The 72,089-nt window shown below is 31.1% G+C and overlaps 1 protein-coding gene across 1 annotated transcript; it reads left to right on the top strand.

Annotated features, from left to right (window-relative positions):
• Nucleotides 1-13,211: 13,211 nt before the first annotated feature.
• Nucleotides 13,212-63,465, top strand: LOC121391447 (skeletal aspartic acid-rich protein 2-like). Its single transcript, XM_041523081.1, has 10 exons — nt 13,212-13,296; nt 15,483-15,566; nt 17,180-17,284; nt 27,508-27,582; nt 29,813-29,902; nt 32,127-32,130; nt 32,593-32,659; nt 43,988-44,164; nt 47,609-47,765; nt 63,335-63,465. Exons 1-10 carry the CDS (start codon nt 13,212-13,214, stop codon nt 63,463-63,465), a joined length of 975 nt encoding a protein of 324 aa, XP_041379015.1.
• Nucleotides 63,466-72,089: the final 8,624 nt, after the last annotated feature.

Raw genomic sequence — 72,089 nt, 5'->3', positions numbered from 1 at the left:
TATTTTTTTAGATATCCACTGATATTGTCTATGAGAAATCATTGCAGTGTAGAACAACAACGTGTTATGGCTATCATTATGATCGAAATTATTTGGTGACTTCTTTACAAAGATTCTCGTGATGAAGGACTGGTGTACTCCTTACTCCTGAAGGAGCTCAAACATAAAATTTTAATTAAAGGTAGGAGAATTTCCAATATTAAATGGCTACTATACATGTCGTATAAATATGTATATTTTTAATCTTGTTATTGCCTGTATGTAATTGTTTTGGACATGTTTATATATATGCGTGTGGTGGTCGTGTGTGTGATGTTTGTGTGTGTGGGTGTGTGTGTGTGGGTGTGTGAGTTGTATATGTGACAGTTACACTTTGTGTTATTATTTTTATTGTAGTGTTGTACACAATGAACAAACCAATTAATCCTTTAACTGCTGATGTATATAGCAACCTATGAACTTTCATTAACTGTTGAGTGCATGCCTTGAAACTTCTCAGCTAGCTTGCTTCTCTCCTTATATTTCTAGCATTCAATAGCTATTAGTCTTCCATTGACAATGTTGCTAATTATGCAAATCTTTTATATATCTAGTCAGTGTTTCACTGTGAAGTCAGTGTCTTCCTAAACAATTATAAATTTTTTAGTACAAGATATTGCTCAATGATTTTCATGTAAATTAGTTTCTAAAATTGAACTAACATTGTGTACAAGTACCTCTTATAAAACAAAGTAATAATTTACATACAGAGTTACAATTAGTGTATAATTATTGTAAGTACTTTTTATATAAATGACTATATATTTGTAATTATAATTATATAAATAATGATTATATACCTAATATTACTTAATGTTGTAGGCAAAGAAATTACCTCAAGAAACATGAGAGCTAAAGATGAAGATGAAGGTGAAGTTATCTGATGAGGATGAGGAGCTGAAATAGATCCAGAGGTATCTTAACATTGTTAAGTTGATTTGTAGTGTCATAAAACTGTTAAAATTATAAAGATATCCAGAAAAAGCTGGCTATAATGCTATTTAGAATTCTCATTTTATTGGTAGAACAATTCAGCTTTGATCGTGTTGTCTGCTAATGCTTGTAGTGCTAATTAGTGTTTATGTTTCATTGGTAGCAAATGTGTTTATGGTCATCTTCATTGCCCAATCAATAAAACATTTGAACACAAAATGATTACAAAAATACCTGTATACCACATACATGTACATGTACTTGACTATTATTATAATAATATATATAATATATATATATATATATATAATATATATAGATATATATATATAATATATATATATATATTACTAATTGATTGTCTCTGTGTATTTTTAGGAAACTACTAAAATACAGAAAACATCACAACCACTGGTTGCTACAGCTGATGACTCGGAGGCTCCACCTCCTCTGAGGATATTCCTCAAGGTAAGTGTTTCCCAACAAGGAGTCAGGAAAATTGTCCATTCTGAGAGCGGAGATCTATCTAAAAGGAGGACTAAAAACCTGAGATGTTAAAAAGGTAGTTAATGTTTTTATTAAAATTATTTTTAAGTGGTTTTCGATAGACAAGTATTAATATATCATGTTCACATACAAGTTAATGTATTAAGTTTAGATACCATTAACTTCCATCATTTTCAAAGTAGTTAGATAGCTTAAACATTTTGAAGCATCAATCATCTGTGACCAAATTTAGCATTTGCAGTTAAAGCTTATCAAGTTTATTGGCTTTTCATGGTTTTGTTGGCAGTTAGTATATGCAGTTTTGTTTACTTGTGGCTTTTAATTGTTACTCCAAAACAATCGAAGTAAAAACAATATGAGTTTAAAACAAGATATATAGATATATATAATACATTGTTGGGTCAAATACAATTAATGTATTGCGGGCACATTCCATGAGTCAAGAAATAAATGATACATTTTTGGACTGTGCTATACATGAGTTTAAACTACACTTTTGGACTGTGCTATACATGAGTTAACTACACTTTGGACTGTGCTATACTTAATGAGTTAAATTGAACATATTGTTAAGTAAGAGGGCGTTGATTAAACAGATGTAGTGACATATATGTACTGGACATTAATAAACCTTACATGTACTTTTGTAGTCTACTGTGATAATGTTTGTTTTCATAAAGTTTCTATAATTTGGTGATGTGGTTTGTCATATACATTATCGGTTATATAGGGACATTAATTTTAGTTTTTTTCTTCATATAGCCCAGCTGCTAAGCGCAAGTTATCCAGCAAACTATCAAAAAGTGGTCCAATTATGTCCAGTCAGTTCATTTTAAAGGATTTGAACAACATTGTACAATAGTAATAACATATAATATGATACAACTTATTATTATTATTATATTAGTATTATTGTACTTGATATGTGTTCGGACATTCGAGGAATCTAAATAAACATGAATGTCCGGAAGAAAGTACAAAGCTATTATGTGGTTGTTACTTTTAAGCTTTGTGGCCTATTAGATCTGTATTCGTACTAAAATGTGATTAAATATAAATGAAGAAGGTACTAGACAGCATTCATACATAAAAGAATCTAAATGTACTTCTACATTTGATCTACATTAACACCCTGGTTCTACCTCTTGCTAGTCAAAGCCTAAAGTCTTTGGGGCCTATTAGATGTGTTTTCTACCAAATAAGGCTAATAGCATTCCCACACATTAAGGATTTACATGTACAATACTATTTAATGTACATAAAATATGTATGTTCTAATAACAGTTAATGTTTACATATATAAAGATTGGATGGACAATTACCTACTAGTTAATTCATTCATATTTTTATTGTTTAGTTCAGTTATACCATATGTCTTCATTTGGGGAGGTTTTCGCCTTTAAACATTCTCAAGAAGCGGCGGCTTATTATATAGAATATAACAAGAAGCATTTGAGCCGTCCCTATCCATCAGGACGACGTGTGACTCAGTAAACTATGATTCCTATTGATATGTGGAAGCTGGGTGTCAAATGGTCAGTGTTATGTTACTATATTACTACATTACTCCCTATATTAACTTTAATTTTATTTTAAATTTATGTTAAATTCTCTCTATAGTTGCTCTCAACTACCAAAACTACTGAAAATCAATGATTGGAATATGGGAAGTTTCACAAATGGGGGATCTGGATACATTTGAAAACCTGATATTATGAGAGAAGGTAAATTATAAGATGTCCAATATCAATATAATCATGTTTACTATATAACTACAAAAACCAATAAGAGCATGTACAAACAACAAAGCATGTGGTGTATTACATTGATTTCTATCCATTCTGACTTGCTCATTTCAATCATAATTAAAGGAGGGTGTCAGGTGTTTTCCTAAGGTATTCCATACATAATTGACATTTTTATTGCATATATGTTGACATTGAATACCGGTACTTAATTTTGTTTGGTTACTAGTTATTGACACTTCGTATAATCAGTGGTCAGCAGTTACTAAACCTGAGGGAGAAGTGCAACAGGAGAGATTATTGATCCTACGTCACTGTTCAGTTTGTTGGTATACATGTTACAAGTTTGAGTATAAAACTAAAGTCATTAATGACAATGGTAAGCAAATTAGGGACAGCTGCAACATAAGTTTCTCTATAGTAACCGTATCAAAGATGATGTATAATTATATAAATCGGAAGTTTTCATTTTACTTCATGTGATCTTGAAAATTATGACCTTGAATAGCTATAAATTGTGTTCAGGCATGTGAGTTGAATAAACAATGCATAAGAACTCATTTTCCAGATTAATTCTTTACATACCAATGCTATCTGTATTTGTTTTATAACCTGTTTGTCTAAATTTCAATATTTTTTGTTTTTCAGGTTTAATCCAGTTTGGAATGAAACTATACATCTATGTGATCCATTTCCAGACTTAGCTCTGATTGAGAATTAAAGTTACATGCGGACTAGGATATGTTATCTCAAGATGACTTTATTGGGACATATACTATGCCCTATTACTAGAGAGGAGCAGGTAATTATATGTACATGGTGCTCCCTTACAAGTGACAAATTGTTTAAACAAAAAATTTTGTCAAATCTTTTGTGTTTTTCATGTATGTTCTAAGTGTACATGCCAAACTTATTATTTACTTACCCAATCTATTAGGATATCGGCATATTCATCTTCGCACTAATAAACTGGGAGCCTATTGAAAATGTACTCTGTTTGTCGGAGGTTTTACTATGGAAGACTGGATTGGCCCACCTTCTAAAAACAAGGTAACCTATTGTCCCCCCCCCCCCCCCCCGTCGAATATTATTATAATTATTTAAGGACAAACTAAGAGATGCTACATTAAAGAAGTCTAGACAAGTAAGACATTTGTTTAAAATATGGCATACCAGATCCCTGTAAGGTTGAAATAAAGCATTGATACAATGTGTTCATTACAGAACAGGACATGACACTATAGTACAGGGACAGACATTACTGTACAATTACAGTACTGTACTTTATGTGTGTGTTTTTGGAGGGGAGGCTTGGGGCTTATAATTATATTGAAATATTGCCTATACATTTATAGATATGTGTGAATGTATTATGGAATTTATATCATCATTTTTAGTATTTGTCCATGCGTCTTGGCATTTTCCTCAAACTGATGGTCAGTTAAAGGACGTGTACAGCTACTCTGAGGAATGGTCTTGATATTAAGGGAAGACGTCAAGTTCCTTGGTCTGTTATTTAAGGTGAGGGAAAAAGGACATTAGTTACTGTAATATTATCTTATTTCACTCTTACAGCAAGCTTGTGGCAAGCCCTTACAGGCCAAACTAATTGGAGTGTGTAATGTCTATTTTGAAAGAGCTGAAAGATATTCTGCCACTATAAAACGATGTGCCAGCATCAAGTCAACTCAAGTGATCGCCTTGTCTATTCAAATGGAATTGACTAATGAAACTACTTCAGCTATAGCTGATTTGATAAGAATGATAGATGCTTTTTAAACAGAGTTAGTAGTCATGAGGAACTAATAATAGCATATACATATGACAATAGTAATAATTAATGTAATGTTTACTTGCTTTAAAAGCAAGTGGACCTTTTTAGCTTATTTATTAACTATGATAATATCTGTATTATAGTAAATGCTAAAATGTATATTTTTCTCTTTTGTCTGTTAGTTAAGTGCTCATACTTTGACAGTGTGTATAATTTATCAGGAGAGATTTGTTACTGGTATGAATCTTGCTTTATGTTAAACAGTGGTGTATTATTGTTGATCCCTCTAGTTTGACAATGTTCTCTCAGAGACACTGAGGCTCAAGGTAAATAGGGGAATATGCATGTGTATTAATTCTCTCTCTCTCTCTCTTTTACTCATAGGATGACTTTTATACCGCTGTAAGGGCAATGCACACCAAAAAGGCTGATCAGGTTATTATTAATTGTACATGTACAGCAAATGTACATAATAATTTTTTCTTATAAGTAAACATGTTGATCAACTATTGTTGTTGTGTTTAATACAGTGACATGTATAATGTTATTGTTACTATATCATTTACTTACTAATACTATCGTCTTGAGTTAGTATGATTGATCGTGTATTCTCCTCCCAACAAATAAAAAATACTTTGTAAAGCACCTATAAGTTATAATGTAGTATACTATTATATATTTTTGTTCTGCCTGGAATATTTTGTATGGGCAGATGGTCTAAAAGTTTCAAAACACAATGTGTATAGTATATATATTTGATTTTATAAGTAGTATATTTGTATTATAAGCACCTAATGGCTGTCACATACGCATTAGTAAAAGTCATCTTTGAAATTGTACAGGCAAAATGAACTATCATGGAATGTTCGCACACTGCGAAATGAGTCTTCTGAGATAACAAGGATGTTAATGAAGCTAATGAAATTTTGGATAAGGTGAACACTAATATAGGTAGTTATATTAGACCTATTTTTAGCAAATAGTTATACTATTTAGTTGCTTTATTTTTTTTTTCAGATTCCTGTGTTTGCTAATAAGTATTCAGCTGAGATAGCACCATTGCCCAAAGTAGAGGAACAACAACCACCTCAGAAACAAGAGGAATCACCTCAGCAACCTGCATCTAATGAAACACCTGGACACTGAACAAAAGAAAATGAAACAGCTCAGGAACAAGGTGAGTTATATCTAACCCCTGTTTTACTCTTCGTTATATGATATAGATAAGCAGGAGGAAGCGACTCCACAAGCTGAGGATACAGCACTAGAATAAACTTTTTAGGCCAAAACTAAATCATATTTTTGAAATACCATATTTTTAGTAGTATAATTGTTACTATGATTTTATTTTTTTGGTTGGATATTTTGAGTGTTCTTTCATTATGTTGGCTATATCCAGTAATATATATTGAAAATTAAGCATCACAAGGAGTGGACTATGTTTATAGTGTTGCAAATAGGTGACTATATAGCATTTTGATGTAAACAAGTCTATCCCAAATAAAAATTAGCAAACCGGTTTGCTAATTCAAGAATGGAATAAGATTGACCCATCAACTGGGTCATTAATTGGAATTTTCAAATACGCGAAAGGTGCGCGGAAGAAATAGAAATAGGAATTGCAATGTCCATCTGCGGCTTCCGTAGGTTTCCGTACATATTCTTATTCCATTCTTGGCACGTGCTTATTTCTAGTCTTTTCTTGCTAAATAAAATGCCAGCGCTAGTACCACGAGCCGTCTCTTAAAATCGAGCGTCAGCGAGAACTTTCCAGTGGGTTAGGTTCCCAATTTTGGTTGTATCTTGTAGGTCTGTCACATATAAAGAAACCGAGGACAGACATTCCAACTCTGTATAACCCCATTTAATTAAAATTGTAAATAGGAATTGGAATGTCTGCTTCCGTAGACTTCCAATTTTCTTATTTTCTTATTCCACATACGTCATCCTAGTTTTTCTTGTTACTTAAAAAAAAAAACACGCTAAGCACCTATGCAAGTTAATACAAATTTGGCCTAAAATGATACTAGCAAAAAACCATGTACTTATATGCAGCTAATAGGATCATCCCTAATAGAGTTAATCCTTTACTGATGTAACTAAAAAATGAAAGTTTTACATATGATTACATAGCTAGTGCTAATAATTTAACACTAACTCAATTTTGTTTATTGATATTAGTAAAATATGCAACTGTTAAATTTTATATCACCTCAAATCTTGGTATATTCATTAAAACTAATAACATGGAAAGAGGACCTATTCATATGCATGATTTCATTTAAAATAACTGGTTTAAATATTCATATAAAAATCTTAAGCTTATAGGTGTGGACAAGGTTCTAGTTTAGTAATTATTGTCAGAGTATGAATTTGTGTAGACAATTTTACTTTTCCTGTTGAGATGTTTTGCTATCTGTTTCCTCTGTTCCTCTGTGTAGTTTAGTTGGAGTCAATTGAAGACTGTATATTTATCTGGTCATTTTATTAGTGTTCACTTGGCTAAATAACTTATAGAATTTATGCTATACGTGCTGGTTTGTTTGTTTATTCTTTTTGGGAGGGTAGCATGTATTTACACAAGCAAATATTTTCATCATAGTAATTACAACAAACACAGCATATAAAAAGAAGGCAGAACATTACCAGGATAACGTAGTTTAAACATCTACTTAACATCACTGCAGCAAAAATGAAGTGGATCATTTTGGTGTTGTCCTTGACAGTTCTGATTTCAGTCAATCATATTGTTTTCCAAGTGAGTCATATAGTAACCATCTCTTAATATTCAAATTATTATTAGCAAAAGCTGACTCTACTGCCAATAAGGGAAAAACAAATGAAGGTATAAATTTAATAGTAGCTACATAGATTTGTAAATTATAACTATATATCCAACTCTTTTAGTTACTATGGAAGTCCACTCCTATAGATGATGATGATGATTATGATGGTCTTTTTTAAAATATGTTAGCTTCAAATTGGGCATAAGAATTAATTATTATTGTCTGACTTAAACTAATATTGACTGTTTTCTTATTTTAGACATGAAAAGCAATGATGATGATGATGATGATGACATTAATAATTTATATCAACCTTCAGCAAGCAATCAGTTAGATATATTAAAAGTATAAAATAATGATATATTCTTAATGTAGACAAAAAATGACAACAGTGATAATGATGATGATGATGATGATGATCTGAGTACTATGCTTGCATACTTGCTATGCAAAATAAAGGTGTGTGTGCTAATCATTAATCAGTTAATCCTATTATCTTCTTATATATCAAAACACTACTATTATTTATCCAGACATGTTTGATTCTAACAAAACTATTAAGAAGCAATATTGGGGTACTATTTTTCGTGGAGGATACAGGATCTACAAATATTGCCGAAGTCATCCCGGAAACTATTATTGCAGTAAGGAAAATAAATTCTTGACATTATTAAAGCTAATGATTAATATCTTATATAGAAAAGGAAAACACTATGACGTAGAGCTTTAAAAAATTCAGGCGTTGGTTTGGCTGAAAAAGTGATCAAATCAAACATGACTCATTGACAGTCAATGTTTTGTTTATTAGATTTATTGTTCTATAGTAGTGTAGATCATGATAATGTATTAATGAAATAAAGCTTTTTTTTCTGCTCTTGAATTCTTGAATCAGGAGTATATAGCTTATACAATAATGTAGTAGCAAATAAAAGACTATTTTATGATTTTATTAGTGCTGTAATTGTTTTCGACCATGATATTATACTATATATAATATATTACATATAAGTATACATGGCCCACCCATACTTATTGAGCAGCTTATAAGATCATCCCTAATAGACGTTAACCTTTACTGATGTAACTGAGGATTGAAACACTTGCATATGATCATATAGTAATAAATTAGAATTAAATCAATTGTGCCTATCATTGTAATAGTAGTAACTGCTTTTTTCAAATCTTTACAAAATGTATTAGCAGAGATAAGTATTAAAACTAAGGGGTTCTTTGAAATTTAAAATTCATTATAAGAATCTTTGAATATATATATATATATATATGTTCTGATAAACATTTTCTTTCGCACATAATTTGATTTGTGTAGACAATTTACTTTTCCTGTTAGGAGTTGTTTTTCTGTCTGTTTCCTATATAGTTTAGTCGACAGTCAATTAATGACTGTGTATTTCATCTGAATTGTAAATAAAGTTTAAAGTCACTGATATCACATCAATTACTAATACCGTCTTTTTTTCAGATGACATGTTTAGTAATGCTTTGATATATATACAAAGTTATTTACGGCTTAAGGTTTTCTTTCATCTATGCATTTGTTGCTTTATTATTCATTCATATTATTTGCAGTAATGAAAAACTTAAATTATAGACAATATTATGATTAATATCTTATATAAGCAAGAGAAAATGCATGGAAATACTATGGATGTAAACTCAATAAATACATATATACTATCAATTACTTTTTTATCTTTGTGTTATCAATGATACTATATCCTGTACTTTAATACCTTAATTCTGTTTTAATTATTATTGCTCTATTCTGTTTTGTGCCCTTAAAACTAGCTGTTACTAATTGGCATTCACTTTGTCAACAAAAAAAGGGGGAGGTTTGGCGGTGGGAGAGGCTACACTGGCAATAATGGTAAATGTAGATATGCAATTTATGGCCATACTAAGATATATTCTTGTTCCAACTAGCATGCCCAGTGTATGAGGTAGAATAAGATTGTTTTGGACCACATCAAACCTAAGTATATTATACAAGTGTGTTTGTTTTTTTAAGTATTTGGTATGTAATATGGATGAGATATAATTAACCCCTACATAACTACCAATGCATGGACATAGTAATTGAATATTATTCTTTTCTACAACTGATCAAATTTAAAATTCTGAGTTCTGTTACTTGAGAAAGCTAGTTTCAAAGCATTCAGTATTCTCATTTCTTCAAAGCCAATCCAGTCTCTATGGCTGCATTTCTATTATACTTGAGCAATAAAAAAAGAAAAAAAGTTGCTTCATAGATGCAATCTGTATAACCATGTTATGGTTAAATCAACCAAATAGTATTTATTTTTCAGTCAAGTAAGTTTTGGACTATATTTAAGATGAAATAGGCTCAGTGTTAAGATATTTGGGGATAGACTAGTGGTAAAGTGCCCAGTGTTAACTACTTTTAGTTTTCAGACTTTTAAACAATGGCCTTTAGAATTAAAAGTGTACTCTAAGGTGTTCCACACTGTTTCATGACACCATTCACAAAGCTTGTTATCATTAATTCTGGCCGAACATTAGTGACCTGATTTGAGAAAAAGGAACCAGTTTTAAACTCTCAAAAACAGTACTAGTTTGTATACATTGTAACTGTTGCTATATATACACATTGTAACTGTATATATAGAACTGTTTTTGAGTTGTTTTAAACAGTGGTCTTTTTTCACAAATCAGGTCACAAATGTTTTGACAGAAGTGGTCCCTTACTGTAAATCATGTCACATTTTATAGGTGTCTTGTTTGATGTCCTCTTCAAATCTAATTTATTTGATATTTAATGAATATTTTGTTGTTATATGATACATTTGTACCATATATATATAATTATACACACACACACACATATATATGTACATATACATATACATATACATATACATATACTACAGTTTAAATACTGTACTGCCTGACCAAAAAAGAATTTATTTGTGTAAACACTTCATTTATAGATATATTCATTTTTCTTCATTTTTATAATATGTAATAACGTTGTTATGCAACACTCACAAACTGAAAAGTAAACAAAATTATTTGCATCCACAGGTGACTTAACATAAACATATTATCAATACATATTGTATTAGATGTCTATGTTATCTATATAGATGTCTAATTAATAAATCAGGATAGAGTGAGAAGTCACATTGAGCTACTGTCGCTTGTCACTAGTACTGTCATGGATGAGCGCATGGATGAGCGACAACCTCTGCTTTCGTCTCGACGCTGGAAGCGTATATATCGATTTCAATGCATTCGTTCAAAAAGTGGAATTTTCGTTTTGTTATGGCATATAGTCATATCGTTGTATCTACAATTTCTTATGTTTTTTTTCCAACAAGAGATCAAAACTAATAATAAAGAAAAATCATATTAATTCAAAGATTTATATCGTTAATAGTTTTTGCACAATATTATTGTATCCACTAATGGGTATTATTGCTGATGTCTGGACTGGAAGATATCGTATGTTAGTGGTATGTACCTATCTCTTTGTATTGTCTGGCTCATAGGTATATTAGGTTTCATAGTACTTTATTTTAATTATTTTTCATATGCTTTGGTTATTTTCTTTTTACTACATACTGTTATTGGATTACTTGGTATTGGTATAAGGGCAATATTCTACCCTTTAACATTGGTCAACTCATTGGTGCTTCAGGAGAAGAATTAAGTGCTATTGCTCATTGGCATCCTATTGGATATTTATTAGCTAAATTGGTCTCATCAATTATTGTGACAATTGAAAATATTTATCATAAATCAAATCTAATTTCAGCCTTTGCTATTTCATTTGGATGCAGTGGTGTGTTTATTATGATTTCTATTATTAGTCATTGTTATTTTAAAAGATGGTTGGATACCACTTTCACAACAAATAATCCAATTAAAGCAATCTTTAAAGTTTTTAATTATGCCAGAAAAATAAATTCCCGAGATGTCGAAGTGCATTTACATATCATGAAAACGACTATCCTTCACGTCTGGATCTAGGGAAAGAGAAATATGGTGGACCATTCTCAGAGGAACAGGTAGAAGACGTCAAGACTATTGTTAGATTAGTAATACTCCTATTAATTTGCCTCGTTGGCAATGCTTTTGTTTGGGACTCAATTCAATTCTTTTATTTCTTTTCAGATTTGAAGTCCCTTGAATCATACAACTTTATTATACAACAAAGTATCATCTGTAGACACTAACTACACAGTAGCATTGGTTCTCATTCTTCTTTACCAATTCCTGCTTTATCCGTGTTTTCATAAGTACATTCCAAGCATGCTGAAAGAATTGGTATTGGACTTTTCTTTGTCTTTGTTGCTAACATTACTTACATGATAATAGTTTTTTGTTGGTCATCAAGAAAATCATCAGCAGGCTGTATTGTGCTGACTAATTTCAACTACACCGAAAGCTTGTTAATGCCTATAAACTACAAATGGCTGCATGTTACTACCTCAGATTCTTGGAGGAATAGCTCTATATTTAATACAGGTTACATCTCTTGAGTTTGCAATAGCTCAATCACCTGGATCAATGAGAGGGTGTTAATAAGCCTGTGGTATTCATTTCGAGAGATAGGCTACTTACTGAGTGGACAATTGTATTTGCCATTTACACTCGCTCAGCATGCATCTCCAAGTTGTGGATTCTATTATTTTTTACTAAAAGTGTCATTAGTATTTTAATTTTGACACTTTTTGCATTTTTGGCCTGTCGTTATAAACTAACGAATACGAAATAATGTTGTCAATATCTACCAAATAACAGAAGAACATTATGAGAGATATTTCAATCAATCTGAAGAGTTCTGGAATAACGTGGGTAATAATTTCCATGAACGTCCATAATTTCTGATGATCTCAAATCACAATGTGACTGATAGAGTATACATTAATTTATTAATATTAATATTGACAATAAGCATTTGTATAAATTTGTTAAGAATTTTTTCCTGTTAGTTGTAGAACTGTACCATAAATAAAGCGGTGATTTAATGTTGTAATTCTAAAAAAAGATTAATGTGCTTATAAATCATTCTTATAATACTGTTACAATTAATTCAATATAGTTTTATATGTGTGTACACTAGTATACATAATATTTATGCATAATTATATATATATAGATGTAAACACAATAAATGTTCAAGGGTTGTTATGGCTGAAAAGTGCATGTTCTAATCAAGAGATATGACTTAACACTTTATATTTAGTCAATGTTTTGTTTATTATAGATTACTTGTTGATCATTGATATAATAGTGAGTAAAATATTGCTCTTTTCAAAATTTTATAATACGTACACAATAAAACATACTATATTGTTTTTCAGAAAGTACATAATTAAATATTATGTCATTTCTCATGCATGTCATCACGTAACAGGCCATTATGACAAGTAGATGTATTAGGAAATGGCAGGTGCATCTGTGATAAAGACCCACATTCTGTTCCTCATCTCACCATCACTCCAAAAAAACAAATATATGATCGTCTCTCGTAAGTCTCCCTCTTTTCTAACCTCCCTCTCTCCTCTTTTATTTAAATGGTTCTCAACTTGAACGAGTCAATTCATTTAAATATCTTGGTGTTATTATCATCTCTAATTTATCATAGTCTTCTCACATCCAATCTCTAAAGCTCGTCAAACCCATGGGATCATCTACTGTAACATCTAATCATGCTTCTCCTCATACTCTTCTCTCTATGTATCACTCTCTTGTCATTCCCTATTTTTCCCTATTGTTCCTCTGTTTGGGACCCACCTGTATCTTCCACTAATTCTGAAATTCTCGAGAAAACCCAACACTTTGCTCTAATAATGTGCTCTCATAAATGGGATAATGATTACTCATCCTTTCTCTCAACGTTTAAACTTCCAACCCTCTCAACTCGTCGCTCTACTTCCAAATTATGTCTTCTCTATAAAATCACTAACAACCTCCTTTCCGGGTTCGCCTACTCTAATTTTAACAAAAAAGTACAGTTTCGCCTACGGATACCGTAAGCTGAAACAGTAAGTAATGACGAAGTAGTTGGAGGTTCCATCACTTATCACACTAATCTTATCATATGCTATCAATCACTTTTTATCTCTGTGTTATCAATGATACTATATCCTTGTACTTTAATACCTTAATTCTGTTTTATTTATTATTTCTCTATTCTGTTTGTGCCCTTTAAACTAGCAGTAGCTATTGGGCATTTATTTTGTCAATAAAAACACGTGGTTCACTTGTACAGTAATCTCATCTGTTTTTACTTTCATTTAGAGGATGGAGAGTAGTGGAAATGAAAATCTACTAAACACTTTCAGTGAATGCCTTACCTTACATTGATACATATACTTTGTTGTAAATGTGATATATATTATATAACTAAAATAAAAGATTGGTACTTCGAGATAGAGACTGTATAGTGAAACATTATTCTGGCTTTAAGATAGTAATACCTTGTTCAGGGACAAACTAGTTTGTGCTGGAGAAGAAGGGAGGAGTGTGGTGAATTTATGATGTCTTAGGTATAATAATTGTATGATAATCGTTTAATATTAATTGATTTAAGATTAGTTTGTAATATATTTAACCTTACTTACAACTTATTATTGGAGTATTTTGTAAGCAGGTATTTTGTTATAGACATTACTTGTTAAACTTTTGTTGGAGCATTTTGTTAATAGATAATTTACGAGTATTTGTTGATAGGTGTTTATCTTATGGTTGGAGTATTCTGTAAACAGTTGTTATAGGTATTTTGTTAATAGACGTTATTTACAACTTATTGCTGGAGCATTTTATTAATCAATATTATGAGTATTTTGTTGATAGGTGTTATCTTATCGTTGGAGTATTTTGAAACAGATGTTACAAGTATTTTGTTAATAGACGTTACTTACAACTTATTGTTGGAGTATTTTTTGTTAATAAATATTACGAGTATTTTGTTGATAGGTATTATCTTATGGTTTGGAGTATTTTGTAAACAGATGTTACAATTATTTTGTTAATAGACGTTACTTACAACTTATTGTTGGAGTATTTTGTTAATAAATATTACGAGTATTTTGTTGATAGGTGTTATCTTATGGTTGGGTATTTTGTAAACAGATGTTACAAGTATTTGTTAATAGACGTTACTTACAACTTATTGTTGGAGTATTTTGTTAATAAATATTACGAGTATTTTGTTGATAGGTGTTATCTTTATGGTTGGAGTATTTTGTAACAGATGTTACAAGTATTTTGTTAATAGATGTTACTTACAACTTATTGTTGGAGTATTTTGTTAATAGATGTTCTTTACAAGTTATTTTTTGGAGTATTTGGTAAACAGTATATACAACCCCAAGCAGCTATATAAAAAGGTTGCTCAGACCATCCAATTCACCAGTAGGTTAGAAATAATTTACTCCATCTTCATAGCTGTTATTCAAAGAATTTGTATCTTGTTACATTTCAAAATGAAGTGGATTATTCTGTGTGTCCTCCTGGTGGTGTTGATTTGTCAGTCATACTGTTCTCCAATAACTGGTTAGCTCTAATACTTTATTCATATAATAATTATACATAATTTTTATGTATAGCTCAAGCTGATTCTAATGTTGAAAAAAGAAAAACAAAGGAAGAAGGTATAAAGATATGATGTGGCTCTATGATTATAACATTCTATACATTTACTTTCTAAAGTGACCACTAAACTAGATGACGATGATGACGACGACGACGACGGTATTGGTCTCTATAAACCACCGTTACCTACAAAATCGGATGGTGAGTATTAGTTCTCTGTCTGATTTAAAAATACATTTCATTTGATATAGATGACGACGACGACGAACGACGACGATGCGACGATGACGATATGAGTGCTTTGTTGGCAGAGCTTGCTGTACTGCATCCTCAAAATGAAGTTATCATCTTTATAGCTATAATTTTAATTAAGGATACATGTATTGTTTTTTAGACACGCCAGATTCTAAGTAGACTGTCAAAAACAGTTTTTTTAAAAAGCTTTTTCGTGTAGCGGCTCCTATCTTTAAAAAGTTCATTGGCGGTGGGGAGGCTACGGTGGCAATAACGGTAAACGTAGATATGCAATTTATGGCCATACTAATATGTATTTTATAGGAGGAGGGTATTACCAACCTAGTTATGGACCTAGCAGTTATGGACCTAGCAGGTATGGACCTAACAGTTGTGGACCTAGCAGTAGTTAGGGACCTAGCGGTTATGGACCTAGAAGGTATGGACCTAGCAGTTATGGACCTAGAGGTACTACGGACTCGAAATTTCGGCCGTAATAGTTATGGACATAAAAGGTACGGACGTAAAAGGTACGGACGACGTGGCTAAAAAAACAACTATAAAGCTCAAAGCTGAAAACTGTCTTAATATTTTCTTGCTAGTTTTATGTGTTATATTTTGCAGTAGTAAACAATGTTGTATTAGTGAATAAAAGAATTTGCTTAGCATCTTAAAACAGTTTATATTACACGTGTTGCCCCAAACAACACTTCCAACAATATCAGAGATCATCCATACAAGCTGTGTCATTGAGAGTGAAGTCATTTTATCATCATTTTTCTCAGCAAAATGGTCCTAAATTGACGAACATCGTTATGTTTTTATGACGTAAATTACAACACAATAGCACAATGCTTAGCATCTTAAAACATTTAATATATTCGTGCTACCCCTTCAAACAATAGTTACTAAGGTCAGAGATCATCCATACAAGCCGTGCCATTGAGAGTGATGGTCTTAAATTGACGAACATCGTTATGTTTTTATGACGTAAAAATTACAACACAATAGCAAAAATTGTCCCTTATCTTGTGTGTGCGTGTATATTGTAACGATAGTAAATAATTATTAACAAATCTATTTCAGTAAAAATGAAGTGTATTGTGTTGTGTGTTGTACTGCTAGTTTTGATCCATTACACATATGGCCGTCAAAGTGAGTCCTAATATTACTATTATAACCATATTTATTTTATTTAGCTAAAATAAAATATTCTGACAAGGGGAAAATAAATAAAGGTATAGACATTAGTATGATATTATAATTTAATATACATAATTGTTAAAAATTATCAAGGACATATTTTCCCTAGTTTACTAAGGTCTCCAACCACCTCACCTTATCAAATGATGATGATGATGATGATAGTACTCTTTGGAAAGCATTGTTAGCTGTGAAATTGGATAGTGAGTACTGATGACATCATTTTTTTTAGATGCATATTATTTGTAGATTTGAAGAGCAGCAAAGAAGAGGATGATGATAATACCATAAATGTTTTTATTCCAAAATTATCACAGAAATCAAAAAGTCAGTTTGTAAAAAAAACCTTGTTGAGTTAATTTTAGTGTTTATTGCAGGCGAAGATGACAACAACAATGATGATGATGATGATGATGATGATGATGATGACAAGCATGTAAATGCTATGCTGGAAATACTTGCTTTACAGAATGAAGTCAATAGTATGTGCTCATCTAGTTTTACAGTTTAAATTTACACTTTTCTCTTTCAGGTATGTCATTCTCTGACAAGACTATTAAGGAACAGGTTTGGTGGATAAACCTCATTCGTTTCAGGATATAAGCTGTTGTCAGATTTTTGTAGAAGGCATCGTAGAAAATGGTTTTGCCAGTAAGAAAACTCTCTCACTCACTCTCACTCTCACTTCTCTCTCTCTCTCTCTCTCTCCTCTCTCTCTCTCTCTCTCTCTCCTCTCTCTCTCTCTCTCTCTCTCTCTCTCTCTCTCTAATATATAACAATATGACTTATTGTACTTTGTTGCATTTAGGGTTTGCAAGAAGATTGGGACGAAAAATAGCTCGTTGGTATAGGCGTCGTTTTGGTCGCAGTGTTACAATGATTAAGTAGTGCAATCCTAGTGGATGGATTGACTCATATTCATTACATTGTAGTTTAATTTAGTAGTTGATCAATGTAGTATCTTTCTTATATACACATTAATTGGATATAATTTCCACTAGTGAAGAATAAATTAGTAATAAAAGAAATTAAAGCACTAAGTGCAAAACCCTCACTGTAGAATAACAAAAATATTAATTCGCTATATTGGCAATGAGAAACTTGTTGATTATATTATAATGCTGTATAATATTATATTTCGAAAACTCTAGGCATGTACACAAACAAAGCAAGTATATAACCAGTTTGTTAGAGCCATCAATATCCATGAAGCCAGGACTGATACTAGTTGGTCCAAAATAGTAGGAACTCGTATTGTCCAAGGTCCTTCAATAGGGTTATTATCAGGATGTTGACATACACTGACATCATAAAAATAATGCATTGAGCTTTGGAGTAGTGGAAGTAAAACTGAGTTAACGTGATAATGAAATGCACTAAAGTGCTTACTCTTATCCAGAGACTTTATATAGACTCCTCAAGTTTACGTAATTCTCGAGATGAGCAAGATGATTTGATGACTCAGCATTTTTCTTCAATCAAAGGAAAAAAGGCTTTGCCTTTTAGTGCATCTACTGGGTACTTTGCACTCCAATTGACAAAAGGTCTAATACTTTCCAACTCCTTAGTAAAAGTTAGCGATTCTCCAATGACAGCTATCTTGCTAGTATTTTTAGTTCGCGTTCTATGTATTCACACAAGATAACTCCCAAAAGTTAGTAAAACTGTCATAACTTTCCAAAGAAGTATTTTGGCCAAACTTCACTTTACAAAGTTGAAGAATGTTATAAGCTGTATGCAGGAGGTTTTTTATGAATTCTCGAGTCTTCACTGAAAGCTGTGCTTTTTTCAAAGGTTTTTCAGACTTTTAAGCTTTTTGTTCATTTGATGCTTCTTTTGGCAGTATTTTTAGAAGTACAGAAGTTTTGCTACCGTCTACTATAGTTTGGTGGTTACCAGTGCCGTGTTTGTCGAGTTAAAGCAGTTCAAAGCCATTTGCCCGGGTAACAGACAGACAGACTACACACACTGACAGACTACAGTAACCCTCGCTATGCACCCACGCACAGCGAGGTTAAAAAATTGGCACTAAAAAAGTAACACACAAAATATTGCAACATGTACTCATAGTCACATGGTTACACACATCCATGGTTACATGTATCCATAGTCATACATAACAAATGATCACACAATAATTACATTACAATATTTTCATAGTCAGCAGTACATGTTCAACTAACGTTGTACTGTTTGTTATATATGATGGACTACTCCCTAACTCCACTTTCTACTTCTCATTTCAACTATATGGACTACAATGGAAACTATAACATATGACATTTGATACAGCTATATAATTACCTTCTTCATATGCTAGATTAGTTTGATAGCTTGTTGATCAAACTAGAGAACAATATTGTTATGTACTTGATATTGTTTCTTTCTTTCCTACCTCCAACTTCATGTTGCTGTCTCTTCTTCTTCTCCAATATACAATAATACTAGTAGCTATCACTATTATAGCAATAACAATTATCACTACAATACCTAGTGTACTACTAGTAATAGTAATGAGAATGAACACAGACTAATTGGTAGCTGTGTACAAAGTAAGTTATAATAATTAACTAATGCAACATTAAGTACATACATGATATCTCAACAGTAGATGATATTACTGATGTCACATAACCAGTTGTCTCTATTCTTAATAAAGTACCTAATAATAATATAATATTATGTCAATATGTAAAAAATATAGAGGTCTTACTGATAACAACAGTGATCTCATCATTTAATGTTGTATCTAGTAAATAATATAATATAAGTAGTATATAGTACTAACTGATATTACCTAACAGTCTCAGTAGGAGATGGTAGTAATAAGATATATTCCAGTACTTGAGGGTACATAACAGATAGGTTAGTTATAATAGTATCAATACTATATCATGAGCTGTCACAGTATAGTTACACACTAAATGGTAGAGTTTATACTGGTATACTGTACTCCCCTCTATACTGGATTTAGTTATATAACAGACTCCTTCAGAAGATTCTCTAAATATCACATGACATCATCAGCAGTAGATCTCTCAGCAAACCTACACTCTACAAGAACTGATCCATTATCAGAGTAGTATTGTAGAGTGCATGAGTCCTTGAACATGATAGATTGCTATATACATGTGCAAGATGATTATTGATGACTCAGCATTTCTCTTCATTTCGTTTTAGTACATCTACTGGGTTCTTTGCACACTAATTGACAAAAAAGTCCAATACTTTCCAACTTCTTAGTAAAAGTTAGTCATATCCCAATGACAGCTATAGTAATAGTATTTTAGTTCGCGCTCAATGTATCGACAAAGATAAACTGCTAAAAAATGTCATGACTTTTAACGTGATCGTCACTATACAGATAGAATGTAAAATTGGGCAGTAATTAAGAATTAAGTATTAATTTTATATTGACATTTCAGAAAGGAATCAGTAAGTTATATTAAAGAATATGAAATAGTGATATTCTCAATGTAATGACAACAATGTTTTTTTATTAAAACACACAGACAGGTTTGATTCTGACAAAACTATTAAGAAGCAATATTGGAGTGGTATTCTTTGAGAAGGATACTAGGCCAACAAATAAGTGTGAAGTCATCCTAATTATTATTATTACAGTAAGAAAGTGGTATTCTTTGAGAAGGATACTAGGCCAACAAATAATGTTGAAGTCATCCTAATTATTATTATTACAGTAAGAAAAAAATTAGTTTGTAGATATCATTAAAAGCTAATGATTAGTATCTTGTACAGAAAAGGGGAAACACTATCTACAAGAAGTCATTAAAAGCTAATGATTAGTATCTTGTACAGAAAAGGGGAACACTATCTACAAGAAGTCTATAGAGGTTTTGACATTGTCTTTGCTGAAAAGTGAATAATTATGTATGATCAAGAGACATGACAGAACATGATAGAATGTCAATGTTTTGTTTATTAGATTAATTGTTCATATAGTAGTGTAGTTCAAGATAATCTATTAATGAAAAGGCTTTTTCTGCTCTTGAATATATATAATCTTGAATCAGGGGTACATCGTGGCTTATATAACATTTGTTGGATCATGTATTTTATATATATATATATATATATATGTACATATATATATATATATATGTACATATATATATATATATATATTTGTATATAATAATATATATGTAGATGACACTTGTTTTTTGTAATCTGCAAATTTAGTAAATGAAGTTTTGATTAAGAAAATAATTCCCTAAAACCTAGAGCCTGAAACTGAAAAAACCTAAATTCTTAAGATTAGGCCTAACATTGTCATAAAAGAAATTAAAAATAAAAATAGGATTACCAAAACAATGGCAGTATTGAACAACCAGCACTTTCTTCATTACACCACCCATGCAGAATCAGTCTAACAATGCCTTTTCAAAATTAGTATTTATTAAAAATATATAGGAGAATAGCTTTTTTTATGGGATGTTGAAAGAAAAACTGAGCATATGTATGCATATAGATATGTATACATAAAACTGATAGTTGATTTAACCAATATATGGTTATATAGATAGATAGTATGATACAAATGGAAAGTAAACGTAACACTATTTGATTTTTATTGTCCTAAAGATTTGTCTGTTTACAGAGCGTTAATGTTTTTATTTTTAAAATAAATATTATTATTTCTAAGTTTTTGTAAATAATATAACCATATACAGTAAATAATATAACCAGGTACTTGGCCTACAGATATTGTCGAAAATACCCCAAAAACTATATTGTAGTAAGGGAAAGTTGAAAATTATAGACATCATTATAAGCTAATGCTTAATATCTTATATAGAAAAAGTCTATAACGGTATCAAGGGTTGGTTTGGCTGAAAAGTGCTCAATTCTGATCAAGTCAAAGTGGACTCATAGAAAGTCAATGTTTTTTTAGATTTTTGTTCATATAGTATAGTGTAGTTCAGGATAATGTGTTAATGAATTAAAATCTTTTTTTTGCTTTTGAAAAATCTTGAATCAGAGGTATATAGCTTCATTTGTATAAGTTATGAATAATGTATAGTAGTGAGTACAACAGTTTGTATTGATTGGACTATTACAGTCCTATTATTGTTCTAGACGTCATGTTATACATTCACGTGTATACATAACCTTAGAACTATAACGCTGATACTATAATTAATTAGTACACTGGCATGGAAAGCCATTAACATATCACTACCATATATAGATCAGTTACACTAATTAGATAGAAGTCACAAGTTCACTACTTTCTCTTACAAGCAACAAATAAAATTAAATTTAGAGGTAGAGAAAGTTAACATTGATGAATAAGAAATAGCAAGATTATACATTTTAAAAAAACCGTCCTGTAATTTTTTTGGAATATATAGACTTCATAAAATAACTAACTAGATATCAAAAGATTAAAGAATTAGTAGCAGAGTTTGTACAAGGCTACAGAATACTAGAAAATATAGCCTTCTAGGCAGAGAAGCAAGCGAGAAATTGTAGTCTGTGCATGGATTCATAATTTCTTGCCAGCGCAAACCGTACGGACACTTTCTTAATATATATGCTCTATGCAAGTTAATACAAATTAGGCCTAAAATGATACTTGCAAAACAGGTCCCATACATCTTATACTTGTTGATGTAGCTAATAGGATCATCTCCAATAGATTTAATTCTTTACTGATGTTACTAAAGAACGAAGATTTTGCATATGATTACATGCTAGCGCTAATAATTATAAATTAGCATTAACTCAACTGTGTCTAGTATAGCAACTGCTAATTTTTTATATCACCCTCAAATCTTGAGATAATCATTAAATGTAATTGGTTCTTTTGAAATTTAAAATTCATATGAGAAAATTTAGTATATCAGTGTTCAAGGTTCTGTCCAGTTATTTAACTGTCAGAGTATATGAGAATCTGCAGAGTATCAAAACATTTTAACTGTTGTTGTTTGGGGAAATGCTATACCAGATCAGACCAAGTGTGTACTTTTTAGTATCATGCAATTATATGAGAATAACTAAACAAAGTCTAAATACTTGAGTGGAGATTAATTTTGCATATAATCAAATAATCAATCAGCTTACAGCATAATTTTATGCACAGATCCACAAGTATTTATGTATGGGATGTTGAAGAAAACTGATCTCATATATATATATATATATATATATATATATATATATATATATATATATGAGATCAGTTTTCTTCAACAGGACGATATATATATATACACACATAAACTGATTAGTTGATTTAACCAATATATAGTTATATATAGATAGTATGATACAAATGGAAAGTAAATGTAACACTATTTGATTTTTATTGTCCTAAAGATTTGTCTGTTTACAGAGCGTTAATGTTTTTATTTTTAAAATAAATTAATTATTTTTCTAAGTTTTTGTAAATAATATAACCATATATATTAGTTAAATCAACCAATCAGTTTTTACAGTGATATATGTGTATGTGTTCTGATAAAAATTTCCTTTTCACACATAGTTTAATTTCAATTTCCTTTTCCTGTCGAGGAGTTGTTTTTCTATGAGTTTACTCCATATATAGTTTGTTGACAGTCAATGAAGACTACATATTCACCTGGTCATATTATTTTTTCACTTGGCTAAATAACTATAGAATTTATGTTTGAACATGCCCTGATTTTTCAAGAGGGTAACATGTATTTATTTACACAAGCAAATATTTCATCATAGTATTCCGACAAACACAGCATATAAAAGAAGACAACATTACCAGATAACTGCATGCAGCTTAAACATCTACTCAACATTATACTGTAGCAAAAATGAAGGGATCATTTTGTGTGTTGTCTTGACAGCTCTGATCTGTCAATCATACTGTTTTCCAAGTGAGTCAATAGTAAACCATCTCTTAATATTCAAATTATTATTAGCAAAAGCGACTCTGCTGCCAATAAGGGGAAAACAAAATGAAGGCATCATCTGAATAGTAACTATAGATTTTTAATATAATTATAACATTGCAACTTTTTTATTCATATTAAGTCCATTTCTCCAGATGATGATGTGATGATCATGGTCTTTTGAAAGTATTGTAGCTTCAAAATTGGGCAGTAAGAATTAATTATTATTGACTGATATTGACTGTTTTCTTATTTTAGACCTGAAAAAGCAATGATGATGATGATGATGAGACATGAGTAATTTTATATCAAACCTTCAGCAAGCAATCAGTTAGTTATATTAAAAGTATAAATAATATACTTGCTAATGTAGACAAAAATGACAACAATGAAGGACGATGACGATGATGATGATGATATGAGTACTATGCTTGGCATACTTGCTCTGCAAAATAAAGGTGTGTTTTGCTTATCATTAATCAGTTTAATCCTATTATTCTTCTTATATCACGAACACTACTATTATTTACCAGACATGTTTGATTCTAATAAAACTATTAAGAAGCAATATTGGGGTCTATTTTTCGTGGAGGATACAGGATCTACAAATATTGCCGAAGTCATCCCAGAAAACTATTATTGCAGTAAGGGAAAATTAAATTCTTGACATTATTAAAGCTAATGATTAATATCTTATATAGGAAAGGGGAAAACGCTATGGAAAACACTATGGACGTAAAGCCTATAAAAAATTCAGTCGTGGTTTGGCTGAAAAGTGATCAAGTCAAACATGACTCATTGACAGTCAATGTTTTGTTTATTAGATTTATTATTCATATAGTAGTGTAGATCATGATAATGTATTAATGAATAAAAACTTTTTTCCTGATTTTGAAAAATCTTGAGTCAAGAGTATATAGCTTATATACATTGCTTTGTACGAGTTATCAATAGTGTAGTATAGTGGATAAAAGACTTATTATATGATTTTATAGTCCTATAAATGTTTTGGACATATGCTATATATATTATACTTTTCTTAGTTGTTTTCTTATCTGTTTCCTCCTTATGTAGTTAGTTGTAGTTTAGTTGACTGTATATTCATCTGGATGTATAACTATGGTTTGAGCTAGGCCACTGGTATCATGCCAATTATAATAACGTCTTTTTTTCAAATGACATGTTAGTAACATGACTTTGCAAAAATTATCTAGTGCCAAAATATCAAAGCAAATATTACGTTAAAGAAAAAAAATATACTTCTTAATGAAGGAAAAAATGACAACAACATCGATGATGATGATAATGATGATATGAGTAACATATGCTTGGCATACTTGCTATACAAAATAAAGGGGTGTTGCTAATCATTAATTAGTTTAATTCCATTTTTCTTCTTATATCATGAGCTCTACTATTAATTATTCAGAAATGTTTGATTCTAATACACCTATAAGAAACAATATTTGTTTGCTATTTTTCGATGAGGTTACTGGGCTTACAAATATTGTCGAAGACATCCTACAACTATTATTTCAGTAATGAAAAAACTTAAATTGTAGGCATCATTAAAAGCTAATGATTAATCTCTTATATAGGAAGGGAAAACGTTTCAAGCATTGGCATGCTTATCAGGTTTATGACTGCTATACTATCTCCAGTTGGCCTTGTATTAACTGCTCAGTTAAATCCACGATTATAATCAAGAGACATGACTCAAACACTTTATATTTAGTCAATTTTTGTTTATTAGATTAGCTGTTTATCATTGATATAGTAGTGGGTAAAATATATAGGATACTGTAATACATACACAACAAAACATACTATTACTGTTTTCAGAAGTACATAATTTAACATTATATATCATGATCACTTCTAATGAAAGCATGCATGTCACCACATAACAAGTCATTATGACAAGTAAATGTATTAGATGTATTAGGAAATGACAATTGCATTTGTGACAAGTAAAGCCCGAGAGTTTGGACAATAACATGTTTATACCTTAATACCACAGATGTTTTATATTGATTTTCATAGTTTTGGGGTTTAACATTTGTAGTTAATGGAATAAAATTTCCTATTAAATACTTCTTGGTGATCGTCGCCCTCTATGTTATCAGTAATATACAGTTCTTTGTGCCAATCATGTACAATATGGACAATTTATTCTTCTGTTTTATTCCTCTTGTTTCTATTCTTAAAGAGAAGAAAGAGTAACTGAGTGGTTAATGCAAGGGCAGGATGGAGATAGTATATAGCATTCATGGAATAATTACTTGTTGTCAATAAACCTGATGTAACCTTAAATATATAGTATCAAAAGGAAATAATACAAACTGTCATGCATAATAATCACTTAATCTGATTGGTCAATAAAGAAAAGGTATGATCTGAGTCATCATACACTATGAATCCATAAAACTGTTTCTAGGCTTAAACATGTCATAAATTGTACTGTAATTCATATGTTTGTACTTTTATTTAGAAGAATGGAGAGTAGTGCAAATGAAAATCTACTAAACAATTTCAGGTGAAGCCTTACCTTCATTGATACATATACTTTGTTTGTAAGTGTCATATATACAACTAATATAGAAGATTAGTACCTCAATTTGGAGGCTTAATAATGTGCATTTTCACATGCTCTTTTCTTTGGCCAAACTAAGTACTGACAACAAGAATACGGCATTGTAAAAATAGATTTAGTTGTTAACCAATCTATGGTCATTTTCATTGTATAATTAATTATATGATAAGATACCGAGATGTTTGATAAACACCACTTTGTTTTCATTAGTAATATATTAAATGACAAGTAAAATGTCAGATTCTGTAAAACATCTCATTAGGCAATAGCCACCTTAATCTGTACACACAATGCAGTCTATTGCATTCTTACATTTGCACTGTATTAACAGGAAGGGTATAGGATCTGTTGCGTTTTCATAATAGAGAAATCTGTTGCCTACTTCTATTTACACTATTACGATCAACAATGCCTGGGCAACTGTAGTATATTGGTAATTAAACAGTTAGTCTCCTTTTTATGTTTGCACTATACATGTAGTAATAAGGTAAGGGTAGAACAACAGTTTGTTCCTCTTTAAAGGGAAATCTATTGCCTACTACTGTTAACATAATGTCATTATTCCATTGTCTACAAAAACAGGTTTTAATAAAAACTCAGTCACTTATTCTAAGTTAGTTTACTTTCAGTTTTAATGTTATGATATCACATAAACACTAACTTAGCATAATTAAAACCGGCAGATTTAAAAGGAAGATCTGTATTGCTACTTAAAATTATAGGTAACTGTAGTTTGTACTGAATCTCTCTCTACTCAACATATCAAGTCTGCATAGAAGACATGAAGTGGATTATTTTGTTTGTTGTACTGATTGTTATGATATGTTGAGATATGTTGTTATCCAGGTAATTTTAATGTTATTATGATTGTCAATAGACAATACATCTAAGTTTTTGTTATATATAGTATAATTTGTTAATAATAGTTTAATTGAAGACATACATTCAAGATAATAATGTTATTATCAATTGCTAAACTATCCTTTTTATAGCAAAAATGGCTCTACTGACGAAAAAAGAAAAACAAATAAAGGTACAATTTTGTATAATTGCATTCATTTTATTTACATAACATTTTTCACAGTCACTAAGAAGTCCAGTCCTCAAGATAATGATGATGATTATGATAGTCTTTTGAAAGCATTGTTAGCTTCAAAATTAGGTAGTATGAATTGATTATTATTGTCTGACTTAACTGATATTGACTGTTTTCTTATTTTAGACATGAAAGGCAATGATGATGATGATGATGGTGATGACATAAGCAATTTTATATCAAATCTTCAGGAAACAATTAGTTAGTTATATTAAAGAATATGAAAAAAGTGATATAATTCTCATTGTAGACAAAAACGACAACAGTGATGATGATGATGATGATATGATACTATGCTTGACATACTTGCTATGCAAAGTAAAGGTGTCTTACTAATTTTAATTAATCAATTACTTTATCCTATTATTCTTCTTATATCATGAACACTACTATTATTAACCAGACATGTTTGATTCTGACAAAACTATTAAGAAGCAATATTGGGGTGCTATTTTTCGTGGAGGATACAGGATCTACAAATATTGCCGAAGTCATCCCAAAAGCTATTATTGTAGTAAGGGAAAATTAAATTGTAGACATCATTAAAATCTAATGATTAATATCTCATATAGGAAAGGGAAAACAACGTGGACGTAAAACCTATAAAAAAATCAAGCATTGGTTTGGCTGAAAAGTACATGATTATTATCAAGAGACATGAGTCAACACTTTAATATTTAGTCATTGTTTGTTTGTTTATTAGATTAGTTTTTTATCATTGATATAGTAGTGAGTAAAATATTGCTTATTTTCAAAACTTTTATCAGAATTAGGGATTTTGTAATACGTACACCACAAAAACACACTGTATTTAATAAATCAAACTTATAGTAACTTTAGTTCTATACAACTGAATATTTTATAGAGCTATTTTTATGTTAGTATTATTTTATGTTTCAGGCATAGATTTGGCTAAAAAGTGCAAACCAAAGAGACTTAACATTTAAAATATAGCTAGTTATATTTGTTAGAGTAGTAAATGTAGTTCATTATCGTATTAGTATATAGTACAGCTATTGTATTATGAATAAATAAAGCTTGGCAGATCTAAAATATTTTAGGGGGTTGTGGTAACTAAGGTAGCACAATTAAAATATACGCTATATTGAGTTTCTTTTTCTTTTATCAAACATTAAAGATGTTCTATAGGTATATAATTTCTCGTTATCAAAATTATCAGGAGTATGAAGGTATGCAATACTCAACTTTTTCTTACGTGTTGCTGTGTGTAAAAATTGCTTGTTACGCTATGTTTAAGTGTGCATTGTGCAAAAAGCTAATCATAATCTTGGATAGTCCATGAGTTTAGACTAAAATCATTATGTACTCAAATAATGAATCTACAACAAGAATTAAACTGCTAAGGTATAGGAAATAGAACTGACAGAAATGGACTACTGTTGGTGTAATAGCATGTACATGTATATAAATATAAATATAATTACATAACAATGCATAATTATTATTATAGAGACAACATAAAAATAAAAGAGATATCTTAAGAGATTATCACATGTTCACAGGAATGTTATAATGAACATTCAATCTGCATTTATTATAAGTAATAATGATCTAGCCAACAAGTAGAAGATCAGAACAAAAGAATAAATGTTTATTAATATAAAATTATATTAATGAAATTACATTTAGTGGACTTAATTAAGTGAGAAATTAATCTAAACATTTAATCTCCTACAAATATGATTATATAGCGTTAGTGATTTTCTCTCTATACATCTGAAAAAGATTGTTTATCAGTATTATAAGCATAATCCTATTGTTATCCTTGTTTAGTGAAGATACAATTAAGTTTAAATTGTAAATTTGAAGTTTTATCTCTGTATACGATTCTATGACCACACACACACACAAGTGAAAATGTAAAACTCCCTATGTCTACAAACAGGTTTTAATAAAAACTCAGTCACTTATTCTAAGTTAATTTACTTTCAGTTTTAATGTTATGATATCACATAAACACTAACTTAGCATAATTGAACCAGCAGTATTTAAAGGAAGATCTAGCTGTATTGCTACTTAAAATCAAGTAACTGTAGTTTGTACAGGAAACTCTACAACATATCAAGTCTGCATAGAAGACATGAAGTGGATTATTTTGTTTTGTTGTACTGATTGTTATGATATGTGAGGCATACTGTCATCCAGGTACAAGTCTATTAATGTTATTATCAATTGTTATAATATTCTTTTTATAGCAAAAAATTGACGCTACTGATAAAAAGGAAAAACAAATGAAGGTATTAACATAATATATGTGTTTGTGTATGCATTCTATTACAATGTGTCCTTTCTATATAGTTTTTCAAGAGGTCCACTCTTCAAAATGATTATGATAACCTTTTGGAAGTCCTGTTAGCCTCAAAACTGAAAGGTAAGGATAATGATACTTAACTGTACTTTTTCTTTTAAGAAAATAATGATCATGATAGTACTGATGATACCAATAATGACAAGGATAATCTTGTGCCAGAACCTTCGCAGCAAATGGGGAATGCGATCAGTAAGTAACTTATAGAATATAAAGAATATATGAAGTCTTTTAGCAGACGTCAACAAAAACAACAACAAAAAAAGATGATGATGATGACGATGATGATGATGATGAAAATGACTACTATGTTGGGAATACTTTGCTATGCAGAATGAAGCTAACAGCAAGTCTTTGATCGTTTATTATTTTAACTTTCTCTTTTGATATGGTAGATTTTGACAAGAACATTTAACAGTCAGTTATTGCGAAGTATATTTTGCAGAGACAGTAACATTCGCAAAATAGCAAATTACTGTCGAAAGCGCCTTAAAAGTTATTTTTGCAGTAAATACATAACATAATATTATTACTATTTTAATGATGATTTTATTCTAGGGAATAGAACATGCTTGTGCCGTCAAATATTGAACAATTTAAGAAGTCGTTTTTCGTACAGATTTTGCTAAGATTGATCAGTACCAGTTAAAAAGACTAATTCAACATTTTAATGTAGCAATAGCAATGTAGTGATTTGATTTTAAATGCCTCATTTAGTATTGTTTAGCATTTTTGTATTTCTAAATGACAGTCTATTACTTTAGCTAACACATTGTGTGACTTTTATAAAATAAATTAAAGACAATTATAATGAAAATTAGTTCCCAAAGCAATTATCTACTAAAAAATGAGTTTCGTTGTAAAAATCAAGTTAAGTTCCATAATTATAAGTTACATACAAAAATCTACCATATCGTTTGTTTTTCAAATGTAAATTTCAAAATCGTGAAATATTTCATCAAGATTATTGCAAGTATAACTTTATTATTTTACAAAAACTTCAAATACTATATATTCACAAAAAATCATTGTTATTATGTAATAGCATGTAAAGCACTTTGAGTACAATTTGTATGTAGTTTAGCAATTATAAAAAAGATTAAAATGGTTATGAATATAATTTTACACTTATACGTTTATATACTAACTATATATATGCTAATCTTTCTTGTTTATTGCCATTTATTTCTTGATTCTTTACGTGAACTCTTCTATCTTAGTTTATTTCATAAGCCGTGAACTATAAATAATTAGTTGAATTAAAGTTTGCTTGATTTAACTGAAGTGCCCCCCTGAATTCTACAGGTGCTGAATAATAGTATCCTTTAAATTTATAACAACTAAAGCATGTACCATAATGACATAGTCTACTACATGTGCAGTTATAATAGTGTATACCTTTATTATGTATTGATTGACTATAGTGGCAAAATTTCAAAGCACAAGAACTTTTAAAAGAGCTGCCACCAGAACTTATAAGCCATTAATTTCCTTTATGTACACAAATAAAGAATTCTTTTCACACTATATTATGCCTACTAAAAAAGACTTATATACAGTAATGCAATGAAAAAGATGATAATATAATTATTGGATCATGTCAATTACATTCAGTCATGTCATACAAAACTGTAGTGTTTAATTTAAAGATATTTATATATAACATTATATGCACAGTTGTATTTTTTGCTTTAGTGGTTACATGTATATAAATATAGTACAATTAATAGAAACTACAGTTGAAATCAGTGATACAAAGAGTTACACGTGCACACTCAAAAGCACACAACATTATTTTAATACAGTATACATGTACTGCTGGATGTACTATAAGATCATTACTAAAAACAGTAATCTATTTATATATAATCTTGCTAAACAAATTATGACACCTCAATGTAAATTGTGTAGTCCTGTCAAAATAAATAACAACGTTCTGTCATAACAGAAATCAATTTATAGTAAAAACAGATTATAAAAACATGCTTTATTGATGTTGAAACTATCACATATGCATCATAAACCAGCATGTACAATTAAAAGCCAAGATAACAATATACGATTCAATTTCAATGTTTTTATGGGACAATCTTCCTATATGATGGCAGGTTTATCCATAATATAATAGTAAGTTAGATGACTTACAATATTTAATATATTACAATCAGTCATCTACACAATCATCAATATAATGTTAATATAAAGATCAAACTCATGCCACATAACATCTATCTAACCTATATATAATGGTTAATTTAAGTTTGTTCTTGCAGTAGTACTTGGTGTTTTTATCTCTTGGTTATATAGACATCCATGATAATATACATGGATGTGTTTATGTCAAATCTTCCTTGTAACTACTATATAGTGACATAATTGACACAATTATAAAGAATTAATTTTGCTCTACTTTCAGTCCAGTAAAATGTGCTTTAAAGGCTTATGTTCACTTTCTTGATACTCAGACAAACTGGATACTAACATTGATCATACTTGCTCTTAATGAGTGTGGAGACAGGGAGTAATTATTCCCCTTATTATCTTGAATGTACGTCCTTCAATTAAACTTGATGCTGAGTTTCTTGTAGCCAGACCCTACCTTGCCGTGGGCAAGAGCTGGCTACATAGGCGAGTCCATGTCGAACCAGCAGGAAGAGTAAAAGAAGCTTTTCTTGTGACTCCCTAGTAACCACGTGAATTTACAAGTACAATGTAGTCATGTGATGACTTGATGGGATAGTAATATTTCTAGTTGCCCAACATTGAATAGAATTTGGGCAGACATTTCCTCCCTTTGCAGTGCTGTGAGGGTTACTAGGCTGTGCTAATACATTTTTTTTTGTTCCTAATATTATATTTAATATTAATTTTTCGTTTGTTAGGGTGGACCCCGGAGGAGTGTTTGTAGGCGTGGACCACGTGGTCGTCCACAATGAAGCGGAAATGCAAGTATCTGTGCCTGTGTCTAATTTTCTTAGTGGTTGTAGGATATTACTCAATTAGCTTTATACCTACTGCGTCAAAGTTTTCAGTAAATCTTCCATCGTTACTTTGGAAGAATGAGAATCAAAATGACTTAAGCCAGTACAGTAATTATTATGACCATCTTCTAACAAAATTGTTAAACAATGTGACATTAAATTTACAAAGAAAAATGTTAGCTGGTTCACCTCTTTCTTGTTTATCCTGAAAAGAAGGAATATTTCCTAACAAGTATGTTTAAACTACTATATATTTTCTTTGTATATGCTCAGCTCCATCATTCCATGTCCACTAATAGTTCTCATGCAAGAACATTAGTTTGGCAATGTCGTGCTCATATTACATGTGGTGGACTGACTGATCGACTAAAAGGAATGACACTTGCTATCTTGTTAGCTATGTTTAGTTCAAAGGAGGTTGGTACTTGACTTTGAGGATTGTGTTGAAAGAGCTTATATGAAACCAAACTTGATAAATTGGGCTGATAATCACCTTTCAATATTTTGCATCATGATATGGGGAATATAACATCGCGTACAGTCAATTTTACTCTTTATGAAACACGGAAAAAACCCTCACCCTCGGTATGTCTTTGTCAATTGGAAGAAATATCTTAGAATTATATCTGGTGAGAAACAATATGTTGTAATGGTGACTAACATGGAGGTATCACTCATCAGTAACCTTTCCAAAGTCAATCAAGTTTGGTTGAGGAAAGGTTTTTGATTTCGCTGGTCTTTCTCAGCTTTCTAATCATGAATTGGATGACATTCTTGGACTTGTTTTCAGATATTTGTTTAAACTAGATAAAGAACTGCTAAAAGAAGTATCTAAGGTTAAAAAAAAAATTAGGACTAACTGGTCAACATTATGTAGGAGTACATATACGATCAGGTTTCTTTAAAATGAAGAGTAGGTCAAGAGGTTAATCATCCAAAGCTACTTGTCGGTGAAAATAATTGGAAGACTGCACTACAATGTGCAGTATCTACAGCTAATAAGTTTATAGGAACGAAAGTCTTATATTTCTGGCAACAGATTCAAACTTTGTCAAAGAAATGGCCTTGAAATTACATGGAGCCAGGTTTCGGACATTACAACATTATATAGAGCATGTAGATAGAGTCAAAGTAATAGCAAAAATAAAAATACTGCAGCAGCTATGACTACTTTAGTTGATTTGCTACTTCTTGCAGAGTCTTATGTACAAGTGAGAGGAGCTAGTGGATATCCCTGGTGGCTGGACTGTTGTGTGGACCACTACCAAATGAACATCTCATTGACAGTATTTACTTGTAAAACTGATGACTTAAATATTATACATATTTTAATAATAGTTGTATTCATAATAAAGATGTCGTGTTTCTTATTCATGAAATGGCTGTTACAATTCAAAGATGTATACTATTATGTTTAGTTTTCTGCTGTTTAAAAACAGCTAGTATATAGTAATACACACAGTGGAAAAATTTGGACATTGCTTTATTTTGATGATTTATAATGATTTCATTTAATTGACCAAAGGTACATATTACTTGAAGTAAATAGTTTAGCAAATTTGACCTTCCAAGAAACAATTCATTAATTTTGTCTCAGTAAATAAAATCCTTAGTTTCAGGGACTGTTCTGATGAAGTAAATTGTTTTTTTTCCTATTAAGTGCATATGTAAATACATAACAAAATGTTATTACTATTTTAATGATGACTTTATTCTAGTGAATGGAACATGTTTGTGCCATCAAATATTGATTTGTCAAAAATCAAGTTAAGTCCCACAATTTTAAGTTACAAGCAAATATACCAATGTTGTTTTTTAAATTTGAATTTCAAAAATTGTGAAATATTGTATTAAGATTATTGCTAGTATAATTTTATTATTTTACAAAACCTTCAAATAATATATAACTATATTCATAAAAATCATTGTTATTATGTAATAGCTTGTAAAGCACTTTGAGTACAAATTTGTATGAACTAGTTTTTGGTATTTCGTGGCTTATGAAATCAGCTAAGAGAGAAGAGTGTAACAAAGAATGAAAAAATAAATAGCAATAGATAAGAAAGATTAGTATAGAATATAGTTTTAGTATCAGGCATGGGGCCAAGTACATTGGTACTTGTACTTAAGTACTATAAGTACATCTATGAAAGTACTTGTACTTGTACTTAATTTTTTTTTTAATTTTTGCATAGTACTTGTACTTGTACTCAAGTACTGAGGTATGTACTTGCAAGTACTTAAATACTTATAAGTACTTTGAAGTACCTTTAAGTCTTTTAAGTCCTTCTAATGTTTATTGATCAAAGAAGGTGTTACCTTTTCATACTTAGCCAATTATTGGAAAGAAAATCACAGAAAGTATCCACCTCTTGCGAATATTGCTAAAGAAGTTCTTGGAATACCTTCTTCATCTTCAGCTGTAGAGAGGCTATTTAGCATTGCGGGAAAGGTTTTCACACCGGAAAGGTGTAGACTAAGCGATGACAGATTCGAACAGCTAATGTTTATAAGATGTAATAATAATAATGTACCATTATTGTAATTCTGTTTGACTGCCAAAAACTAATAACCACTCCCAAATTCATTACCTACCAGTTGAAACATTTGTACTTGTACTTGTACTTAAGTACTTTCTAAAGTACTTGTACGTATACTTAAGTACATTTTAATTATTGGAGCTTGTACTTGTACTTGTACTTAAGATTTTTTGAAAGTACTTGTACTTTACTTAAGTACTTTCAAAGTACTTGGCCCCCATGTCTGGTTAGTATATGGACACATAAGTCAAAAATTATATTCATAGCCATTCAATCTATAATTGCTAAACTACAATAAAAAGTTTACTTTGATTTAACAGAAGTGTGAATTTTACAGGCACTGAAAATAATAGTATCCTTTACATTGATAACAACTAAACCATATACCATAATGACATAGTGTCTACTAATTTGTACTAATGTACGGTTATAATAGTTATACCTTTATTATGCATTAACTAGTGAAATGCTGGCAAAATTTCAAAGCACAAAAGCATTTTAAAGAGCTGTAAAACATACCACATGAACTTGAAAGATATCTAATTCCCGAATGTACACAATAAAGACTTTTTTCACAATATATTATGCCTACTAAAAAGACTATATGCAGTTATGCAATGAGAAAATGATAATATAATTATTGTATCATGTTCAATTACATTCATTCTGCCATACAAGCCTGTATATAGTATTTAAGGATACTTATATATATAACATTGCATGCACAGTTGTATTTTTGTTTTAGTTGTTATACATATATAAATATAGTACAATTAATAGAAACTATATGTAGACCAGTTGCAGTCAGTGATTCAAAGAATTACACACACACATGTTCAAAAGTGCACAACATTATCTTAACGCAGTACATATATACTGTATACATGTACTGTTAACTTAAATTAGTACTAATGAGCTTTTTACTAAGAAAGCTACTTATATATAATCTTGCTAGACAATTATAACATCTCTACATAAACTGTGTAGCCCTGTCAAAATAGATAGCAATCTTTTGTCATAACATAAATCAATTTATAGTAAAAAGATTATAAAAACATGCTTTATTGATGTTGAAACCATCTCATATGCATGATAAACCAGAATGTATAATTAAGACCTAAGATAACAATATACAATTCAATTTCGATATTTTTGTGAGCCAATCTTCCTATATGATGACAGGTTTATCCATAATATAATAGTAAGTGAGAACCTTTACTTCTGACTCTTTAGTAACTTATGAAAATTATACTCATTTGATTTTATGATATAATAATATTCCTATTTGCCAACATTAAATAGAGTTTGTGCAGACGTTCCCTCTCTTTGCAGTATTGTGAAACTTGCTTGGGTGTGCTAATAACAGGTTTTTTATTGACGCTTAGCCAAGCCCATATTATTACTTATTAATATTAATTTCTTTAATTAAGGTGGGCAAAACGAATATTTGTAGGCGTGGTTATCACTATGAGGCAGAAAGTTAAGTATCTGTGCCTGTGTCTAATTCTCTTGTTGTTAATAGGATGTTACTCAATTACTTTTTTAACCGACTGCGTCAAAATCACGGTAAACCTTCCTTCATTACTTTGGAAGAACGAGAACAAAGTGACCAACTTATAACGAAACTGTTAAAAAATGCTCCATTAAATTTACAAAGAAAAATGTTAGCTGGTTCACCTCTTCTTGTCATCCTGGAAAAGAAGGAATATTTCCTAAAAAAAGTATGGTCAACTGTTACATGTTTTTCTTAGCGTATTCTCAGCTCCATCATTCCATGTCTACTGACAGTTTCTCATGCAAGAACATTAGTTTGCAATGTCGTGCTCATACAGTATGTGGTGGACTGGCTGATCGACTAAAAGGAATGACACTTGCTATCTTGTTAGCTATGTTTAGTCAAAGGAGGTTGGTACTTGACTTTGAGGATTGTGTTGAAAGAGCTTATATGAAACCGAACTTGATAAATTGGGCTGATAAACACCTTTTTGATGTTTTGCGTCATCATATGGAGAATATATCATCAAGTACTGTGAGCTTTAGTCTTTATGAGGCTCGAGACAAGCCTTACCTTGGTATGTCTATGGCAGATTGGGAGAAATATCTTAAAATTATATCTGGTAAGAAACAATATGTTGTAATGGTGACTAACATGGAAGTATCACTCATCAGTAACCTTTCCAAAGCCAATCAGGTTTGGTTAAAAGAAGGATTTGATTTAGCTGGTCTTTCTCAGCTCTCTAATCATGAATTGGATGACATTCTCGGTCTTGTTTTCAGATATTTGTTTAAACTAGATAAACAACTGCTAAAAGAAGTATCTAAGGCTAAAAAAAAATTAGGACTAACTGATCAACGTTATGTGGACTACATATACGATCAGGTGTTTCTTTAAAATGAAGAGTGGTCAAGAGGGTTCCCACCCAAAGCTACTTGTCGTGAAAATAATTGGAAGACTGCACTACAATGTGCAGTATCTACAGCTAATAAGTTTATAGGAAATGAAAGTCTTATATTTCTGGCAACAGATTCAAACTTGTCAAAGAAATGGCCTCAAAATTACATGGACCCAGATTTCGGACATTACAACAAAATATAGATCATGTGGATAGAGTCAAAAGTAATAGCAAAAAATAAAATACTGCAGCAGCTATGACTACTTTAGTTTGATTTGTCACTTCTTGCAGAGTCTTATGTACAAGTGAGAGGAGCTAGTGGATATTCCTGGGTGGCTGGACCTGTTATGTGGACCATTACCAAATGAACATCTCATTGACAGTATTACTTGTAAAACTGATGACCTAAATGTCATACCCCATTTAATAATAGTTTTGTGTATTATAATCATGTTTTCTAATAAGTAATTCATTAATTTAATCTTGTTAAACAAACCTTCAATAATTATAGTACATTCTGTTCATTTGGTAAATGATAATTATCATTTACCTATTAATGGAATAATGTACCATAATTATAAGCATTGGCATTATAGAAGTGTGATGGTAAACTTTGAACTTAATTACATGTCTTAATTATTTCATTGTTTTATGTTATGACATCACTAGTATCGATATAAAAAATGCATGCTTTTATCATTTTTGCCAGTTGTTACTGTTGTTGTTATTATTATAGTTATTATTATTGTTTGTCATTGGGGTATTGTTGTTGTTATTGTTGTCATTAGACTGTTTGGTAAACCCTTTGATTTCTCGTACATCAAGTTTGTGACTAGTACTGCTGTGTTTTAGATTTTCCCTGTCAAGTCACCACAAGAAGTCTCATTATAATTAATATCTACTCAAATATCTATACCAATGACCACTGATCAATGATTGATGATAACGTTTATGATCTTAGTACACAGAAAGATAATATCTAATGATGTGGTTACATTTGTTTCTGTTCTATATAAGGCTTAAAATATAATATATACACATATTCTACACTTCTGCATGGCTATGAGATCATTTAGTCCTTGTCACAGTAGATGCTTACAAATGTTCCAAGTTACCATTAAGCAACAAATCAATTCTGTATGTAAATCCAGCATCACCTGCTATAATACAAAGCTATAACTCTGACAATCGACTAAATGACTTGCTATTAGTATATTAGTAGTAAAACAGAGTGGTGTTTGCTATACCTATCAGTCTCTCATCCTGTATTATAATTATGCAATGAAAATGACCATAGATTGGTTTAAATGAACCAATCTATTTTTACAGTGATTGGTGTGAATAAGAGTGAAGGAGGTATTTGAGTTACTTTTTTTGTCAATTAGTATACATAGGTGGAGGAAGCAAAAAGTGCCTGGGGAGGGGGATCATTTTCCTTTTCAACTACCCACCCAACTATGAAATTTTTGTTGCTAGCATCAAAATGTTTATGCATACATATACACTTAATTTTGTTTTTGAAGTAAATTAATTTTAAACACAGGTATAGTTATTTTGATTAAAATATGCCAAAATAGTTCTTTCTTCTGTCATTCACTTCAACAAATTGTTTAGCTATTTGGAGTTCATCATTGTATCTGTTATGTCTTTATGTGTGTGCAACAACATCATATTGATAAGCTATATATCACTTTCAAAATAGTTTCAAAAAGAACACTCTAAACTTCATCTAATTTAATAATGGACACTTTTGGGATCCTATACCTGTATCCAATTTAGCCAAATGTGTACATAGGAAAGTATTTGATAATATATTTTACAGCCCCATTTGTGGATCTGATTAGCCAAGTAGTTTGTTGGTGCAGAGATATTTCCTTTCAGTACTTTGATCAGGAATTATTTTGAGAGTGTAGGGTGTGGCTGCATGGTGGTTTTTGCAATTTTGCAAGTCTAGGGTTTATCCAGCCCCTCCCACAAAGAACCTGAGGGAAGGATGCGAGACTATTTTAAATCTACTCCCAGTTGACAAACTCTATAATCTATTGTTTGACTTAATATTACAGAAACTACACAGTTTTCTTTATCTAATGAAGACTTAGATCATGTAAGCATAGCTAGTAAAAATAAAATATTATTATGATCATGTGTATTATATATTTCTTATTTTAACAATAACCTAAATATAATATCATGTTCATTCCATTGTGTGGTACCAGTAATAAGTACACTATTATATCACACAGTATATAATAATAATTAATTTAGGTGGACACTAATGATGACATTGAGCCACACTCAAATGAAGAAAATTCAACAGGTATAATTACATGAGTCATATGAAGGTAATCTGTTTTTACTATAACAGGTCATACACAGATAGATCCAGTAAGTATATATATCATTGGTTGTTTACTATAGCTTGGCATGAATGTGTCCCATGACTCAGATTTATCAGATTACAATTTTCTACATAAGTCATTCTTGTATGCAACACCAACCAATTAGTATAGAAGAAAGCTGAATGGACTGACTACCTAATTGTCATGGTAAACTGAATATAGTAATGATTAGTTTTTAATGTCTTTATAGTTATTTTTATAGTTTTATGACATTACATTTACATCTATCTGATAATGACGTTTATTCTTATATATGTACATATATATATATAGGTTTAATAATCTTCTTGTGAACACTCAAAATGAGTATAGTGAGAACCATATATATATTAAATTATGTATGGTTCTTATATCCAATATAGACACATGTTCATATCATGAGGTAATAATGACACATAGTAAAATATATTAGTTGCATGATATTATGACTATTGTATTATTAGTCATATGATGATACACATTGTAATGTATTGACACCTCAAACACTAAAGGGATCAGTTCTTATAAATTCATCAGAGGTAATATATTAAAAAGAACATTGTGGCATCCCTGGATAAGCCAATGCTAATGCCAGCCTGAATATTACTTTGACTCTATATATTAGACATTTGGTGATATGCAACCTAGTGTATCTAATTGTGAAACCTACAGTTCTATTCCTGTGGATACATTAGAGGTATTTTGTAATAACATAAGTACAAACATTCTATTTCAATACCACAGAGACCTCCTTCATATGTACAACTGTGTCAAGTAGACTCATCAATGTATTACAGCTCAATTGCTGATAACAACTGAAACCAAGTTTGCTACATGCAACCTGTATAACAATATATTGGTTAAATCAACCAATATATTTTTATAGTGGCAATAACATACATAACTATACTACATTTATATTGCTCAAATTACCCATGCTCTAACTTTATTCAAGGATGGACGAAATAATCATGGAATCAGAACAGAGAAGGATCAATCTTCAAATCAGTTGTATGTTTTTGGAGTACTGTGACTACAGTTGTCAGAACTGACTGCTTTAGGCTTTTTTGACACTATAGATGACTGTTGAAGAAAAACTTTAGCAGTTGAAAGAAGTGATATCATGCTAAAACTAGAATGTAGATTTGGATTAGTTGAACTAAAACAATAAGTGAATTTTCTTGAAGACATGTATAATTAAATAAAGGATTGAATTGTATAAAAAAACTTACTTTTATTAATTGCTAAGATAATATCTCAAACCAACAAATGTACATTTACTAATTCTTGTTTTTGTTTCTAGAAATAGAATGTGAGGCAGAAGATCTTGAGCATGTTGAATACAAAACATCAGATCTGCCAGAAGGTAGTAACTTGGGTCTGCTCTAGTAGATGTCTGAGAGAGACATGTCAGAATATTGTTATAATAAAGAGAATTGAAAATTGGAACTTAATATCAATAACGTCTCACTACTTTAAGATAATCTCTCCTCTTCCTTAAGGTATCTAGTGAAGTGTTCATGACCACCATATAAACAGAAATGTCATTCTCCCTCACACGCAGCTTGTATCGTTTAGCTAGTATCAGAAATACTGTCAAGACAAACAGACTCAAGACAGACTTAGTTAAAAAGTAGTAAAAAGTGCAGCCAAGAGACCCAGATTTTATAAAAGAAAATACAATGGCTAGTACACCATATAGTGTTGACATCAATCCACCTACTCCATACCACAATCCAACCAATATCCCTCTCATTGATTTAGGAGTCTGAGCTAATATGAATTCAAGAGATGTCAATTGTACAAGACAGTAACTGATACCAGTAAAGACATGTGGAATCAATTGCCATTTATAATCAAAAGGTAGTTTAAAGTCTTCATTTATTAAACAACCTTTACTTTTTGCCACATAACGACTAATAAACACCATTATCATATACGAAATATTAATGGCTAATGTGATACCTAGTCCCAGACCTATTCTCTTGAGCATACTAGGAATGTATTTATAGAAACATTGGATAAATCAAGAACTGATAGACCAGAATAAAGAGAATGACAGCAATAAAATACACTACCATATGATATATCATCTCAATTCGATCATTTTGAACAATTATTTGAGATGAATTTATGATAATAAAGTTAGGTTCTCCATTTTAGTTCAGCTTAGAAGCAGCATTCCATTGAATATCCCATGTAGAACCAAAACAAGTAAAGCAAGAATTAGTGGTATCAGTCGCAGTGCTGTCTTGACATCTTCTACTTCTTCTTCTGAAAAAGGGCCCACCATATTTCTCTTTTCCTACATCCAGTCTTGGAGGTAATCCTCCCAACCAAAATGTAAGAGCACTACGATTTGTCGGTTGTTTTTGTTCTTCCTAGCATAGTTAAGTACTTTTGCAACAAGTTTAATAGGATTGCTGCTGTGTGTGTGTAATATCCATCCATTGCTTGAACAACAGTGAGTGACTTATAATCACAACTAAAAAGGCCACGACCAGCAGGTGCAAAAAGATAAATATTTACGTATCCAGATACATACCATAAATACCAATCTGCTCATTAGCAATTGAATAACTTAAAGCCCCTGTCAAAATAAATCCAACAGTCGATCCCAAAAAATGCCACTGTATAATAAAGCTTAACTCATCTCCTAAGCCTCTATTAGTTGGTCAATATTGAATGGTATGATATTAGCACGAAATAATGCTGAAGTAATCAGCAATGAAGCTATACCAGTGCTAATAAAGGAGTGTTAGTTGATATGATGTTTACACCAAACAATTATCCAAGTTATCAATCCAACAATAAAACTAGCCATGACACCACGATATCGACCAATCCAACAATCAGCTAGTAAACCAGCCAGTAATATGAACAATGATGAACTAAACTCAAATACAGATATTGGTCCTAAGAAGTTGATTAATATCATTCTTGCAGCACTTATATATAAAGAGAAAGCAATATCCCAGATGAGAACCAAGATAGCATTTTTTAGATTTAACAAATTGTAGACCATATCTTTTAGCACAGCATGGAAACTTCTTCAAAGGTTGTCCTCCTTGATTACCCATGTTAGACTGACTATTCAATTGCTACAATGAAGCTTTCAATGGTAATATTGTTTTGATAGATGGAATGATTTTAAGAGAGTCCTTTTACTTTCAAAGTTTGCTTCTGTTGCTTGATTGTTTAGAATATAGCCCTGCATGTACAAATAGCAGGCAGGTTGTAAGTGTAGATAGTACATATAAGTCGTTAAATTATTTTACTCACTTTGTATACATAACAACACAGCTATCTCAGCAACTTAAAATTTATTGCCAATTCAGTGCAGCTGATAGGTATACAACATTTTATAATCATGACACAAAGTAAATTATTCAAGTTATCTTACCATCACTAAGGAGTTATATGCCATCAAAACTAATCAATACTCCACTAGCAACTGAAAAAGGGCAGTCCCAGTGAGACTCAGACAGAGTCAGACTAACAGTAACCTATAAACCTATAATATGAAAAAATCAATTAGATCATATGCATGTGTTTTAAGTTCAACTAAAGTAGTTGTAATCATTACAGTTGGAGGATGAAGAACACTTTCTGTTCCAAAAACATCACTGACTTCTCATTGAATTCTCTCAAAACTTATCAGGTGTTAACAAAGGTGTCATGCCATTTCGTCTAATCCCATTTCGTCTAATCCCATTTTGTCTAACAAAATGGACTTTTGTCCCATTTTGTCTAATAGTGTCTAACAGTGTAAAAGGTCTAAGTTAAGTGGATTAAGGCCAGTAAAGGTGATGGAATTCTAATTCCAAAGAACTAATAGTGTAAAGGCTTTGATGTCTTGAAAGGTACAGCACTTAAGAGGAGCCTTTCATACATGCAGCATATTTTACAAGGAAGACGCTGATTTCAAGTTGTACATCCATCAAGTGATATCAATTGCCTTTGTTCCCCCAGCTTTGTTATTTAGGTTAGCTTGGAGTGGACTACAAGAAAACAAGCTGTGACAGAAGTCAGTTTAATGCAGCTGGCTGCAAGGGCTTCCAAGAAAAAGAACCATGAGAACAGACTGAAAACTATTAAGAAAAAAAGCATGAAGCAGGAGACTACACGTTACAAAGAACTTCTTAGGGCATATAGCTATTGGGTATCTTTGTAATTACTGTGATTTAAATCAATTTAGTTTTTAGACAAAATGGGACAATTGTACATTTTGTTAGACGAAATGGGATTAGACGAAACGGGATTAGACGAAATGGCTATAAACCTTAACAAAATGGCTGTCACTATGGAAATCAGATGACAATGATGAAAGACCACACTCTCCTTTGTTATAAGGACACTGTAATAAGTCAATAAGTCCTGGAATCTCCAGGTGCTCTCCTTCTATTAGTGTTTGCCCTCCAATATGAGATAATAGTAATTAAGGACTCTCTGTCTCAGTGACGCTACCTGTCCTTTCTGAGTCTGTTCTAGAAAGAGGTGTCTGAGTGGTTGAGAGCTTCTCCCAGTTTCCTTAATTATCTATTCTTCTATTAAAGTAAAAAATGTTGTAACTTCTCTTTTCTTCAACACAAACATGCACTACTGGCTCCTTTAATTAAAATGGCTTCATGTAACAAGCTCATGTTTTCTTTAAAGAGTAACAGTAACAAAAATACTTTTTTATTTAGTTCCAATTCCAGTTCCAGGAAGTCCTTTCATTTAAAATTCCTGAAGTTTGTGTGAAAAGTGCGAAGTATATGCTTTAAAAAGGCTCACTGTATTTCTTATTCAGCAGTAATCAAATTAATGCCACTGGACTACATGCAACTGATGATAAGCTATAACTGGTCCACCTCCACCTTAGAATATTCACATAAAACTTGCTAGTGAAAGATAGTTACAATAAAGGAGTCAGAGCTATAATTTCACATGTCACCCCCAACAGTTGTGAAATGCACAATAGATCACTAGTATATGTGCATCAAGACATATTCCACAATGATGAATGCAACTATCTGCAAAATTGAACTTAGACTGTTATTATTGAAAAAATCATCTTATAATCATTTAAAGCTAAAAGATTGTATATTAGCAGCGGTGTCTGTAGAAGGACATAGAATACAATAGTGAATATTAGCAGCATCATCACTGCTTCTACTCACAGTAAACAAACTTCATATTCATAATAGATGTGGCTTATGTTTTAATTAACTGCTTATTTATAAATAAATTATACTTATATGATTAATATTGATAGGAGACTGATGAGGAGACAGATGAGTTGTAGATGACCCCAAAAAGGGATTAATGTAAATTGTAAACAGTAATGGACAGAATTGTGGTACTCCCAAGGTGACAAGATCTTTAGAACTAATGCCATTTAGTTGTTTGTGACCATTAAGACATACTCACATGTCCAACATAGTAGGAAATTATCAATACCAATGTCTTGTAATTCAGTTAAGTGAATGTGACGTGGAACACTGTCAAATCCCTTTGACACTGTATCACGCTTTTCCCTATGTTTGACTTCATTATGTCGGCATTTCATCTTTTTACGTGCAAGTTCTTTTCTGGAGTTCCACAGAATGGACAGTATTTTTGTAACTTTCCTATTTTGGTTGTACATCAATGACATACCTTTGTTGTAAAATTCTCCTATCATCTATTCTCAGATGGACAGCAAATTTTTCAAAATCCATCAGCTTCTTTAATGACACACCACTCTACTTCAGATCATTTAAATTCTCTCTTTACTGTTCTTACAACTTAAGTAAGTGCTTGTATATTCATATTAGTCTCTCTTTAAATTCTGATAGCTAAACGTATCAAATTGGTGATTCATCTCTAAATCTTGTGTCTCACCATAGAGACCTTGTACATAATATATTATAATTATTCTAGCCTTTCTTTCACTGACCACTATTCACTTCCGTTTGTACTGAAGACTTCACTTCATTTGCTGATCATTCACTTCCTTTGCTCCCATCTATCTAAGGTTACAGAATTCCACTGATGAACCATTCTAAAGTAAAAAGGTAGATGTGCAACTGAAGTTATGGTTAGATTGGAGGTGTCAGTTGAGTTAGAGAATGACATAATTGTGAATGTTTAAGTTGTCATCATAATCTTACAACACATTAATATGATATCTTTCTTGGAGAGCATATAAGGGTAGAGAATAAATCAAAATTAATTGACTAGTCAAGATTTGTACCCCAAGAGAGGAGTCGAGTAATATCAATTTGGTTGCTCTTGTTTGGATTGAATATCTCTAACGAGATTTAGATTCAGATCTGGGAAAAGTTCATTAATTTAGACCTGACTATAGGATGATGTATATAAACATGTCTTTACTCTCCATTTTTCTGTCTTCAATCATCCTACCTAATTCTTTTTGGGATCATTAATATTTTAGCCTCTAATTAACTTCAATTCTAACAGTCTTGCTCATTCCATATTGTCTGTCCAGGCTGTAACTGCCATATTTATTTCACATAACTAATTCTCAGTCTACATGAATTAGTTCATAGTATGCATTTACAATAATGAAATAGCAGCTCTGTGTTTAGATATGTATATATGAACTGACAGTTTCAATGGTCTGGTGTTCCTATATGCACATGTACTATGATATATACTGTACTATGACTACTATCACAGTGTTACTTTGTTACACAATTTTGATGTTTGTGTTAACAAGCTGTTTTGGTCTTAGAACACACCACATTGCAATAAACATGCAGCTATGCATTCTCAGCATATTGATGATTGAATGTTATTAGCGATGCAGTGCAAGTCGACATCTGAAACCCGTATGATGGAGCTTTAAAGTGGCCTGCAAATTGGTTGCCTCTAATGAATGAGTGTATGATATTAAAGGTGTACAGAAATAACGTGTTTGTCATGTGTTTGGATCAATATCAAATCAATACTAGCTTCTCATCATTGTTATAATTATGGATTAATGTCGACAGAAATTGAACTTGCTCGTGTACGTAAACAAAGCCATCCAATAGCAACGCATTATTTACCGGTCGCGAAATGTCAAGCAACACAAGGTTATTATTCACCATGGGGGGCGGGACAGACGAGTTAACAAACTTGAATTGGCTTTGCTCAATTACTACATTAATGGACAGCACTGCCAGCAAAGAAATTTAAAGGTTACTGTACCAACTAAGCAACAAACTCTCAACCAAGAAACGCAAACCACTATCTTGAGTACAAAAGCCAATTTACAACAGACAACAAGCAATACCCAAAACGCTGGAGATGTTTCTACTAATCAACAGACAATTTCCTATACTCGTCCTCCATGTTCATATTCTTGTTTATCTTATCGCTATGGCATTGAAAGCTTGTTCAACAGGATGTTTACCTGTTCATGAAATTTACCGTTTTATCGAGTAAGTTTACAATATAAATTAATATAGATAGATACAAATCAATGTCAATTATTATTAGTGAGTCAAAAAAATATTTTAATATAAGCATTTTCATACAGGCATGACTACCCATTTTACAAAACTGCTCCTGAAGGATGGAAGGTATAGTCAATATTGAGTATATAGATTCCGTTTACATGCACACTCTGTTATTCTAGAACTCTATCCGTCACAACCTCTCAATGAACCAAAACTTTGTGAAGGTTCAGAGACCAGATGGATTCCAAACAAAGAAAGGATTCTTTTGGGCCATTAATCCTGATAGACAGCACCTGTTAGACATTGAGATTGAGAGGGCATTGAAAACAATGGAAGGCAACTAGTAGAGTACTCTAATACTGAATCCATGAGTATGAGTTCATCATACAATAGAGAGAAAAATAAAAAATTATGTCTTTTCATTTTGCAGTTCACACAATCATATAGTAAACCAAAACCTGTCACTGACAACATCATTCAAGAACCCCCTGATCCCACAGCCATTAATTTATTAGAACCAGTTAAACTCAAGGATGAAACATCGTTTTCACACTGAGTCAGGTGATTTCCTATGCTATTCTCCTAAAACTACAGTTAGAGAGGATGCTCTAGATAAGTTGAACATAGTAAGCTGGTCTTAAAACTTCAATGCCCATCTGATTTAATGCCAAAAAGGTAATGAGATGGAATGTATAAATGTATAGTAATGTACGATTTTGGTCATAGGATCATGCAAAAAATACATTTTCTCTTTTACCATCAATCAAAAGATGACAAGGAGCTCTGTTTAGATATATTTGGTGATTCCTTCGACTCTAATTTTACTTTCAATAATGATTGGTTAGTTTATTGGCAGGTATTACAATCAACATCTCATTATAATTATTCCTATAGTTTTCAGTGATGATCAAATCTCTCAGAAACAACGAGACATTACTGTTCCAGTTAGAGGCAAGAAACGACCTCTCTCAGTGAAACAGAATCACCAAAAAGAATGAAGACAATTCAATAGATATTTTTTGTTCCCCGTCACTAGAAGTATTAAAAACATTGGCACTACTTCACTGATAACAGATATGTGACATCAGTAATATAGAGCTGTGGATGTGTACCAATGACTCATCACATTATAATGGCAAATTTGAAAGTGACAGCAGTAATAATGAATCGGACCATTATGTTAGTTTTGCTCTGAATCAGAAAAGTATTTTCATTATGTTGTGGATGGATGATAAGGCGGAAACCATAGAATACCAGTAAATCTGTACCACTATTGTCTCAAGGTTTATGTGACAATATCAACTCTGCATTTTCTGCTCCAAATATAAAGTGTTCATCTATTAATGAGCTTCATTTATCTCGATGGTGTCAAATTTATTTCAGCACCACTAGAAGACAGTTATATTCAAGAGAGCTGACATCAACCTGTGTTCATGGATGCACTAGATGTATCATACTGGAGATGTTGTTAGTGAAACAACATCCACAAACTACACCACTTCTTAGGACTGATTCCACCAGGGAACTTCTATTTCCTCAGGTAAACACGGAGTCCATCAACATTGAGCACTTAAAATTTGACTTTATATAATATTATTTGAGTTTAAATGATAACTATTATAAAAATTACCTCATAACTTTATCACGATCAACTTAAATGTTAACTATGCATAGGGGGGGGGGGGGGGGGGAAAGTATGATCTTACTACTGCTGCACCAATACATGATGTATTAGTGCTCGCATAACCTGTACTAATTGCATGCACAGTATGATCATTTAATTGTAGATCTGTAACATCAACATCATCAGATGATCTGCCTTATTAAATTAAAGTTAAATGGTTTAATTTTTTCTTGTATTGAGCTTACTTGTCAGCAGGATCTGGATATGGTTTTTTTCTCAGTATAAAGTGTACAATACCAGGTTAGGTGATTAGATTGAATGAGACCTCTTCCACATTCGTTGAATACAATAATTCTGGTTAGGTGATGAGATGCAACAAGATGTTCTTTGTTCCACTCCGTTGCGTGCAAATGTGACATTTTGAGCAACTACATTTCCAAGACCCCTTTTATATGTAGTTGATATACATGTAAATACTTGTTTAGAATTGTCAGAAGTGTTTTTTGATGCTATTGGTTTTTTCAGAAGTTGATAACCAATGTGTGTACAGGTTGAGGTTAACTTCAAGACTAAACAGCACTTACAGTCTGGAATGGCCAAAACACGTGCCAAAAGAAATCACAAAAAGCATGTCTAACTCAAAACATTAAACTTCTCTCGGTTTGTCTTTTTAAATGGTAGTGCCAAGAAATGTTTCTTGTACAATTGTATTGACTAACCACTTCCTCAATGTTTAACATTGTTGTCCTCCCTATCCTCTATGTAATCACACTGATGATAAGCCCAATTGCATTGGTGTGTGGTTATAAGAGAGCTCAATAAATATCTCATTAAGAAGCTTAATATTTTTACAGAGTAGGTCACATTATTTAAAACAAATAAATCATAGCATGCGTGTGCCTATTTAGTTTGTATATTATTGTCTCATACATGTACACCTATATAAAGAGAGAAAAATAGGTCTGGAATGAGACTAGCTTGTCTACAGAAATATTACAAATCAATCTTAAAAGTAGAGATATTTTTACTTTGTAAATGATCCACTTGTGTGTGTGAATATACACTTTTCCTTGCATGATGACAGACCAATTTTACTTACAACTCTAGCTCTTGCTTAAGATTAAAACACCAAACTGACTGTTAGTTTATTACAGCTATTACACCACACAACACTGAACATGACACTAACACATTTGATTTGTAACACACTACAGCAAAGAAGTTATAGTCAAAGCATCTGAACAGAATAATGTATTGTATTTTAATAATCTTACATGTATCTGTACACATATATAGACATTTGATGGCCCTGCCTACATACAAGATTATGAATACTTTGAACTGAAAAAGTTATGACTATAAAATTATTAACATTCTAAGCCAACAAAATATAGTACATAAGACGTGAATCATTAACATCATAATGCACACAATATTAATTCAAACAATAAATATAGGAAAGTATACATTTTAATATTTTTTTTTATACTTTTTAAGAAGAGGTGAATTACGACTTATGTGATCGATATGTGAGAAGACTGAGATGATGTATTACTACTTTTAATAACACAGAGGAGTATAGATAACTGCTAGACAGTGAAACACATCTAATAATACCGCTCTCATGAAAGAACTTGCTAGCTTCTGTCTTGGTAATTGTTAGTATGCTGATACTTCCCTTTTCATATGAATGTCTGGCTCACTATCAGCAGTACTTTGTATTGTTTTAGTAGCACTCTTTGTAGACATACGTTCATTAAATGCTTGAGGCCTACTAAAAGAATGAAATGTGTCCCTTTTAATGGATTACTTTATAGTGAAGTATTAAATCCTTAATTCCATCAGATAAAATTAAATTCTAATTTTAGAGTGAATCATTAAATAGTATTCCATTCTTCTTATGAAGTATTTTTCACTTACTGATATAGTACAAGGTATGCAGTTGTAGTTGATTCTGTAGAGAGAGACGAGTGAGTGTAAACATTTGCTACACTACTAGGACCTAAAATAGTAACAATCAGTATACCAATAACTAAGCCTTACCTGCTATATCATCTAATTCTTGAGATTGGTGTACTCTGCAGTAAACATATACTACATATGATTACAAATAGAATACCTGATACAGTTATTAATATTACAAACAGTCCAGTTGAAACAAAAAATAATTACTTTATTATCATCATCAACTGCAGTTGGTACTTGAGTACTAGAAGACTGTGAAACTAAACTGCTTTATAAAACTAGTAGATGAAAAGAGAGATACAGAAGAAATGCCAGCAGCTGTTGGTTGTTGGTACAATAGATGTCAATATATTATTACTGATGTACTAGTATTTAGATGTAGTGTGTAAGAGAGAGACTGATATGGTAATGCAATTTGTGGGGGCAAATGTGCACGAGTAAATGACACGTTTTCATCAGCACACTCAGAGATCGTACGATGTTGCTCATTTAATGAAAAATGATTGAGGGCATTCAGAAAAATGAATTGTTATAATTCATACATATTGGAGTGATTGTACTAGGTCTTAATGTATTGGAGTATAAATTGTAATAACACACCAATAGAAACCAATAGTATTATTTGATACTGTAAATGTGAGTAGACTGTTTGGAACCAAAAATACTGTCAAGGTATATGGATTCCATTATAATAATAATCAAGTCTCCTGATATTCCAGCTTGAGATCAGGATCCAATGTGTGGATACCAATTGAATGGATCCAGAAGGACTTGTAGAAAACAGAAAAAGCCCAACCCAACTGTCCAGTAGGATTACAATTCAGTACTTGTGGAGGTTGAAAGGTAAAGTTGAAGCCACTTTGACAATCTATTTCACAAAGCAACTAATTCCCCCCCCAGTTGACTCAATATACTAACACTTACCATAAGCACAAACTACCAGCAATGAGACTAAAAGAAAGTAAAGCTACCTGCAGCACTCCATTGTTTTCTCGAGTTTAGAGAGCTTAGATGAACCCACAAGCTAATTAAAGGCGTGTTATGTATGACTATTAATAAATAATACACTCGTATTAGTATGTTCACACACTCTATTATGTTATTTATACCACTGTATATAAGTGTCTGTTTCATTTTGTTTTTATATGGTAAAATGTATTGGTTTGACAAGCAATCATTGCTTTTGAATCAAGGAATGGGTCAGAGATACTGTTTTCTAATAACAATAATAACCATAATGACCAATCATATCAAAAAGATTAACCTTCTAGCTTTCTTCTATAATCAGGAACAGTGGATTTAATAAATGAAGTTTTCTGTGTATATATGACAAGCAAAAATGAAGTTGAATATATTCACAACAGCTAAATACCTTAAAATTTCTTTTCAGTTTGAGATAAAGAAATGTTTATACACAAGAAGTAAAGCGCACATAATTATTACAATAAATCCTAGTACACTAGAAACGACTATCCCATGGTAACATAGATATTGACATCAACAGTGACAGTTGGATGTGATGACAATTGTTGCAGTGGTTGTTACTACACTGTACAATATACGATGTCATTATAAACTCATTAATACAACTGCATATATTTACATTGGTACTCTATACTCATTGACGAATATGATTGTTGAGCAGTAGTAGGATTGACATGAGTAGTTGGCAATAAAAGATGAGTGGTATCACCTGAGCCTTCTTGGGTAAACAAGTATCATGTAGGTTGGAAGACGAGCAAGTAGCTGTAGTACAAAAGAGGGAGGTGGTCCATAGAGTGCTGGGTCGGTCATTAAACAACCAGAGTCCAAATAAGATGCACCTGACTTACCCACAACTTACTGATGTAGCCAGTAACACATGATGATAGTCCATGATTGTTAAACTTGGCAGTAAACAACCATTGTCAATTTTGTCATAATTTGGTGCTGACATAGAGTTGTGTAGGTGTGTATGTGATGATCCACCGACGAATAGTTTATGTTTCAGTGTGGAACAATAACTAACAAGAATAACAAATAACCCAAAGGAGCATATTGGAATTTTGTATAAAAGAACGATTTACGTTTAGAATTTATATTGCATTATATACTGTATATTAGGGTTGTTTTAGTTTATCAATAACTAAAACTGAAACCCTTTAGTTTAAATATAGTTATATTTAAGTTAGCTACTAAATTATTTGCTAAGAGAGCGAATATAATGGTAACTAACTATATAACAAATTTAATCTCTGCTAGCTATATTGATGCAAACAAATATGGAACCATAATAATAATTGATAATAGAAATGAAATAACTAATCTAATCAATAGAACCCTAATAGTACATACATGTATATTATACATGTATCTTTGCAAGATCTGTCAGCTAACTACATTTAGCAGCCAGATTGTATCACGTGATGAAGTACTATAAAACTAATTTGATTATTTTCGGCCATATAGCTTTTAATAGACTGTTAATCTCATGATACTATTATCAAATATCCTGACAATGCTTTGCTTTTGCTTCGACAATTGGCAGCAACATTACAATGGACTCTGCCATTAACAGAATGGTGGTCCCTCTTTACTGGACACTAATATTAGTTTCAAATAACTTTTTTTCAGAGAACTTGACACCCAATTTCACTTGTTTCCTGATGACAACAAGTGGTAATGTAAGGTAGTAAACAAAAACACACATTTACTGGCTTACAGACTGGTATACAGTATATAACATTTTTGTGTCTGTTGTTATCTGTATTTGGGTACAGGGCCGCCAAGTTCATTAATACAAGTAAACACCAGGTATTATGATTCAGATAAACACACATACACTATAATATTTTTTTAGAACACTGTTTCAATGATAGATGGTATAAGACACATTGGAGAATTGGACTTTGTACTAAAAATATGCTAATATTTCCACACTGAGATAACAGGAGTTTTAAGACATTTTTCTCAAGTCATCCTATTCAAAGTGCTCACAGCATTAGTGTGCTATGTGTGTCACTTGTTGATTTGATTCATTCACTAGCTCAAACAGGTCAATTGTTGTTGGTGTAAGTGGTGAACGTGAACACTTCCATAGGTGACTGGAGTCAGAAGATATAGAGTACCACCCACAGTATTATGGGGTAAACATTCATTCCTCCTCCTCATTATCTGTAGATAAAGACAGTACTACATGATATATATTTATAGCTGCAGCTGTAAATGAAACTACAATAGTATATATAGACGCCATTCTAATAATGACTTGGGAGAAATAGTTTATCATCAAGTCCTGGAGACTTGAACTTCATTAAATTCTAGCAATGGGTCATGCTGTTCCTTAGTCTCCAACAAAACCAGTGTTAGTCCACTCAATTTAGGACCTGGCCAACACACATACCACACATATATATGTATGTAAAATTAGCTGGTATCCCAAGTCTAGTATTGTACATGTATATGTTTTTACAACATCAGACTATTTACATGATAACTTTAGGTCACTGTTAAACAATGCTATTTGGATTCCAGCCACATTTATATGTTTTGGATACATTAAGAGTCTTGACCTCACCTTATTGTACCAAGTTGCAAAGTTTGATATCACGTTAGTTCATAAATCATAATACAATTTACATCCAATTTAGTGTGGTCATTCTGTTAATAGTTTATATAATAGATTGTAATAGCATTACAATGTATCCCAAATGTAGTACAGTAAGCTAAAATAATTTTTTATTAACCTCTTTCATCATACACATTGATTTTTTTATGATTACACAAACTAACTGATATATAACAAAACAATTTATTGCATAGATAGGAGGAGCCCAAGTCTATGGGATCATGGTATAAGGTAGGAGCTACATCAAAAGGTAATTTTCTTGACTGAATTACAAGAATATACTTAGTGAAATAGTTCTCATAGAGCTGCACATAAATTTTCAATTATGTATTGCTGTAAAACTTTGTTGGCTACACTAACGTAGGACTACATTCTTTTGAAATGTTAACATAAAAAGCTGACAACGTTAACAGTAGGGTGGCTCCAGATATTTTTCACAATAGATAATATTGTCATGCCATCATTAGTCCACATGTTTGATCCCTATGATAAATAAATTCCATATTCTCATCGAACAATCAGTATATGTACTATATAGCTAATAATATATATATTGCATTATTTATAATGTAAATTTACTTACTGATAATTGTTATGATTTATGAAGTATAGAAACACTTTCAATGATTCGAAGATAAATAACAACTATTTGAACACTATTTGAAACACGTTTTATAGCACTGTTATATTAGTATCATTAGGAGACCTGGAAATAATTATAGATTTGGCTTAATTGTTTAGCTTCTTAAAAACATAATAATAAATATTGTTAATATTGTTTTTAAATACACATTAGTACGTTTATTACATAACTCAGTTTATTTTACATTGTAGTACTTACTGGTTTTGGAACAACTGACTAAACATTTGTAGGTAAATCTTCTGTAAAAAATTTTAAAAGTTCTACATCACATATGTAAAGAGATTTGTAATCAAAGCTTTCCTGATTTGATCCTATTCTTTATTATTTCTCATTAAGTAGCATACAGTAGAACTGGTGATTAATAAGAAAATTATTGCAAGTGTCAAAAATTCCTCCATAAAAGTAAATTCTAAAATTGCAACCATCAGTATTTGGTGTATTAGTATTCAGTACACACTATTGAAAGTGAATCTGAATTTGTGAAGCAATAGCGATAAGGAGAAAACTCTAGTATTAGTAGCTGTGAAAGTTAAAAGAGTTTGTAAAGTAATGGATACATATGTTCTTATCGTCCTGTATTAAAGGTTTAAATAATATGTACTGATATTTTAACGCTCAGAGGGTGAATACAGTAACATAGTTTTGTGGAAAATGGTGTATAAAAAATGATATCTTTACATCAGCACTCTCAGAAATAGTATGGTGCATTTCTGTTACTGAATTGAATAGAACATTTTCGCAATGAATTATTTAATTCATACATATTGGAGTGATTATACTAGGTCTTAACAGTATTGGAGTATAACTTGTAATAACACACCAATAGAAACAATATCATTTGATACTGTGAACGTGATAGACTGTGTGGAACCAAAAATACTGTCAAGGGTATATGGATTTCCATTATTAATAATCAAGTTCTCCTGATATTCCAGCTTGAGCAGGATCCAATGTGTGATACCCAATTGAATGATCCAGAAGGACTTTTAGAACAGAAAAGCCCAACCACAACTGTCTAGTAGGATTACAATTCATGGAGGTTGAAAGGTAACGAGTTGAAATCACTTTGACAATCTACATTACGAGTAATGTATATGAATATTTATACAACACTATAGATGACCTTATCATTAACACAAACTAAACCCAACTGATTGGAGATAAATTATCATGTACGTCTTAATCAAACTCGAGCCTATAGCACTCCCCCGTGTTAATTAAAATTCACACAAGCTGCACAATTAAGACACTCAACCTTGTCAAAAAAAAGACACAACACAAAAGAATAATAGGAAAAAGACCATAACAACTAATTTTAACACTAACACCAAGGAGTTTGATTTTTCAACGGTCAATATAAGATGATTTTAAAGATACGAAGATATAAAATGTGCTTGACAATAATTTTTTTTTGACATAACTTAAACTAGCTCATGTCAAACAGAAACACATATTACTGTACAAAAAAAGAACACTAACACTTCAATTATCTTTTGTATAATATTATACTACTACATTAAGCAAAATTGATAATAAAGAATGAACTATTGATCAACTAGTCTGCAAACTTGGTGTACTTGTTACTGTAAAATGTGGTTATGAGTAGAAGAAAAATCTTGGTGGTCCATTAACAATCGACTGAAGATGATGGAGGAACCAGATACAGGAGAGCAGGGGACAGCATATGTGACTTATTACTTCTTATAACAGCCAAAATAAGCATGAGACTGCCTAATAAGTAAAATATAAAAAAGAGGTTACAATATGCTCACACAAAACATTTTTAATGACAAATAAAAAATAAAAGAAATTATACTCAGTGTTAAAAGGCACTAGAACATTAAATATATGGCGTGCCGTTTGTGTTAAATGTTTCTGATGATTTGTGTGAGTGTATAGTCAGCACTATACTTTTATATTGTTACTAGACCCGTTACCATAAGATAGCTAGTTGTGAGCCACAATTTTCAATATTTAATTTTGACCTAGGAGTGCACTATAGAAATGTTAACGAGAAAATCTGTGTGTTTTGGGAAATGAAAATAAATATGACAAAACATTGTCATTACAAGCAGTAACAACCACCCATAATAAATGAGTACCAGTGTTTTATTTATTGTCATTTAGTACCCTTTTTGTCAAGATTGGGGACTTACGTTAATGTGTGGCATGTTTTGGTTTGTTTTTAAAAAAAATTATGGGAGTGGTTCACTACTGGCTCATAGCCTATTATAGGAATCTATGATCATATAATCAAGTGTTTTTAGGGTTTAAGCTTTGGATGGGGTCTAGTAACAGTATAAAAATATAGTATAATGTATATACCACTCCTACAATAATGTAGACACAAACAGTAACTGGTATAAAAAGACAGAATTTTTTTGGGGAAATCTTTGTCAGTAGTTTTTTTTGTGTAACATGTGATTTTTCATTTAGTAAATAATAACATAATCTAAACCAAATGATTGCTATAAATTTAAGCATTTTTTATACACTCGTGTTTTTGATTGTATTGTGTACCAGCTTAATCCAGACTCATCTCCAGTTATAAAAAGATCACACAGTCTTTAATAGTATCACTGTATCAGACAATTTTTTTTTACTTGTAGCTCAGTGAAGGAAAAAAACAATTAAGATTAACAGTAGTGAGTTATAAATTTTGTATTGTCATTTCAACTTTGGACAATCAAATTGCTAAAATTATTACTAGTATTTTAATTTTTTTAGAATTTTAGAATTTAGAATGTGCCTAAAATAGGTAACACCAGTTACTACTGTTTAGCTTTAACAATTTCATAATGGCTTTATGATATGAAATCTCTATACAGTGCTAGGCAAAATAAAGCCCCCTTGTTTGCTCAAAGTGCTGTGAAGTGAAGAGAAAAACTTACAGCTGTATCCTCATATCCAGACATTGTTTGCAAGGTCTTCAATGGGAAAGTTTGAAAAACTTGATGTCAATTCTAGGAACAAACAATGAAAAGGTATACATGTACATATAGTACAGTACTTAGTTTAAGAGCAAATAGTACAATAAAAGTATTCGTGAGGGAGGGATTGGTAATTGTCTATGAAAAAAGCATGCAATCGTCAAGTGATTGTACTTGAATTCTTAAATAGTCTATACCATCAAAACCTATGAGCCTTTTAGGTAATGATAATAGCTTGTCAGAAGAACCATGCTGTTTTGCCTTGTGCTAATGTTTTGCAACTAGCTCTCAATGTTATTGCTGGAATGAGCAAATGGTCGTGTTTTACACAGTTACTACACACTACACTGCTATAAATTGTACATTTTGTACAAGATGTTTAGGGACCAAATTTTTGTGTCCAGGGGTGACCAATTACTTAGGGCTACTTAACTAGCAAAATTTAGTAAAAGTCCACTAGAAAACTGACTGCATAGCATCATAACATACACTACTGTTAGTTCAAACATTTTCATTTCAATTGGGGGCAGTTTTTCAATTAGGGTCACATATAATACAGTATATACATATACATTTAAAATACATACACAGCACTTGCAAAAAACAATTTATAGAACTGCCCCAGCTGCTCAGTGAATGATAAAAACAGTAACACAATAAAAATAAAATTGTAAATAAGAGAAGTTGCTGGGAGAACTATTTAGTGTTATCACCAAATTAGTGCATGTATATTTAAGTGGTCACTCTTACATATCATTGGTAAATGCTATCAAGCCATGAAAATGTACTGTTTTTTCATCTATGATTTATGGTTTTCAGAGCCATTTTTACTTAGGATTAAGAATACTTAGCGTAATCTGAAAGCTTAATCTATAGAAAATGAGACTGTTAAAAGACAACCAGCTTATCCATGTAAACGAGGCTTTAAATCATAGCATTGAAACTTTGGCATGTCAATGAAACCAACATTTGACAAAAAATTCTATTTTTGAAAGAATGCTTTGTTCAGATAAGCTTATACTAGCAGGTATTAAAGTTTTCCACTGACAATACACTACAATGTCACTTTATAGGACAAATAAATTAACAATCATCCAATCAAACAGTGATGTTGCTGATTTGTAACGGCTGTCAGCTACAGATTGATATAAGAATACCAACATGAAAATAAATATAGCATCATACAGTGTCAATTTTTAACATTTAATTATACACACAAATTTTTGGACACAATATGTGATAGCTTTTTTACGTTTGTACATGTACAAAAATGAGGAAAGCACAACATGTACATGAATAAAAAACATGAGATAAAGCAAAGCAAACATGTACATGTACAAAAATGAGATAAAGCACAAAACATGTACATGTAACAAAAATGAGGTAAAGCACAAACATGTACATGTACAAAAATGAGGTAAAGCACAAACATGTACATGTACAAAATGAGGTAAAGCACAAACATGTACATGTACAAAAATGAGGTAAAGCACAAACATGTACATGTACAAAATGAGGTAAAGCACAAACATGTACATGTACAAAAATGAGGTAAAGTACAAAACATGTACATGTACAAAAATGAGGTAAAGTACAAAACATGTACATGTACAAAAGGTGTAGTGAGATAAATTTGCTTCATTAGTTGATGTGTAAAATCAAAGCAACAACATACAAAGAAGACTTTTTTTACTTATCTGCTTAGTTCACAACATTTAATGATATTAGATTATCAAATTTCAAGCTGTAGTTTATTCAAGAGTGTTTATACTGATTGGTATACACAGCTTGTTGCATAGTCTGTTTCTTACCTATGTAGTAGTTACAAAAAACACATATCCTTATAATAACCATTGTTATATGCCAATGACAAATGAAATTAAACTGACTGGTAATACACATGATAATCAGTTACTTTCATTAGCCTTTACCACAATAACTACATGTACATCAATAAGAATATTGAGCTTATAAATTACTTCTAGGCTAGCTAGTTTGCTTTTCTGGTTTTAAAATTTAAAATTCACTCTACTAGCTGTCCAAATTTCTAAAACTTGATTGTTTATTATAAAATTAGCACTACAAATGGAAAATGATTTTTCAGTTACAATGTATTGTTACTGTTTTGTTGGCTTTGCAGCAATAAACATTATTGATACATAACCAATACATAATTACTTGAAAATTGCAGGTCAATAAATTGACATCAACCTCAATGAGACTTAATAACAAAATTAATCAACTTAATATATAACAATTATATTTAACAAATACATGTAAAATACATGTCATTACAATACCAAGATAAAGATATATAAAATGTATAAACAAGGTAGAATATAGGATCCCAATACAACACATACAAGCAATAAACACTGACCATGGAGCTGAAGAAGTTGAGGGAGCAACAGCTTCCATACAAGAAGAATCGTTGACAATGGCTTGTTTAAACCATATATACATACTAATTAGCACTGCAGAGGCCAAAATTAGGAACAACACAATTATAACAATGACACCAATAGAAGCATACAAATAAACATTAATAGGTTTTGCTGGAGAAGATGTCTCACTAACGACAAATATGTACTAGATGTTTTAGAACTTGTCTTGTTGAAGACGGGCGATGATAGATGTCAGTCAAGTCATTTATCATTGTCATAGTTGTTCCTGTATAAAAATAATATACAAAAAAACTAATTAATTAATTAATTAATTAATTATGTGAATGACATTTTCAGTGAGTCACTGGCATGTAAATATGGCATGTTTAGATGTATTATATTTCTAGCTTTTATGCCTGGAATACTTTGCACCTGACTTTGTCTAGGCTATGTATATATATAGTACTACACATATCAATTATATACTGGCTATATTTGTATGGCTCACAATAAACTGATAAATTCTGTATGAAGTAGTAAATCTTATCCATTTTTATGGATCTATACTATGTATCATTCACTCAACATGAACTTGTACATTGTACATAATGTAGACATGAGGCTAAAAGTAAATTAAGCAATCAAGAAATAAATAATGTCATAATAATATGGAAAAATATAAGAAGGTTCACATTCCTACAGAAATTCATTAGTTGATGGAAGAGCATCACCAAGCAATGCATAGGAGCATCAAACTCTCGTTGTGTTAGTGTTCTAATCATTGTCAAAAGATCATAGATTAGTCATTATGTCTTATAAAGAGTGCTCTTGATGTCATATCATAAGTAGTGTTAAGTATGTACAGGGGCAGGCAATGAACATGATTATTTTAATGACTAAGGTAGCTAAGGTAAAAATATTTCTTTATCTTAGTCTTTAAAGCAATAAAGAGAATAAATTTAATTTATTGTGAAGTGCTTAAAAGAATCAGACTTAAAGATAATGGCAGAACTTGTTGTTAAAGAAATCAAAGTAGTTGAATAATACAACTCGATAATGATATCTACACTAATTGTATTGATTGGCCATTTTTACAGTAACTATGAGCTCACCCCACTTAATTAGTTTACAGCCTCTTAAACCATAAAAATGCAAACACTTCTAAGTTAAGTCCATATATGGATATAATTAAAAACTTTTTTTATGAAAATTTAAACCAGATTCTTCTTTGTGACACTCATGAGCTCCTAGTTATTGTGAGCCATACAATATAGCCAATATGTAGTTTAATATACAGTAATACATTTACTGACTTGATTACTATTGCCCTATGAATTGATTGTTTATCAAATGAAAGTCTTTTTACTTCTTTAAAAAGTCATTATAGTTGTAAACGGCTAGCATCATGCAATCTGTATAATATATATATATATTCTTATGTTTATTATATTGTTGTACTATATAAATCATTTTATATGTAGTACTATATATATAATATATATATATATATAGTGCTACACATATCAATTATATACTGGCTATATTTGTATGGCTCACAATGACTGATAAATTCTGTATGAAGTAGTAAATCTTATCCATTTTTATGGATCCATACTATGTATCATTCACTCAACATGAACTTGTACATTGTACATAATGTAGACATGAGGCTAAAAGTAAATTAAGCAATCAAGAAATAAATAATGTCATAAAAGAAATAAATAATGTCATAATGTTGCTAAGCAAGTGATAGGTAATTAAGACAACCATTGCAATTTATTTAACAACAAATCATGCTATACTAACCAGATGATAATGGTAATGTTTGCACCGTCAACGTAAATGTTGCGGCATCTAAGTAACCTAAAAAATAAAGTAGTTGAAAATGTTGTTAACAAAAAATTTTGTTAAGAGTAAATAGTTGACTAATTGATTTTGTGAATATGTTATGAACGAAGTTCATATGTATATAGTACAGATTTAAAAAATTTTGGTAATATGGAAAAATATGAGAGGTTCATTTTCCTACAGAATTCATTAGTTGATGGAAGAGCATCACCAAGCAATGCATAGGAGCATCAAAATCTCGTTGTGTTAGTGTTCTAATCATTGTTAAATCATTCATAGATTAGTCATTTTGTCTTATAAAGAGTGCTCTTGATGTCATATCATAAGTAGTGTTAAGTATGTACAGGGGCAGGCAATGAGTATAATTATTTTAATAACTAAGGTAAAGTAAGCAATAAAGAGAATAAATTTAATTTATTATGAAGTGTTATGAAGAATTAGACTCAATGATAATTGAAAATGTGTGTTAAGAAATCAAAGGAGATGAACAATAGGGGTCAATACTGATATCTTGTATTGCTTGGCCATTTTTACAGTAATAGCCAACTATGAGGTCAACACACTTAATTAGTTACAGCCTCTCAAACTATAAAAATGCTAACACTTCTGAGTTTAGGGATATAATTAAACACTTTTTAAGGAAATTTACATCAGATCCTCTTCTTGTGTTGCTTTGTGACACTTACAAGCTCCTAGTTATTGTGAGTCATACAATATACACCAATTATATAGTTTGATATCAAATATATGCAGTAATACATTTAAAATGAATATGTAGTACTTGTACTTGTATATTGTATACACATAATGATGTCATAATGTGGCTAAGTAACATATGAAATGTGGCAGGTAATTAAGAAAACCATTACAGTTTATTTAACCAAAAAGCATATTTACTAACCAGATGATGATGATGACATGTGTGCTGTTGGTGAACCTGGGTATATGAAAGATGATGATGATGACATATTTGCTGTTGAAGTAGATGGTGAACCTGGGTCTATGAAAGATGATGATGAGACATATTGCTGTTGAAGTAGATGGTGAACCTGGGTCTATGAAAGAGACCAAGAGTGAACAAATGGATGCGCACAAAAGAGAGAGAGAGAGAGAGATAGAGAGAGAGAGAGATGGAGAGAGAGAGAGGAGGAGAGAGAGAGAGAGAGAGAGAGAGAGAGAGCGAGAGAGAGAGAGACAGAGAGAGAGTCACTACAATGTACAACGGTAATACTTTTAAAACTTACAGCACACTTTATTACATTGATCCTCAGTCTCAAAATTATTTGCATTTCCTCCTATACCAGAATAGACAAAATGCAAGCATTTACCAAGAGTTGCATTGTAATAATATCTATCTCTTCCTATTACACTCATGTTTATAAAACAACGTCAGTGGGTAGGGTATGTTAGGGTACAATTTGCATTATCTAAACAAACGAAAGAGATTTGAAAAATAGTTTTATAAGTGTCTATAAATAATGAGTAAATAATAAGAAAAGGAATTTAATCATAGTCATTTACCAGGTGGAGCAGGAGGAGTAGGGTCTCTCTATAAGAATAAAAAAGGTAAAACAATTCTATAGTTTTATATGTACTAAAGTGTCTAGATAATAGTTATAAGGTACTAAATAATCAGGGCAATTTTTTTTAATAAGGACTATTATGTTATAAAAGGGCACATGCACACAGCTGGTCAAAACTTTTACAACCTGTGGTTGAGAGTGCAAGCAATTAGTGATATAAACTCCACCATAACACTGTCTGAGGCTTCTTTCAGCTGACATAGGTAAATCTCAATAGGTTTCTGAGAAAACCACAGCTGCCCCAAGCAACAAACAACTTGTTTTAGACTTCAGCCCTAAGTAAGATGGGCGCCAAAATTGAATGCATTCAATGACATGTTATGATTTATTTTTAATGCTCCTATTTGTTAAATAACTTGTGGTTTACTAAATAATGCATGATTAATTAAATAATGATGATTTAGCAAATACGCGATTTATTAAATAAATACGAAATAAACCAAGAGTTATTTAATAAATAATGACTTTTTTATTATATCATGATAATTTTCTAATTTGACACAAACGGCACCCCATAAGTAAGTACTTTATTGAAGAGACAATATATAGGAACCTTGGAACAATCCTAAGTAAACATAACACACACACATACATTTAAAAACAAACTGTAGCATGCAAATGTTAACTTAAGTCTACAGGCAATCATTAACAGCAACAACTATATGTATCATTTACTGGTATGATGTTTACAATAATGAAACCAGTATCATCATTAACCTAACATGTACAAAGACAGTGTATGCATCAAATGATAATTTTAAACATCTCAGAGTCTAAAATACACAGCTGGTAAGATACCAATAAAACTAAAACTAAAACACATTATGCATTGTTCCTAGTTGCTACCTTGTCGACTACACAAATCTCTCCTTGTCAGTTATAGCTAATATCACTCCAATCATATTTCTAATGATATTGAATGACAATAGGTTACATGTGTAAGACATCAATACAACAACATGAACTTGCTTGTCAGAAGGAGGTTATCCCATTCATATTGACACCAAATATTATACAAATATTCTCCGGTATTTTGTAACAGAAAATTGTATTGTTGCTGTGACACTATTTGAACAATCATTGAAAGAGTTACCTTTGTGGTTATGCTTACATACTTCACTGATCATTATTAGTTAATTCAAGAATAATGAGGTATAGATACCTATTAGTCTCACATAAAATACTCAGAAAAGTTTTTTTTTGTAAACACTAAGGAGGTACTTTAAACAAGTTCAAAGTCCTTTGATAACTAGTACAGGAACTTTGATGTTACTTTTATATGGATTACATTAATTATACCTATATATATGTATGCCACAGCTGTATGTAGTACTTTGATGTTAGTTTTAAAATACCAGATGTTCTATAATATAATCCTGTAATTTTATAAATACAAATTATTTCATTATTTTTTATATTTCATTTTAAGATGGTGGGGCAAGGAAGCACTGAAAAAATTGACAAAAGCAGAAAAAATGCATTATATGATATAGACCAAAATATGACTTAACAGTTCATCAAAACCTTCAACCCTGGAGTATATTCAGAATGGAAAAGATATATCTTGCCTTAAAAAAAAAAGGTTTACATAAGTACCTCCCTAGTGTTTTAACGTTCACAAGGAACTTGTTTTCAGAGTATTTGTGAGATACTAATACCATTCACTTCATATACATATAATATGATTAAGTATAAATAATTTCTTCTCTCACCTTGTTATTAAATCTCTCGAGTTAATTAATAATGATCAGTGAAGTATGTAAGCATAAGCAGAAAGATAGCAATTCAATGAATTTCAACTTTATATTATTAAATCTCTCTTGAGTTAAAAATCAAGAAATCTCATGCACTTTTACTGCATTCTATAGAATTTTTAAAGATTTTGCTTATTCATTATGTACAATGTTGACCTAGTGAGGTATGACAATATTTTGTCAACATTTTGTATATATTTTAATAAAGCTTAATCAAATTAATTTAATTGAATTAAAAGATAAAGAAAATTGAGAATGAAAATCTGTTTAGATTGTCAACAAAGAAAAGTGACTCTACCAGACAAAAAAAGACTTAAGGTAATATTTTAGTCATTTCACAACAAATTCATAAAGAGAAACTGTGTAAAAGTCAAAATATTCAACAGGTTTTGAACAATTTCCTTCTATATTATACTCTCTAACTACAATAAAAATATTTTAACAAAAGCATTATTGTTATGTTATCTAAACATAATGACATATTACCCTAATAAATTAAACAATAACATAACATTTATTATAAGTTTAAAGCGTATCATGTTGACATGATAAGTCATGTTAGCACGCGCACACACACACACACACACACACACACACCACACACCCACACACACACACACACACACCACACACACACGGCAAAATAGAAAGTAAATGCAATATCATTGAGAAATAATCAAAGAATTAAATCATAATCTAATCCTAAGAAAAAAAGTTTCCATTTAAATTTCTCAAGTAATTCAATCTGAAATAATAAAGGATATAGGCAGAGAAGCAGAAGCTTTAAATGTTGTCAGTCACACCCATTGTCATGTCATTGTCATTGTACATTTAATGAAATTTATTAGTTGTTATATATATGTCAGTAACTTTTACTTATTGCTCTCTAAAGGCAAATACAACAATAAATTTAAAAAGTGGAAATATTTAAATATACACACAACACTTGGTCTAAACCAATTACTATAGGACTGCCTGACAATAAAAAAAGCAATCAAACTATTATTCTTTTATTCCTATATATTCTAAAACAATAATTATAATTATAACATTTGTCATAAGATTATTTTGATGATACTGTAAGGGACTAAGACTGGAGAGTTGACAATAGTTATAGAACTGCTCAAAGAATTTTTTTAATCAGAGGCTTCAATAAGTCATGCCAGAGTTTGCAGTAAAGATATTCATTATAGTTGCTATGCATTAACAGTTACTGCATGTGTGTTAATTTCATTCAGCACTCTTGAAAGTTATACAATAATACAATAAATGATGAAAACAAACATACCCTGTTACATGTTCCAAAACAATCTAGAACTGCCTGGTACACAGAGTGTGTACCAGGCAAAATGAAATAACAAAGTCAAACTCATAAAAAAACATAGCCAGATATGTACACTGAAATCATTGTCAGTTGTAAACAGCTGTCACCCACACACAGGTACTAACTTGAACTACTAACTGGAAATTTAAATGGCTTCATAATTAAATTAGTTTTTAAAAAAAAAGACATGTAGTCTACCCACAATAAGACATAAGTCACTTGCTATATTTTGATCTCATTGTGATCAGACATATGTATGATTGTTACAAATCCTTAACTGCACAGATAATGTTAAGTGTACAAGTTCACTAATAACAATGTACAAGCATTGTTCAGTGAAACCTGACCACCTATGGGACCAATTAGAGTGGTCTTAATAGAGAGGTGGTCTTTGGATACAAAGTCCTGTATAAACTGACCACAGTCCATACTGGTTGTATTAGAGAGGTTTTCTTTAATATTATTGGCTTTCACCAGGTAACTAGGGATGAATAATGTATAAAGTGATTTGAACTTAACAACTACTACATTCAAATGTATAGTCAAGCTAAACAGCTAGCTATCTAGCAGCCATGGTGAGTCAAGTTGTTGGAGAGAGCACTTTCACTCGAGTGGAGCTCCTATGTACATCATCACCACGTATATAGCTCTGAATGGACTCCCCCATAGTCGGAGAAAACTCTAACCTTAAATACATAACCAGGAAATATTATTGACAGGTACATTGTCTCTGACATGAAGACAGGACAAATAGTTGGCCATATTCCAAGATCACTTAGTAAATGTTTTCATGCTTTCTCGTAAAAAAAGCCAGAGGCTTTTGTGAAGTAATTGGAAACTGCCTCAATTGAGGAGCTGACCTAAGGGTTGAAGTACCTTGTGTCTATAGATTCTATGGTCATCAATTGATAGACTAAATGACATACTTTATAATAGTTCATAGTGAAAATTGTTCAATATACAGTAAATTAATAAAAGTAATTAAATTTGTCTTCGTAGTCAGGTTATTTTCAATACCTAGGGGTGTGGTCAAGTGCTCATAGGTCAAATTAGGCAAGTGGTCACTTTTGGAAGGCTCTCTGCCAGGGTTACTAATGAAAAGTTGCTAAAGAAAGGTAGTCGCTAAGGGCAAGTTTCACTGGATTTATTTTATATCATACAAGTAACTCTAACAACATACTGTAAGAAAGTTTGACTTTAACAACATATAAGAGAAAACCTCTATTAATAACTTAGTCAATGTACGTGTACCTTAAACATGTACACCACACACACACACACACACACACACACACAACACACACACATACATACACACACACACACCCTGTGTTTTAAAGCTTATTAGAGACCAAAACAAACATACTACAAGTTAAGTACATTGCAAAATCCATTTATCTTTGCATGTCTTTGAAACATTGTTTTATTTTCTTTTGTCTTTATTAAGGAGAGATAATAAAGTAAAGACTAAATTCAGAGTTCAGGCATGAACTAGGTAGCCTAACACAAAACTTATCATTATACTTACAGAAACAAGACATAAAGAGGCTTTGTAGAATTGTTTTATATCAATAACACAAGTATGTTATACACAATTGAAGACACCTACACTACATAATAATGCTTCACTACAATTCTTGTATAGAATACTGTAGTTGTACATGTATTGGGAATGAATCATATCTTATGATAACTCAAATACCTGACTACATAATGTGAACAATGATACTTAATGTGTTACAACAGTGATATAGGATTCTCTATTATCACAACAAAGCACTTGCATTAAAAACTTGTAACAGGTACATAACACAATTGACTATTTACAATGAAATCTATTAAATTAAAAATACATATACTTAATATTTTGACTAACACTAAATGAAATTGTACATTACATTTCCAATTACAATTTCTACAGAAAAGGACTGTGTTCAGAGAGTACATAAGATATTCATTTAGTTTAGTAAAGGTACAAACTTCCTTTGCATTTCATTGATATGGTTCACCTTTCAAAAATGCTCAAGTGAATATTATCTAGTTATTCTTGGAACAGTATTTTCGTGACAGAGAAAAAAACAAGAAGCCATGCTATCTTCATTATAGCCCCATTACTATGTTCTATTATAAGCTGAGTGGCAAGGGCAAGAATTAAAAAGTTAGACCAAGACAAGAGAGGCCTACCTTTTTCATTAACTACAAACTATTTGAAGTTATAAACATGTTCAAACCATTTCAATGATGCTAAAGCTGATTGACACCATGAAGTATATAGATAAATACAATAAATGTATTAACCTCGCTGTGTGTGGGCGCATAGCGAGGGTTACTGTAGACTGTCAGTGTGTGTGTCTGTTACCCGGGCAAATGGCTTTGAAACTACTTTAACTCGGCAAATATGGCACTGGTAGTCACCAAACTCTAGTGGAAGGTAGCAAAACTTCTGTACTTCTTAAAAATACTCCCAAAAGGAGCATCAAACAAACAAAAAGCTTTAAAAGTCTGAAAAAACCTTTGAAAAAAAGCACAGTTTTCAGTGAAGACTCGAAAATTCAAAAAACCCTCCCTGCATACAGCTTATGGCATTTCTAACTTTTAAAAGTGAGAATTTTTGCTAAAATACTTCTTTGGAAAGTTATGACAGTTTTACTAACTTTTGGCAGTTAAGCTGCAGCGAGGTTAAGCACTTTAGTGTAATTCATTCTTTCAGAAAGTATTGGCATCAACAAAATTAAGAATTAGATTAAATACATATGGGTACAGGGAATTTGGGTTATTTTTTGTACAAGAGAATTTGCCATTGCAAGAGCTATTACACTTACTTCCCTGTATTGTGCATCAACACACACACATACAAACTATAATATACGTGTACTTACTATTTCTATTTTGACATGTATTTTGACACTCTTCTAATGTCATAAAATTGTTCATTAAATTACCAGCAAATCCCCATCCAGTACAGTTTTGAAAAATAAAACTGCTACAAGAATTATCATAACTTCGATAATAAAATCGATCGTGACCTTCTCCACAGATACCATTTAGAGCTAGAGTACAAATAGAAACAATAAAATTACATTTATAATAAATATATTAGATAATTAATATTATATACTTTACTTACAATACATATTGTATTGACATATCAAAGGATTTGATACATCCATAATTATTAACCACAATATAGAAGAAACACATAGAAGCATCTTATAACTTCTCATTCATTAAAAAAGCATGAGAACAATTAGTACAACAACAGAGTTTGGAATCATGGATATTGTGATAGTATCATTCTAAAAGTGAGCAGTATTATGTAAATATATGATAGTTTTTGTTCATATTAGAGTGACACCAGACAAGGAACTTATCATAGTAGTATGCTAAAAGTTAATTACAGAGAACTTATCCATCGTGTAGAATGATTAAAGATAGTAATAAGAAAAGAACATCCAACTAGTATATGGGTTGACAATGACTAAAAATTTATTTACTAGTAACCAATTAATATACATTGTATATACCATCTATCAGTGTTTTTTTTTTGTTTTTTACTCTGATTTAGTATTACATAGTTTTAGCCTCTGAACAATATTTTGTTTGTTATATATATTTAGTTTTGGTCCTTCGACAATACTTTTAGTCAGTTTTCGTTAAATAGCACTCCTAGAAAAATAGTTATAGCTAATTATTTTAACAGTATGCATTTTAGTTATTACATGTGTTTTTAGCTAATGTAGATATAGTACTGGACAGTATCATTCATCAAGTGATGCAATCGGCTGTTAAATGTAGTTACCTGATAGATCTTGACAGATTAGTTAAACTAAAATTTTTGACTGGTTATATTTTAGTTAATATTTATAACTAACTAAACCTACCTAAAATGAGAGAACAAAACTAACTGTAACTAACTTAAACACTGCTAGCTATGTTGATACATAAAATATATAGAACCATAATAAATTAATGATAAAAATGAATAGTAAAACAACATGACCATCTAGTATGTAGTACAAGTAAAATTACAAATATAATATCCTTTTATGCATTTGAAAAATATGCCTTTTAGACCCCATGTGGTAGAAATCTAACCTAAGTTAAACAAGATTAAGTTTGTATAGTTTTATGACAGCAATTAGAGGACAAGTATCATGTTCAGTACTGTATGTGTTAAAATGGCAAAGTGTTATGCTGTATCAGTTTATTAGTATTATGAAGATTGATAAAATTTAGTAGTTGCTGTAGAAAAATTCTCAATATTGGTATCTTACTTCGATTAGTGGCAGGAGAAGCAAGAAATATTATATTTCTATAAAAATCTGATCAACTTTGATGTATAGACTGCCACTACAGTGTAGGTTATGGTTTATTTCCAACATTACTTATTAATAATGCAATAATCATTTTAAACATAGCAGTGCAGTTAAGATCAGGGACTTTTACTACAAGTGTGGTGAAATGAACATACATTGTGCTAATATGTCTTACCACAGTAATAACATCAGAGCATTGGCTGTATTCAAAGAATAAAGTAATGCTAATTACGTGTATAGGAGCTTCAAAAAAGGAACCTGCCTTGTATATGTAATTCGTATAGTAAAACGTTATATAATAGTAGGGCTAGAATGATTGACAAATTTTGTGTACATCACAAAATGTCAAAACTTTATGATCTATTTGTCAACCTTGAATTGAATTTTTGTATACATAATTCAAGTGGTTATTTATAACGTAAAATAGAAAAATAAAGGGAGTTTGACTATAGGTATCAACTGTCAATTGATACAGACATGTTTTTTTATGATTATACAATGGAATTAATCAACAAAGAACTATTGTATAGTTAAATAAAATGGCTTCATTGATTGTCATGGTACATGTACATTTCAAAGGAATGGTCTTTATAAAAGTTAAAATATAATGGCCTATTAAAAAAAATAATAAGTGCATGTACTATTGTAGAAAACCTCAAAGTTAGCTGACAAAACCATGAAA

This window comes from Gigantopelta aegis, unplaced genomic scaffold, assembly GCF_016097555.1.
Source record: "Gigantopelta aegis isolate Gae_Host unplaced genomic scaffold, Gae_host_genome ctg2464_pilon_pilon, whole genome shotgun sequence".
NCBI lineage: Eukaryota > Metazoa > Mollusca > Gastropoda > Neomphalida > Peltospiridae > Gigantopelta > Gigantopelta aegis.
The sequence above is the reverse complement of the archived record's forward strand: the minus strand, read 5'-3'. Positions and strand labels throughout refer to the sequence as shown.

Bases quoted from the DNA above. Each gene is read 5' to 3' on its own strand.
- LOC121391447 (XM_041523081.1), top strand. From the start codon at position 13,212: ATGGCAGGTGCATCTGTGATAAAGACCCACATTCTGTTCCTCATCTCA. The intron at 44,165-47,608 runs GTATCTTTGTAA...CTGTTATTCTAG, and splicing joins TTAGGGCATATAGCTATTGG to AACTCTATCCGTCACAACCT. The intron at 47,766-63,334 runs GCAACTAGTAGA...TTTACTAACCAG, and splicing joins GGCATTGAAAACAATGGAAG to ATGATGATGATGACATGTGT.